A 72,089-nucleotide genomic window follows, 5' to 3' on the forward strand; every position below is an offset into this window, starting at 1 on the left:
GGGCAAACTTTTTGGCTCAGGGGCCACATTGACTTTTAAAATTTGACAGATGGGCCGGGCCAGCACCAGATGCATACATATCAAACATAAACATAAAAACGGCATCACAGTGTTAATACGTACATTCACTTTTAGTGGGAACAGTGTTGTTGATCACCTTCTTTGCCAGTGCATCGAAGTCTGGTGTTAGTTTTGTTGTGGCAATTCTCAGAACAGATCTGAGGTGTTCATCACTCAAATGGGATCTGTGAGGTGCTTTGTTGGTGTTCATCACACTAAAAGTCTGTTCACACACGTACGTAGAGCCAAACAACACCAGCATCTTCTGGGACATCTTCTGGGACATCTTCTGGGACATCTTCTGGATGTTTGGAAATTTGGCTGCTTTAATGAAGCATAAAACTCATCCAGTTTAAGAGAGTTGAACTTCTCCTTTAAGACGGTGTCACATTGGAGATCAATTGGTTCCAACTGCAGCTCCTGTGGCGCCGTTTCAGGGTCTCGTGTGAAGGGACATGAGACCAGCTGGAGGGACAGGACACCAGCTGAAAGGACACGACACCAGCTGAAGGGACATGACACCAGCTGAAGGGACATGACACCAGCTGAAGGGACAGGACACCAGCTGACGGGACAGGACACCAGCTGAAGGGACATGACACCAGCTGAAGGGACTTGTCAATTTTTCCAAAATCAGAGAACCGATGGCAGAATTCTACGTGCAGGTCGTCCAATGATTTCCTGTATGTCTTCATGTCAAGGACGTCTTTCAGCGTAGCCAGTGTGGGGAAATGAGCAAATGACTTGTTTGACATTTGCTTTGAGAATAAAGCTAGCTTGGTTTTGAAGGCTCTGACGTCTGTGTACATTTCATGCACAAACTGGTCTTTCCCTTGGAGCTTCACGTTCAGCTCATTCATGTGTGTCAGTACGTCCTCAGCAAAAGACAAATCACAAAGACAATCTGTGTCACTCAGCTCAGGAAAATCATCAGCTTTCTCAAGTAGCTCCAAAAATGCGATAATCTCCTGTTTGAGCTCCAACACTCGTTGACATACTTTCCCCAAACTTAACCAGCGGACGTTGGAGTGGTGAAGCAAGTCCTGGTGATCAGAGTCAGTTTCTTCAAGAAACTTGATAACCTGAGGATGGTGAAGTCCCCTCGCTCCAATAAAGTTCACCACTTCTACAACTGGCTTCACTACGTGGTCGAGCTGCAGTACAGATTTACACAGTGTAAGAAAATGACCTCCTGCTCAGGGTTGTCCTCTTTCACCCTCTCCTGGATTCTTTTGAGCAACCCAATGTTTTTTCCAGTCAGATTTGTCGATCCGTCTGTGGTAACGTTGGCGAGCTACTCCGAGGTAGCTGGAGCCTCTCGATGACCCCCGACACGCCGTCATACAAGTCCTCTCCCCGCGTTTTCCCCTTCAGGGATTCCACGGCCAAAAACTCCTCTGTTATCTCAAAATTGTCATTAATCCCTCTGATAAAAATTAAAAGCTGAGCGGTGTCCTTTATGTCGTTACTTTCGTCCAGTGCCAAGAAATATAATGTAAATGACTCCGCTTTTTTGTTTAGCTTGCTAGCCAAGTCTTCGTCAATCATCTCAACACGGCGAGTCACCGTCCTGCGTGATGAGCTCATGTTTTCTAATTTGTTCTTGCTCTCAGGACACAAGATACCTGCTGTCTCTACCAGCACTCTTTGAGAAACTCCCCTTCGGAGAAAGGCTTGCTGGTCTTTGCTAATTTGAATGCCAGCAAATAACTTGCCTTCGTGCTTGATTCTTGGATGGCAGTTTGTCAGATAAAGGTGTTTTGCTGAGCCTGCAAACGATCTGCCGACCTCCGAGCGGTCGCCATCCGTTCCTGCGTTGACTGGTTGTTGGCGCAATTAGCATGCTTGGTGGAAAAGTGACAGCTGATGTTGTATTCCTTTAAAACCACAACGGTTTCTTGGTAAATAAGACACACAGCCTTCGACCGGACTTCAGTGAAAAAGTATTTAGTTGTCCGTTCCTTATTAAACACTCGGGGCTCGCTGTCGACTTTTCTTTTCTTTGGCCCGTTCATTGTTGCAGATGTGTTCAGAGCAGCAGCAGAGTAACAACAGGGAGCAGCCCGGCCTCCGCAAAATCAAGTCAATGTATCACTGCGCCTAGTGCGCCACCTGCTGGACCGCCAGGTATTACAGGACAAGGTCAAATGAATGCAGTCATAATTATGATATGATTTGATTTGGACAATTCTGTACCAATCTTCGGCGGGCCGGATAAAAAAGCCCAACGGGCCGGATGTGGCCCGCAGGCCGTAGTTTGCCCACCCCTGATCTATGGCATTCATATTCTCTTCAGGATGAAATGTACCTCTAGTTTCAACTTTTGGAGCAGCTTTATGTTTAAAGCTGCCCCCCCCCCCCCCCACACACACATCCGTACCCCTCAGATCATTTAACAGCATTTCAATTTAAAATAAACTTCTCTAGTATTTCCAGATTTGATGCATTATGTAGTTCTCATTATGTGTGCTCATTATGTGTTCTTCTGGCTTATTAATGATTTTAATTAATTTCCTTTTCTTTTATTGCTTCTTTTCTTTAATAGCTTTAATCTTTTTAAATCTTAGTTTGATGTCGCGCAGCAACTCTTGTATTTAAATGTGCTACATAAATAGAATTGACTTGAATCAGAATAAGTGCTTCAGATAATTTCACTAAACTGTAAAAACATATTCAGAATAATGAGAATCAGTGAAATATGTTTTTCTAAAGTGTAACTCTGGATGCTGCTGCTCAGAGGGAACGTCGCCTGCTGCTTCCTGCTGCTCTCAGTCAGACACACACTGTAAAGCTGCTTTTTAACACACATATTATGTGTCCAGGGGACATGGGAGCAAGAGGGCTCAAAGGCAGCAAGGGAGAGGGTTACCACGGACCTCCAGGACCACCCGGACAGCCAGGTAAGTGGAGGAAAAAGCAGCCTGCTCTTCCAAATGTCTTCACACGTTAAAGCCATTTTGAGGAGTTGCGGCATTTTCAGCAAACTAACCACGATGTTCTGATAAATCACATCTGAAGACTGTTTGTAGTCTTAAAAAGATGTTTGCTCATTATTCCCGATGAGTGCTTTGAGTGGCAGGTGGAGTGAGGGAGGTGTGAGGTCAGGTTTCAGGAGCTCAGGCTCTCTGTGGAGACTGTAATCGCCCATCAACTCATCCCACAGTATGAGTGGATGTAATGTGTCATCCTTTGTGTGCTATTTTTAGTTCAGTAACAACTGGGATCTAATTGAATGGAACTTTTGACTTTGCTCCCGTAAATGAGGCAGAATAGCGACAGATGGTTGATCTCATTTACTTCTGTTTTCTCTCCTCGTCGCTGCAGGGATTCAGGGTCCTCGTGGTTTCGATGGAATCGGTCATCCGGGCAACCAGGGTATTCCTGGCAAACCGGGACCAACGGGAGATCCTGGCAAACGGGGTGGCCCGGGTCTCCCGGGGGTTTGTGATATCTCCACGTGTTACCAGACCTACAACCTCAGGGAACATTACAGCAAAGGACCCAACGTCTGACGACATGGCGGCGAGGGAGAGGCGGCTTCTGGCTCTCAGACGGGTTTCGTTCGGAGGAAGCGTTTTACTGTATCACTGTTGACTCCTTTAAGACAGAGCGTGCGCGGCGTCGGCACTGGAGGCAGACGTAACCTTATGAGTGGAGTTAAACAGAAACGGGTAGGGCATCGAATCATGGTCGGAGAATTCGTGATCAAAGACGGTCATCAGGGTCGCAGCCTGTCACTGAGACAGCAGAAACTTTGAAGTGGCAGGTTTAAATAGAGGCTTTCTGTTCTGAGTGAGTCCGATGAGCACCAACACGGCTGTTGATCTTTTTTAACGAAAGTACCAAGAGAACCAGGATTCTGAATAAGATTGAAAATAGCTACCTCCTCGTGAAGAATAAGTGAATCATACTGAAGGCTGTGCTGATATGCTAACACGAATTAATGCAATATGCATGCAAAAAAAGACAATTCTCTCCAAGATGTATTAACTATCCAGTACAGAAGTAAACATTAAGAGATTCTGATGCATCTTAATGGAGCCAAATAAGAGCTTATGCTTTCCTTAAAATGTGGGCTAATGTAGCAAATGCTAGCTGGAACAGATCTCCTACTGACAACCGAGCAAAACTCAAGCAGGCAGTTTTATTTAATGAGTTCTCATCAACAGAATTGGCCCTCGTGCTGTGATTGACAGCTGTGCTTCCTTATTCGAGGTTGTTTCTGCCTTCAGTGCAGCTCCGCCTCAGAGAAACGATTGTATCTACAAATTATGTGAAAAGTACGGCAGCTGCCACGACGATGAAGTGGAGCGCGTTACGGTGAAGGATCGGGACACACCGTTTCCACATGCGTATCTTGGGAAAGGTCAGCTAACAGTTGGGTTTGTTCGAAAGACAGGAACCTAAAAAAAAAAAGTTCCAAAATTCACAAGTAAACGAGAAAAAGTTCCTGCTTCCATCCACCAGTTCAAACCGTCAGCGCTTCATTATTTCACTCTCAGTCTGCACGGGACGGAAGAAAAACATGTTTGTGTCAGCTGTTTTGTACGAAGCACCAAAGTTATTGTGTTGATCCATAAAGGCAGCAGGTTGGGTTGTAAGAATCTTCTCTGTCTGGTTTTACCCTCCATATTTGTTTTCTTGTTTGCTAATATAATATAGACATATTTTGTGATGCCTTTCTGTGCATGTGGATTTAAATTCTGTCATAGAGGCTTTAATCCGGAGAGAACCAGGCTTTTCTTACTGAGGCAGATTATTGACAGGCCTTTATGTGTGTTTCCCCCTGTTTTGTAAGTATATCATATTTTAATTTGCTGCTTATGCTCAGTCTAAAGTTCCTCATGTTTACCTGCTGTCTCGATAAATCCTGGATATTGTATTTTTCCCACCACACTGCTGCTCCGAGTTTCTTTTCCTGGTTTAGTGCTTTTTTGATTTACTGGTCATTCCTTCCTCATCAATGTTTTGAACTTGATTGAGTCACCGTTAGTGAAACTGGACACTTCCTGCGCTGCTGATTTACATAAAAAAAAAACTCCCAGCAGCTCAAAGGGCAAAATTCATCCGATTTCTGGCTTTTCATTTGAAATGTCTGCAGGAAGTGTTGGGTTTCAGTGATAGCACCCTGAGAGAAACTCTGAGGAGAAAAGTCGTGAGTATGTCAGCCGTTGTTATCATTTCAATTTAAGCTTTTATGTCACCTGTAAAGGAGCAGTTTGTAGGATTTAGCGCCATCTATGGGTGAGGCTGCAGGTTGAAGACTCGTCCCCTCACGCTTCCCTTCTAATCATATAAAATAATATATATAATAATATACATAAAGGCCCCCTTTACATTAAAACACTACTGAAATCACTATCACTATGAATATTATTTTCCAGGTCACCCTGAATCCTACACAGCGAACCTTTAATACAGCAGTGCTCAACAGAAATGTTCAAATTTAGATGAAGGTGCAAAGACCATAAAAACTGTATTACATCAGAAAAAATATGTGGCAACATTTTTAAGCAAAATCAGTCCACTTTAATTGAATCGCAGCGATCAGTGTTTCCACGGCAGGAGAAAAGTAAACTTCTCAGATCTTCTTTATTGAGTGAAGTTTGATTTAAAAAATATTGTTGTAGTCACAGTAATTAAACCCTTTAATGGAGTTTAAAATGGAGAAAAAGATGTTAGCATTGTGTTGTAGCAGATACTGCTCACAGTGTGCACACTTAACCTCACTGACACTAAAACTCTTGAGAGAATATGTCCCTTTTCATTCATTTCCTATTCAATAAAATAATGTAGAACTCCTTCGATCAAAGACCCAGTTAGCGTGTTAGCTTTGAGCTTCTTCATTTTGAATGCATCAGTTAGCACGACCAGTCGTAGTCTGGACGGTTTTACACTTCAAATCACGCCGAACATTTGGATTTCTTAAAGTCGTCTCTGTGTTCTCAGTTATTTCTCATGCGTGGCCAATTTTTCCGTCGCTCGTTTCAGCATATTACATTATACAGTTTACACAATGTGAACAGATGGATTCATTTCACAATTATCTGTTGATGCTTTTGCAATTTAGTAAAGAAATAATTGGCACAAATTTAGCCTTTCCATGCTAACATGTTAGAATTTACTTGCCAACCTGTTTTAGCTGGTCGGGTAATTAAAACACGGTCTCCACCACATCTACAGGGAACATCAGTCAGTGACATCAGCCGGAGCAGGTCTGTGGAGTTAAACAGAGCAGCTCTATCAGATCCAGGTGAAGGGATTGAAGGAGCATAAGCTGCTTCAGGCGCCGTATCAGCTGTTAGTAACAAAGAGCAGTAAGCATTCAACCGCAGGAACAATCAGTGGCACATTGCATGTAAGGACGAGGAAAAGATGTGTTTATTTTGTCTTTCACAAATTCATAAAAGTGTGTTTCCGTCGGCGTTTGCAGAAAGCCTTGCTTGTTTCGTGGCTCCTGTCCCAGTTTCCCAAGAAGAAAGACTGAGACTTCCATGTATGCTGAGGACTGATAAGACAAACATGTTATCTCAGACTTGTATCCCTTCCAGACGCCTCGTGGAGTAACAAACAGGTTAGCAACTCTCTCTGGGCTCCGCGACTCGGGATGCCAATTTCCAAACAGATTTGTTGCTTTGAAACGGTCAATTGTGACTCGTCAGAGAGTCTGGCAGGATTCAACGCGTCGCTACTTACAGCATCAGCCACAGAAACGTTCCCGTCCTGAAAGGTGTGAAGAACTGCGTTCAGCCAACAGTCCTGCTGGAAGAGTCATGATTTAAAGGGACGACCTTGTTATTTATTATGGGTTCTTACTTTGTTTGGTTTGTTGTTGCAGAAGGTTGCCGTGTCTTTTTTTTTTTTTTTGATCTGTGATGATATGATTTTACTGTTTGAATATATTACATATATTACTGTATGTTGCCCAATTATGTCTTCAGCTTCCAATTTCTTAATCTGCAACTATCATGTTATTTTATTCTTTTGTAGCTTCATGGAAAAAAAACAAAAAACATATTGATGATTTTAATTCAAAGCTTTCAAATGGTATAAATCTGAAAACATGATGTCATTCAGATCGCGTAGGTTCATCAGCTGAAGACCATAAATGTGGTGAAAACATGTTGTTGTTATGTGTATATTAAGTTGGAGTTTATCTTGTGTCACATTATAATTTGGCTTGTGGGTGGAGGATTAAAGGGCTTTATTTCATGCCCATCTGTGACAGTTTAAAGGTTTAAGTGAAAATGATGAAAATGTCAACAGACGAGCCATTTCCATACATTATAACTCTTCAACTCATTTGCATTCGTACATAACGAGTGTTTGCAGGAAACACGAGACTCTCGGTTTAACATGATGATGAAAGGTTCACTGTGAACGGGTCTTTTTTTTGCTGTCAATTCATTTTCATGTGTTTTCAGCTCAAAGAAGAAACTGGGGAATTGTTGGTCTTTTTAAATATTAACAATGAAAAAGGAAACACCATTTGGAGCAATTTTTTTTGACATTTTAAGATCAATTGAACAATTATAATTCATCATGAACTTAAAGATTGACTCTGAGGTCAGAAACCTGTGAGATGTGAGTATTTGATACTACAATTAGGCAAATCTAGACAATTAGTTCTGGAGTAAGGTAAAGATCTCCAGCATTAAAGTATATGTAATCGACACCCCCACCCCCACCACACACACACACACACACACACACACACACACACACACACACACACACACACACACACACACACACACACACACTTCCTGCCTCCAGCTATTTGCAGCACTATATCAATGTCATGCTACATCCGCTTTTGCTGCGAGTAACTTCCTGTTTTTCTGCTGAGGACAGTTTCCCCTTTAATGTTGTCAGTTCAGTTTTAACCCGACATCACTGCTATCTGGCAGCGCGTCACTTCAGCTGCAGAAACACTGCTTTTTATTTTGTACTAACATTGTTACCAAAGAAGGATTTTTGGAAACACACTTTAACCACAACCAACATCAGGAATTGTTTTTAATTATTTTTCTTTTCTGATCTATTTCAAAATACATCGATTCATAACCTTTTCAATATTCTGTCTAATATCTGTAAATGCTGTAATTCAATGTTTACAATGATATTTTATATATATATTTTGGACAATTTGCAAATATATTTCTTTATATTGTAGTTTTTTTTGTAAAATAATTTTGTATTAAAACAAACTTTGATTATGTTCCTCTGACTTTTCTTTGATTTCTTTCTTCCAGGTTTCATGATTTACTTTTGTTTTAGTCAGTGCAGGTTTTAAAAGATCTTTATTCAAAGATAAAAAAAACTCATGAAGGTGCTCTGAAACGTAGAAGATAAAAAACCTGCTCTGATTTATTGAACCATGTCTGAACCTGTTTGGTTCGTGTTGTGTTTGCTCATTTGGTGTGTTTGTGGTCTGAAAGGAAACAAGTACAGAAAAGCATTTCACACGTGAACACAATCCACTTCTGTTCAGTCCATCTGCTGATTCTTAAATGTTCAGGAAGTAATAAAGGATCTGCAATTAGCTGCACAAGACCGTTAGCAAGCTCGTTGGAAAATCAGACCATGTTGCATAACGACAACTTAAAGTAACATTTAGTTGTGTTTAACGTGCTGCTGCAGGAGCTGATGACTCTCAGACATGTTTGATTAGTATAATGTTGAGTGCTAAACAAAAGTTAATGTTTGTTGGCAGCTTTAGGTTTGAGCCATTATCAGACCAAAGAGGTTTCTGTATTCACACCATGCACCAAGAGAAAAGGGACAATTCCTAGTCTTTTGTGTTGTTGCACCATAATATCATCCAATCACAGAGTCTGGTTGAATTTTAATGCTGCATAAGGACAGTTTACAAATGTTAATATGTTGAACTGTTTCACCAAGCAGCATTATAATGTAACTTTATTGCCTTTTATAAAGGCTACCTGGTGAGTAAAGTATAGTTGACTCCATTCCTACGTGGTCCATAGAAACATCGGGTTATTAAAATTGAATATATCAGGCTTCAGTTTCTTGCTGTGTTTGTCGTCTGGAAACCCTGTTCGCATTATAGCGTTCACTCAGCCACTCTGATGAGCTGACCAATCAGGGACCAGTGCTGGTGGTTAAGTACGATGATGTTAAAAAAGTAGACGCAGCACAGTTTTGTCTGGTTTCAGAGGATACTGGTTGATTAAAGCTGCTCCAATAGTTTCAAAATGAATCTGAGGTCTTCGATCCTTCCAGACTCATATTCACAGTGGATTTGGGTCTTCTGACTAGTATCAAGTTAAATTTAAGGATCTTTCTCTACGTTGGCTCTATTCATCCTAACAGACTATTTATTCTTGGGCATTTCAGAAGGATATGTCACTCCGTCATCAGTTGTCACTGCTTAGCTGACTGAAAAATGATACACTTCTGTGGGGCATCAGCATGTAAACATACACAGACGGAGGAACACAAAAACAAAAACTAAAACTAAAAAACAATTAAGTTTGGAAAACAACCCTCAAAAATAAGTCTATACAGTATTTTTCTACTTCAGGAGTGAATATGGATTCTTCCACCCCTGAAAATAGTCCCACATCACTGTGTTGCACTTGAGCAAAGCCCTTAACCCCGTCTGCTTCACCAGTGCTTCTCATCGCCAGCAGGTCAGACTACAGCTGAGCTGGATACTTTCTGCTGCTGTGTAAATGTGAAAAAGGCTGTCCTGAAAAAAGAAAAAAGAAAATATATTTTATAAATATAATGCACTTCATCATCCTGTAAGTAATGAGACTCATATTGAATGCGTTTAGATTCCTCCTTGTTTCTGGTGATGGGTCAGTCATCCAAACAGAGACACCAATCATGAGCACTGAAATACCCGAAATCTGTCACAAACAACCTGCCCTCCACAAAACCATAAAAGAAGGAAAAGAAACATTCCACACTCCTCTGTCATTCATCCTGAAACCCTGAACCTGTCACCTCCCTGATCACTCTTTCACAGCCGAACCACGACTTTACCTTGTGTAATATTCACTCCCTGAGCACAACCTCACCTCCCACTTGACCCTCACCCACATGTACACAATCACAGCACAAGTCTTCATTTTGTTTTGTGCCTTGGTCAACATGTGTTGCTACCTCTCTCCTTCGCCACTTTGGTAGGTAAACAGTCTTTTTTTGGTTGGTGGAGGTGGCTCATTGAATTTTTGATCCAGTAGACAAAAGATAATTTAATGTTGTGAGTAATAATGCTGCACTGTTTTTGTTTTGTTTTGTTTTTTTGGTGGTACTACTAAATACTTGTGATTTCTTTTTTCCGCCTTTCTGCCACCAACAAATTAAATCAAATATGGATAGAAAAGGGCCGAAGCCCTGAACTATCCAATCAGGCCCCTGTTATTCTAGTCTATTTTTAGTGTCTTTGTGGTCATTTTGAACCCATTTGGACTTGGACCCTCAGGGACTGGGCCCAGTAGACCGTTCAGAAAAATCCTTCAGTGTCAATATTTACTTTGTATGATTTATTCTCATCACAGCTGATCTCAGCTCCTGTGGTTTGCTGTGGTTCACTGCAGTAGCCGTCTGAACACTTGTTTGGGTAATCCCATCATGTGCCGGCTTCATCCTGGATGAGAGTGAAGGATGGAGAAGGGCTGGGGGCCCGGTCCCCCGACAGAGATCTGAGTGGGATTTAGTGAGTGAGCACTGATCTGCTTTCTCCCTTGTTTAAGATTGTTAACATGCCGTTCGAACTCCATTTAAGGTACAAATCCCTCACTAGCTCAGTTTATGCTGAAAGGAATCTTCTTAATCTTCTTTGCCAATAAACATGATTGTACATTCTCTCTCTGAGGGGATAAATCATTGTCATGCTGATGCTTTTGACAAAAAGTTCAGAAGTTTCAAATCATCTACACAAAACTCAAAAACATTCACCGGAAAAAATTTCACTCCTGGGATGCAAACGGGAAGTTGATGTTGGCCAACTTTAACTAATAATTTACTAATTGCATAAAAGACATTAACTATTTCTCTAATACAACTCTTTAACTGCATCGTGACAGGCTGGACAGAAATTTGAAATCATCTGCACAAAACTCAGAAAAACTGACCACAATATTTGAATATAATATAATATAATATAATATTATATAACATTTGAAATGGTTACAGGAAGTTGTGGCAGTCATCTGACCAGTGGTGACTTCAACGGCTTTTTTTTGTTTCTTTTGAAATATATATGGACTCCTAAGAAACATCAGACATTTAGGCTGCTTGATCTGACTGATGGCAGCAGGAATTCAGAAAGCGTTTGACGTGTTTGGTCCGACAGGAGTAAAGCTGCAACGTTCATGTGTTGTACGGTGGAAGGAAACCAGAGAACCTTCTGGAAACCTCTGTGCTAAAAGATATAAATCATCTGTGCAGCAGTGATATTTGACATTTGACCTTATAGTAATTATTAATCCACCTGGCAAATTAATTAGTTCCATGATGTCAGTTTGTTGTTTTACTCATGTTGAATTATCCTTTATGCAGATTTTTCATTAAAATTTAATTTATTTTACGGTTTATTTACTCTTTATTAGATATATATTTTATTTGTCTGTAGCAGGCATTTAAAACTGAACATTAGATTTTAGTCAATGTAAATTGTGAGATTTCAGTATTTAATGTACGGAATATTAATTTAGGTTTAACAGAAACGTAAAAAAAGTTTTCTGGGAAACCACAGTGGCTTGAAACTATTCCAAACATCTTATTACTGACTACTTATTTTGGAAAAATGTCTTCATCCAAGTTCTAAAGAAGTGACTTCCTGTAGCAGAAAAGAAAAACATTAAAACTGTGTGAAAGTTTTCATAATGAGATAAGAATTGTCTTTATAAAACAAACACACACATAGATAATAATAGAAAACCCAACACAAAATGAGGTATCAATGACAATAAGAGATTCAATAATGCTTCTTATAAGTCAGACTGACATTTGAAGTCTCCTCACTTATTGTGTAAGAAAACTTCATTTTTCCATTTGTCAGAAGAAGGATAACATGTCTCCCATGGCAGCAGCGGGGCAGAGGGCTCCTGTTGTTAATGTACTGTTGAAAGGAGGATGTCATAGATCAGTGTAGCTCACTAGAATACATGATATATTTTCACTGATTTTCAACAAGGCCAAACAGTCCTGGTGCCGGTACGTGGTCCGTTGTTTTCTGGAGTCGGTTTAACATTGGAAATTGAGGAGAAACAATCTGCTTTCTTTTGGCATTTGAAATATTTGATTTAGATCTTGAAATAGTGGCTATTGAGGCAACTTGTACAGAACCTCTAATGACCTGTCAACTCCCGCAAGACATTTAACCGCAAGATTGAAGGATATGTGGTGCATCAAAACCATTTGAAGTTGTACTATGTCAAAGGGCTGCAGCAACTCCTGTTTCAGTAGAGATCTGACATGACAAGTACATTTTTACATAACATTACATAAGAGATGATAAACAGTTCTCAGGGTCATGTGTTGGCGGATTTTAAAACCCACCCTAAAGTAAACATTGGAGACTTCCCTCTGTCGACTAATATACTTTTGTCTGGCAACAACAATACTAAAATAGCACACCGCTGTTTAAAATCCATGAACATGTGAACGGTGAACAGGATCATGTTAGAGTCCAGGGACGTTACTGTGTGAACGGCCGTTATGAATTCTCCAGTTCAGATTCTGTCCGTCACCATCTTTGCTCGTTCAGAGCGGTTTGGAGCAGGAAGTGACCATATTTGGACGAGCTGGGGGAGGAGCCAGCGGTGGATCTGACCGATCTGATTGAAAACCTGACGATACTACGTCCCGCCCACCGATAGCTGTAACCTGACTGCACCACAGGCCTGTCAATCAAACAGACACGCCCCCAAAAACAGGTCTTCTTGAATCTTCTTTTCTAATGAATGAGGGATTATTTTAACTAAGAAGAAGGAGTGACTTTAGCTAACAACACCGAGATAACTGATGGACACATTTTATTCACTTTGGATTTGATGAGAGAAGTTGAATGGGAGTCTATGGAGCCGGAGGCTTTTTGGAGCCGACCTCTAGTGGCACTCGCTGGTATTGCAGCTGAAGACACTTCTGCATCGGAACCATTTTTCACACTCAGAAGCTACGAACACTTTTATGTCCAGTCAGTGGTCTGGACACAATCGAGGAATTCTAGGAGATAAAGTGGAAAGATATTATCACCCACCTTCAGTCAAAACACTTTAGTGGACCGGAGGAAGTTTGTGTTTTCAACATTTGTTACTATTTCCTATTTTGAATCTGATGTGCACACATGCGATGCAGTTTGTGATTGTTCACTCTGTAATGTTTTGTGATGATTACAAATAAGTACAATTACAATTGTTCGCATGCCTTTTTAATTCTCGGCTGAGCTGTGATGGCCGGACGAACGGTTATGGATTTTTTTTTGCTCCTTATTTAACATTTTCTGCCGAGAGGAACAACATGAATCAGATCCCACAGTGACAGGAGGGACACACAGAGAAGGACGGCTTTGTCACAACATCCGATACTTCAACAAGTCAAACTCAGTGAAATATGCACTGATGACCATTCATACACATTTCAGCCTTTCAGATTATAAATAATATGCAAGAAAAAAATGAGTGAATGTGAAAATGTATTCTATAGCACCAGTGATTGAGTCTGTTTTTATAAAAGGACTTCTGAAATTCAGACATTCACTCTGACAATGTTATTGTTTTCATGATCAGTGAACAAAATATTAAGTGGGAGCTTCTCATTTTTAACCAACACTGATTGTTGTTTTCACTAGTAAAAAAGACAAATTATTACCTGTCACTAATGACGTTTATTCAGAGAGTCACTTGATGGCAGTGAAAAGTGAAGCCGTTGTCGGGTTTCTGTGCAGCTGCTGTCCATCCTCTGCCACAGACTGGCAGTCGGCACAGAGAGAAACTGGAACTATGAAGCGGGAGATCTGACATGCAACACAGACCCTCCGGCCAGGTGTCAAACCCATGCAGCTATTAAGACAGCCGGATGCAGCACCATCACTCAGCGCTGATCAAGTTTTCTAGTGGCCACTCAGAGAGATGCCTGTACAACTGAACAGACCTTTAAATTCACTCAAGATCAATTATTACTGTATCTATGGTATGTTTTTTTTTTTAATCTATGGAGGTTTGGAAAAACGCCTAAAAAAGTGATTTTTATTTGTAAACAAACACCAGAAACAGGACGTTTTTTGACTCGTGTGCAACACAGAGTGAGCCGGTGCCATCTTTAAGTCCACTGTCAGGTCCACCGTTGTGGTTGAACAGTGGACGTGTAGTTATGTCGTATGGACCTGAACTATTTGGCCACTGATGGCTGCTGCCGTGTCACTGAGTGCTTCTGAAGTGTCAACAACTAACTCCTACAAGTGGACGTGGTATCAGCAGACTAAACATTTCAGGACTCAGATCACGATTAGAGCCAGAAAACCTAATTGGGACAAACCTAAAATAAATGTATGTATCTTAAAACCATAATATAGAATAAAGCAGCAGGATGAAGTCACTTTAATTTACTAGTGACTGGCAAAAATATATAATCATTTCTAAAGCCAAATCACTACAACCTGCTCCCAGATGAAGGAATATTATGTTAACACCAACATTAAACAGGTTGCAAAGCTCATTCTCTTTTAACAAAACCATTTCTTTTGGTAACAAATGCACCTATTTACACTGACCTCTCCTGCAGGGGACAGAAGGTCATAAATGATAGGGTTACCGAGCTGAATGAGTTCAACCTGGATGAACGTTTTGACCCAACATCATCTGCCAACCACTAGCCAATCAGGACGTATCGTGGCCTCCTGGTTTTACCTGAATATCTAAAAGATAAAAAGACTGTCAGAGTAGCATAAACTGCTGCGCTGTGTTTGTGGCTCCTCATCACTGCTGGATCTGTTGTGATCCAGGTCCACATTGTACCGTCTCACAGATCCCCACTGGAGCCTCCTGCATTGTTTAAACGCAGCGCCATTTTTGATCTGTGTGACCGACAGCTTGGGAAACGGATGAAGATCATTACGAAAGACACGCGAGCAGAGTTTATTCTGCACTGCTGTGTTCTCAAGGTCACAACCTTCTGCTAGTGTTTATTTAACGGGCTCGATTAGTTTGTCTGTATTTTGCTACTTACTCCTCTTCTTTCATCTCAGACAGTCGGCACTGTGATTTCTCCGTCATTATAATATCATAATAATATTGTCCTGTAAACGGATGCTGCTGCCCAGTCACTGAACACTCTGAACACTCTGAGGAAGAGCTGTGTTCAGAGGGTGTGGGTTACACACACACACACACACACACACACACACACACACACACACACACACACACACACACCACACACACACACACACACACACACACCCCACACACACACACACACACACTCACACCACACACACACTCCACACACACCACACACACACACACACACACACACACACACACACACACACACACACACACACACAACACACACTACACACACACACACACACACACACACACCACACACACCACACACACACACACACACACCACACACACACACACACACACCACACACACACACCACAACACACAACACACACACACACTCACACACACACACACACACACACACACACACACACACACACACTCACACACACACACACCACACACACACACACACACACACACACACACACACACACTCACACCACACACACACACACACACACACACACACACACACACACTCATACACTCACACACACACACACACACACACACACACACACACACACACACACACACACACACACACACACACACCCTTTTGCGGTACTTCCTTAACTTGATGACTTATCATGGAGTGACTTGGCTTTGACCTTCAGAGTCAGAATCAGAAGCTTCTCTACCAGCCGGCCGGTAAGTCAGCTCAGCTTAGCATGATGCTAATTCTCTCAAATAGTTGCTTGTATTTCCCTCCATGACGTCTCTGAGTCAATTTTCTAACTCTTCTTCCACCTCAAATCATTTTACCAAAGCCTCAATCAGCAGCCTCATTTTAAGTTCATACGACCCCATTATGTGAATGTTAATATTCGATGACTACAGACAGATTTTCCGAGTGACATTTCACATGAAGATGGAAACTACAACTTTCGACTACAGCGATGAGCCGTACACGCCGGTTGCACCGTGTAGCGGGGATGGTGACAACAATCTGGGAGCTCAGCTGTCCGTCCTTTACTACTTCATGTTCGTCTTCAGCCTCCTCGGCAACGGGCTGGTCCTGGTCATCATCCTTCGGTAAGTGGACCAACAAATCTCCATGCCTAAGTAAAAACACTGAGTACAAACAGTCCATGCAGGTAAAATGAATTGGTCAGTTTTAAACTATTGAATAATGTGTTTTGTGATAATGCACAAAGTTACAATAAACTGTGAATTACATGATTATATTTTTCATCTTAAAGTTGCCAGTCCCCGGGGGGTTTTCTAAGTCGTGGTATCTTGTGGTCCTGCGGCTGCTTTGTCAGGAATACAACAGAAACTGCTGGGTTGTGTGATTACAGCAACTCCAGACTTAATCTACCTTTTCCCAACATTTCTTGAGTAACTGATCTGATTTTATGATGCACACAACACTGACAAAAACTGCCAAGAATGACCACAGTCTTGTTATTTTAGATGCACTGATGCAACAACGAACAATAAAAGCCATTCCTCATTTCATGCTTTCAATGTGAAGCAGCATCAAGTATGAAATGTTGGCTCGGCATTACCAGTAACTTACTGCAGTTGTGACGGGGTTGTGGGAGAGTGAACAGCCAACAATGAGCTGTTAGTAACATTGGATTTTAGACAGTCAATGTGTCCTGTGAGTCATGTGCATGAGTCAAATAAACTCAGCTTGGAAATTGTGGACGCTGCCATGAACAATGTATTGAATTAATGTATAAAAAATAAAAACACTCCTCTGTATAATACAAAACAATTTGTACAATTTAACTACAGTCCCAAAAATGGGCACAAAACTGAATTAACTCTCTCTAAAAGCATATCAGTGTGCGAAATGTAGGAGGCAGAATGGACAGAATATGTGTGACACAAGAGAGATGCAGCACTACGACAGGATTCAGTTCGAGACCATCTGGGCGCTGGTGGATGTGACGGGAGATGACATGAGGTTGTCAGAAAAAAAAAACACATTGTGAGACTTTAAGATGAAGTCATGTTACTTTGTGAGCGAGCAATCTGAAAATAGTCCCGGTGTTCATGGAAACACAAATGACAATGTCTGAGAGGAACTCAGCAAAGTTTCCCCAGGCATTGAACTGACAGAAATGTTTATAATGCAGCATGTTACAGAGGGTTGAAGAGATGCTATGTCAGCTGACAGGGTGCAAGGAGCTCAAAGAAAGAAAAGAAAGAAAAATGTATGGTACCATTCAAAGCTTAGACACTGAACTCCTCAAACAGGCCTCTATCATCACTTATTTACCTTGTCAATTTCACATCATTTTTTTCCACATTAGAATATTAAATATAAATCACTATTGTTTCAGGGCTGCTGATAAAGTGAAATGAATAAAACAACATCATTAATATTCCTTGATTCATTAACCTCAGAGAACAGGGGTTATGATTCTCTATAATTGGTCATGTTGGATTCTTGTTTCTGTTCGTTGGCTTCAATTTCAGATCTTAAATGTGCTGTATAAATTATGTACAAATATGTTCCTCATGGCACAGCAAGATGGAGAATAACTAATGATATTTCACAATTATAACTGCCTTCAATAACTTTGTGGACATGAGAGAAAAGTTATTACAGAAAGAACAGTTCACTGCTGCCCTGCTTCCAATCTCAAGAGATCCCGAGATTCAACACATGGAAAACCTGAGAAGACCTTTTCACTTGTCACAGTAGTTAATGCACAGGTGTATTAATCAGTCCCTCCAGAAAATAGTGATCTTGCAATCAAAATAATTAACTCAAATTCAAGCAAACTCCAGAATAACATGTGAGCTTGCAAGTATGTTGAAAGTATCAACAGCATAAAGTACGTCTTTAAAAAAACAAAAAAAACAAAAAAAACAAAAAAACACTTTATTACAAAAAAAAACCTTCATTTACGATCAGAAAGTCTCTGCTCCTGTTTTCATCACCAAATTAAACTCTGTTCACCGGAAACTGGAACATGAGAAACAGGAAATGAAGTGGTCTTCACATTAAAATGATCTAATTATATGTTTATTATCAACAGAAGTGACATTAGTTTTATACACACTTCGAAGTTGTCAGAGACGTCTCTTTGTTGGTTTCATCCAGCAGGTCTATGTGTTGAATGAACATGAATTAAACAGCATCTAAAGCTCTTATTTTGACAGCTGATGTAGTCCTTGTTTCTATATTCCAGTCACAGATGCTCTGTTCTGGAAACATACATCATATTTATGGTTTTTGTTGTATATTTTAGCCCAGTAGTTCTCCAAGTTCAATACATAAATAAAAAAGTATTAGAACTAAAATATTTCTGTAACTTGCAGGATGATTATTAAAGGAAGTGATTAAACTTTTTTTTTTAAATACTTAAAAAAAAAAAAAAATCTTTCTCGGTTTGCAATTCTTTGTAATTCATGCAATCTTATGCAAAAAAATTCACTTAAAACTCACCAAATTATGTCATCATTTTTTAGAAAATCTGCTGCAAAATCAAGCATTTTTGATCGCAACAATCACAAAACAACTTGAAATCCTGGAGGCACTGATTAATGTTGGTTCACTTCCATCATGTGTCCCAGTAAGCCATGACAGTGAAGCAGCCAGCACAAAGGCAGGATCTTCCTGAATTGGGATGCTGCCATCATAAATACATTTTTGCGTTCCCTACTGGGAGAAGTCAAAATGTCAGCTGTGAAAAAGGTCTGTTGGCTACAAGCAATATGCAGAATGAATACATATTTATTTTAATAAAAAGCATAAAAAGAAAAGATTTGGTCTTTGTTTCCCAGTAAATGCAGAAAACCTGCAAACTGCTATCTCAGTTCATCTTGGTGATGTATCAGTCAACTGTGCTTTCACCCTCACGGTCATCTGAGGGACACCTTAGGGGTTGAAATGATTTAATGTTCATGTGTTGTAAATGAGCTGGGAATGAGATACTGGAGCAGTAAAACTTAAAATAGAAAAAGCACAAGGCAGTGTAAATTATCTTCATAATAATATTTGGATATATCATTTTAATAAGTGCTAACACTCCTTGAAAATCTTGTCTTGCCTGAGGTCGAGTGGTTTAACTCCTCACCTTGTTGCTGGGATGTACAGGTAGATTCCAGGAGCCCTTAACATCAGTGTGGCTGTGATTACAGGTGCAACGCAGCAAACGTGTGACCATACCCTCCGAAAAAGGCTCGGCATTTTGAATCAGAGTCTCGAATTACATGGAAGTGTTTTCTGATTTAACACTTTTAACATCCCGTCCACTGAATTTCTCTACGCCTTCCAAAATCAGTTTTAATGATGTGATACCCTCCTTCAGTGTCTCTAAGTGTCATAAAATTCTTCACCCTGAAAGCCTCACTCTTTCTCCAACACCTTTTGATTTGACCTCCTGCCAGGTTTGAGCGGCTGAACACTGCGACCAACATCTTGCTGCTGAACCTGGTCTTGTCCTCCCTGATCTTCATGAGCAGCCTTCCCTTCGTGGGAGTCTACATGCAGCTCTCCAACTGGATCTTTGGCAAAGTCATGTGCAAGGTTGTCGGCAGCATCTACTACCTGGGCTTCTACAGTTCGGTCCTCTTCCTGACTCTGCTGGCCTTCGACCGACACCTTGCCGTTGTGTACTCCTTGGGCACGTCCCGAGTGAGGGGGCGTGGCTACGCGGTGGTCTCCTGCGCTGTGGTGTGGCTGGTCAGTGGCCTGGCCTGCATCCGGCCCATGATTCTCCACAACACTTTTATTAATAATTTTGAGAGAAAAACCTTGTGTGATGAGTATCCTGGTGACCTTCCTGGTATTAATGTGGAGCAGCTGAGAACATCTGGATTTTACCTCCAGCTATTCCTTTTCCTGATCTTCCCTCTGGCTGTTATCATCTACTGCTACATCAGGATTACGATCACTGTCATGTCATCCAAGATTGTTACCAAGTTCAAAACAGTCAGGCTGATATTCATCATTGTGTTTTTGTTTTTCATGTGCTGGACTCCCTTCAACATTGTGCTGCTGATGCACGATGAAGCCACTGACTGTCAGGAACAACAGAAACTGGGTTATGCACTTCAAATCACCCGTAACATCGCCTACATTTACTTCTGCATCAGTCCCGTCTTCTATACGTTTGTTGGTAAAAAATTCCAGAACTACTTCAGACAGCTACTGGTGAAACGCTTCCCGATCTTAAAGAGGCACATTTCTGTCAGTCAACCCAGCAGAAACTACATGTCCACCAAAAGTACACCCAATGAGCTGTAGGGATGAGAAGCAGACTGTAGACGTACAAACAAGCAAAGTAAGGGCTGTGTGAGTTTGCTGTCTTTTTAGAGTGAAGGTAAATTAGTCTGAATGTAATTTAGTTCATTCTGTAGTTGTATTATAGCAGAAATACATTTTCTGTGGTTGATCCAAATTGCCAAATGTAGTTACAGTTTCCTGAGTTGAACTTTAGTTTCACAAGAACCAATGACCAAGTTTCGCAATGGTAAAAGTTATTTATCTGCATTGTGCTTTTGGTTTAAATAACAGAGCCAAAGTCCCAGAAAGATTTAACAAATGAATCTGCTGACGCATCAGAAGAGTCTCATATTCGCTCGTCAAAATCTGCCATCTTCAAACCAAAATCCCACCCTTCCAGGATGTCATTGATTTTTTTTTTTATGATTGTTGTAAACAAAAATATTAGATTTTTCAACATCTTTGCACAAACATTGTGATGTCATTTGTGGAATTTTATGTGATTGCAGAAATTTGCAAGTCAAGGGAAAACAAAGTCTTACCTAATCGAGAAAGGGTCATCTGTCTTGACTTGACAACAGGCATGTTGAATATCACAGAAATTGCTTGAAACATTTTCTTTCTCATCTTTTTTTTCCTTCTATTTTCTGAACTTAAAGAACCCAGTTATGTCTTTTGCGGAGCTTCTATTGAGAACATTTTCTGCAGAGAAATTGCAGGAATTCTGCAAAATTGCAAGTTCACATAAATATTGTGGGGATTGGTTGAATTGTATTAATTATTGCGATCACCAAACAATTTCATGCAGGGACTGAGAAGACATGGTTCTGTACAGGAAAACATTCCACCTGTTCTCTGTATATATAGTATGTAGACTTTCAGTCATTAATGTGCTTGCAAATGCAAAAAAAAAAGAAGTTTCCCTGAACTAATTCAGAGATTTGCAAGGTGTGCTCTTGTTTGACTTGGTTTTGATCATTTCTGCACTCTAGTGGTCAATAAGAAAGCTGTATATTTGATTAAGGTAAGCTTCAATAGCCAGAAAAGCATAGATATTAGATTTATCTGTACACCCCATATTATATTCAGTGGCAACGTTTTAAGCATCCACCTTATTTTAGTTTTATGTACCAGAAGTAAAGAGACATTCCACCTAAAAGGGAAGATTGAGAGGGACTTTAATTTGAAATGGATACAGGAACTTACGACTTGAGGCCAACCAATGGTGACTTCAGTAGTCATCAACAGAGCATTCATTCGGCTGACCAGTTGTGTAACTTTGATCTCTCAATCCCTCAGTGGCATTTTAAATGGCTGGCCCAGTATTGCCAATTTAGTGACTTGGTTTCCAGATTTAGTTAAAGTACACATAAAGGTTTAACAATTCAAAAGCCTTTTTACCAAATAATCTGGCTCAGTAATCTACTAGTTGGTCAGAGACACTGCATCATTTCTGCTCAGAAGGTTCAGGGTAATTCACACATGGCAGTTTAGGCCACTTAATCATTGATTGGAAAGTAAACGAGGCACGTTCAAAGCTCCCGATGCAGTTTATTTATTAACACCACAGCGTCAGAGATGTTTGGAGCACATTGCTTTTCATCAGTGACGTTAATAAATGAATTACATCGGCAGCTCAATGTATACATAATTTACTTACACTCCCTCCTCAACATGAGTCCCGTGTTTGCCTTCTATAAAACGCAAGTTTTGACTCATGATTGAACCGCAGTGATTCTCATGATACCTGAGGAAGAGTTATTTATAACATTATTTCCCTCTTACCAAGCCAATTTAACATCATCAGCCTGTGGAGGCCAACTCATTGTACCAATGATTTGGTGATTAGAGCCTGAACCTCCCAGAGAAGTAAGTCAGTTTTATAAAGTCTGGATGGTGGTGCCTTCTTCAGCCATTAGAAACTGCACTACAACAGTTTAAAAGGGAATAAAGAGTTGGTTTGATCGACCGTGATTGATGTGAGCTGTGAAATAGCTTCTAATTTTGGATTCCTCTGACTTTACCACTGCAGTGCACTGCACCAGAGTTGCGCCTGCTCTTGTGCTGCAGCAAGGATGGAAACAAAGCCCATAGTCTTAATGGGCTGCATGTCAGTGTCCATTTTAAACTGATCCTGCTGTCCAACAACAGAAATAGACAAATATGTAAATGAGATACACTTTTATTGGCAATTGCTGAATTAAAAACAGTAAAAGTGAGCACAGATAGAAGCAACCAGATATAAATGAGTGACCACATCTGACACACGGCAGAGTGCAAATTAAATGAGATGATGTAACATGATGATTTGACATTTAGCCACTTTTTGTGCAGACTTTAGCTACTTTTGATTGAAAGTAGTGGACGACACTGACACCTCTGTTGCGTCCAGTTAAAAACTTCAATATAATAATAATAATAATAATACACTTTATTTGAATAGCACATTTCATACAATAAATGCAGCTCAACGTGTTTCAATATATGTGGAGAACTTTAAACGTTCAGTAAAAAAGTGGTTTGCTCTGTATCATGGTGTGGCCATGACTTTGAACTCACCCATTCAAATGATTTTCTGCAAATCATAATGATATTTTAGTAAGGTGTCAAGTGTCCTTTTTGATACATTGACTGTGATTGTGCAAAATTGACACGGTAATAAACAGAGAATTAACTGAGACTTTGTTAAACACTTAAGAGTAGAGCTGGATCTGTTTAATTATCCAAACCGGCTTTAACATGCTTCCTGAAAAAGAATGAATCTAACATGCACACAAGTGAGTGTCCAGCCAACCGGCAAATGGCTTCCTGTGACCATATTTGTTTGGATTTTGTCCATCTTTTGTTGTTTCTTATTGTATTATTCTCAAAAACATGTTTTCAAATGTTTGTATAATAACCAAAAATGTCCTCGTGTAAAAACACAGTAAATACAAATAATAAAGTGTAATGATTAATTTTCTTTGCAATTCGTTAAGTTGTGTTTGGAAACAGAAACAGTGAGGAAGCTGCTCCAAAACTGTATTATGTTTGAATTTGCTGATATAAATCCAAAGTATTTATTAAATCAACTGTTTTTAATCCGTAGATTATGTGTCTGTTTTTTTTCACATTCTGGATATTTTCCTAAAAGTATATGTCTTTCCCAAATATTAATTCTAAAAAGCGGATGTACATGTAGTCCCTTATTACAAACACCAACACGCAGACGATGGCTGACGTGTATTAAAATGTGAATCCACTCGGTGGAGTATCTTTCTTTTCACAGTGTAAACAGAAATCATGATGACATTAAAAGGGTTTCCCAGAAACATTAAGATAAAACTAACCATAACGTTCAGGTAGATGAATGGGAAGAAACATTTTGGAAATATAAATACGTTTGTAAAGCTGGAATTTGTGATGTGACACAGTTGCTACATAAACAACACACCACAGGAAATTATTATGGAACAGCTCCGACTTTTGAGTCTGTTGAGGTGTTCAGAGTGCTGCATATAAAAACTCAGCTTTCTCATTCATTTTAATGTGACTGGCCACAGGAAACACTACAACAGCCAATCAGAGTATTACAATCACTAAATTCCTTCGACAATTAAACTAATGTAATGGTTCAATTTTTTTATTGTTGTTAAACAATAAATAATAAAATCAATAATTTTGTCTGTATTTTGCTGCTTCCTCTACATTCCTCTTACACAGTCATCACTGTGATTTCCCCGTCGTATCAGTATATCCTGAACACAGATGCTGCGCTGCCAAGTCGGTGTGTGTGAACCGAACAGGCCAGACAGGAGCTGTGTTCAGAGGCTGCACGGCTACAGTATGTTGGGCTGTCAGCCAATCCATCGTCCTCGGTCACGCACGCACGCACGCACGCACGCACGCACTTCTATGGTACTTCCTCTAGCTGGATGACTTATCACGGACGGACTTGAACTCACTTTAAGTGCGACAGGCTTCGACCTTCAGAGTCAGACAAGACGTTTCTCTGCTGGCCGAGTGGTAAGTCAGCTCAGTCGAACATGATGCTCATTCTCTCAGACATTTGCCTTTATTTCACTTCCCTCCTCTCAGTTTATGGTTAAAGACTTTGTTTTCGAGCTTGCAGAATTCATCAGCTCTTACATGCTTCCAAATATTTTTAACAGCCTCAGTTGTTTTCTTTTACATTCATACTAATATTGTTAAGGTTATGTTTGATGGCAAACTTTTCTGTTTGTGACAGATTTCTCTTCAAACATTTCACATGAAGATGGCGCCTCAAACATTCAATAATGAAAGCAGGTACAACGCGGACGGTAGTAACAATCTGCGAGCTCAGCTGTCCGTCCTTTACTACTTCATGTTCATCTTCAGTGTCCTCATCAACGGGCTGGTCCTGGTCATCATCCTTCGGTGAGTGAACCAACTAATCTCTAGACCTGAATGAAACAACAGAGTTCAAACAGCACAAGTAATTAAAACAAAGACATCATAAATTCCAGGTTGTACAAACAAAATGTAAAAAAGTCTCTTGGTTCCCAGAAGCCTGATTAGAAAGTCTTCACATCAGGATTTACACTGGAAGGATTATTGCATGAACATATCAGAGCATTCATTTTTCAGGTTACAAGATATGAAAAACTTTATCTCCTGCTTCAGTCATAGACAACGTCAGAGCTGCTTGTATCCTGAGTAGAAGTAAATATGTCTAAACTCTGTGTTCCTCAATGATCTCATCCCACACACAACACGACACATCACCCAGAACAATCACAACTTTTTGTTAAAGGAACAACCTGTTAATTCGGTCACATACGTAATTCTGCTGGCAGACCCATTAAAGCAGATTGTCAAAGAAAAATAAGTTCTTGTTGTGTTGCTGCAGGTGATCTGATTTGCACAGTGTATTCCGGTCCTCCCTGTATTCTGTTTAAAAAGCTGTGACGAATCTAGACTCACGACTAATTCTTTTGGTTGAAGTTTTGCAATGAAATATTAAATAATAACCAGAAAAAAACAAATATTTGAATCGATTTTTCTGCAGAATTTAGCCACATTTTGATGAAAAAGTGATGAACCACTTTTTACTTTTGGAGAACAGCATTTGGAGTATTGGAGTAAAAATGCTTTCCATGCAGTTCCACATGTTGTTTATCTTTAAATGTCCACGCAGCTTTATTTCGAACGGTGAAACTAAAAGAGCCCTTAAACAAGAGATCTGTGGGGAGAAAAGTAGTGTCAGCAATATGGACGACTGCTGTGCATGTTAATGAATGCTGGTTAATGAATAACTGGCACAGAGCGGGTTAATATGGCCAGATGTGCAGGAAATGCAGATTATTGCTCCAGAGAGGAGGTTTTGTATTTTTTTTTGTATCGTGAAGCTGATAGTTTAAAAGACGTTCTGTGTGGATTCACAGAGTAAATATTGTTTGTGTTCTTATGTCCTTAATCTGAGATGGATATGCAAGATGTACTACATCTCATCAACTAATCAACCTGACATATGTTTTCTTGCCAACTGTGTGTGGTCTAAAGAGAACATTGAAGGAGGGACTGACTCGAAACATCCTTGTGCAGGCTTTTTATTTTGTTAAAAACATCAAAGTTCTAACAGACGTTATTTTTTTCAGGATTAAAGAAATATGATTGTTTAGGTCAAAACTGCTGTTTTGTTTAGGGACCTTGGGCCTGCTTAACGTTACAGAACAACGGTGGAACTATTTACAGCTCTTGAAAAGCTGAACTGACTAAAAAGACAAGTGTCATAATTACTATGGTCGCTAATGTAATGTAATGTAGAATGTAAACAGATGTTGTTTTAGGGCCTCCTGGGAGAACAGTCTCAATTTTACAGTGCAATGTTATGACTTGGTCATAAATTGAGAGTGTAAATGCTTATCACCATCACAACGAGAAAGATAAAAGAGAATTGCACAAAGCTGAAACCGGAAGTTGCATCAGACTGATGTTCAGATTTACCTCACAGACACTCACTGGTCCACAGAGTGAAATATAACTGTCAATAATGGCTTCACCCTTACACTCTTTCTCCAACACCTTTTGATTTGACCTCCTGCCAGGTTTGAGCGGCTGAACACTGCGACCAACATCTTGCTGCTGAACCTGGTCTTGTCCTCCCTGATCTTCATGAGCAGCCTTCCCTTCGTGGGAGTCTACATGCAGCTCTCCAACTGGATCTTTGGCAAAGTCATGTGCAAGGTTGTCGGCAGCATCTACTACCTGGGTTTCTACAGTTCGGTCCTCTTCCTGACTCTGCTGGCCTTTGACCGACACCTTGCCGTTGTGTACTCCTTGGGCACGTCCCGATTGAGGGGGCGTGGCTACGCGGTGGTCTCCTGCGCTGTGGTGTGGCTGGTCAGTGGCCTGGCCTGCATCCGGCCTATGATTCTCCACAACACGTTTGAAGATCTTATGGAGGACAAAACCTTGTGTGAAGAGTATCCTGGTGACCTTCCTGGTATTAATGTGAAGCAGCTGAGAACATCTGGATTTTACCTCCAGCTATTCCTTTTCCTGATCTTCCCTCTGGCTGTTATCATCTACTGCTACATCAGGATTACGATCACTGTCATGTCATCCAAGATTGTTACCAAGTTCAAAACAGTCAGGCTGATATTCATCATTGTGTTTTTGTTTTTCATGTGCTGGATTCCCTTCAACATTGTGCTGCTGATGTCCAATGAAGCCACTAGCAGGCAGGAACAAGAGAAACTGGGTTATGCACTTCAAATCACCCATACCATCACCTACATTTACTTCTGCATCAGTCCCGTCTTCTATACGTTTGTTGGTAAAAAATTCCAGAACTACTTCAGACAGCTGCTGGTGAAACGCTTCCCGATCTTAAAGAGGCACATTTCTGTCAGTCAACCCAGCAGAAACGACATATCCACCAAAAGTACACCCAATGAGCTGTAGGCCTTCTGCTATCTGTTTAATAAAACACAATTTTACAACCAACTAAATCCAAAGCTGTGTATGTAAGTTTGTCTTTATTTGGAACTGTCAAGGTGAAGATAAATGAAGTGTGTTTAGAGATAGCCTACAGTCAGATTAAAGGTAAAAAAAAAAAAAAAATAGGTGCAACCCATACCGTCAAACAAATGTGCTATATAACAATTTATTGAGATGTCACATGCTTTCCCACCAAAACCTCAATGACCTTTATTTTAGTAAGTACTAATCTCCCCGGAGGAGTGAACACAGTGTGATTTATATTTTCACAGCCACAAGAGGATGGAAGAGATTAGTCTGCTGATGCACAAGTACAACCCCGTTTCCATAAAAGTGGGGACTTTATTGTTGATTTTATTGTCTTATGAGAAATATATGCTCATTTTGAATATGATGCCAGCAACACATCTCACAAAGGTTATGACAGTTGCATACAGAGATTTCTCGAAATCTTTTAATAATATTATGAACTGTAGATGATAAAATCCACAAATATTTTGCCATTTTACGTTGAGGAACATTATTCATTTGATATGTTGTCTTTGGTCTATTTTCAATTAAATATTGTTTTATGTGATTTTGAAATCATTGCTTACTGTTTTTTATTTACATTTTAAACAGCGTCCTAACTTTTTTGAAAACGTGGTAATAAAATCTTCGACTGCTCCATTCTGATTATTTTCAGACACAAACCAAACGATGTGTGCTGGATTTTAAAAATGCCGGAGGTATGGTAATACTGGGAAGAACACCAGTGTACTCGGACAAACAGTGATGCTCAGCAGTGAAAGCCCCAACCAGGAAAGTTCTTCATCCTCCATAAAATACTACCGGTTGGAGCGGGAGCTTATAACACCTCTCCAGATCTTGATTGAGACCCGGCGGGCACACAGGGGAGTCGATTGCCTGTTTAGTTTTGTTCACCAGGTTTGTGTAATTTTTTTCTGCGAGGACGCTGTTCTGCGCTCACATTACCTGCACGTACCGGACTTTTATGTGGTTTTGATACTAATTGAACACTATAGTTTATTTTGGCTCTTGGACGCATCAACAAACTTCTTTTAATTTGTATATTAAATGTTTATATCTTTCACCTCCCGGATATTTCATGAACAATACATGTTTTTTTCAAAATATCCTCTTACAAAGCGTTCATTTTAGACAGCACTGGGGAAGAGTTCAAGTAGAAGGTTAAATACATGTTTTTCAAGGCCTTGTTGAAAGAAGACAACACCACCAGACTGCATTGCTGATCTGAACAGTTTCCCACGTGACAACTAACTGGAGCATGTTAAAAATAATAAATAGTAATAATAATAATAATAGGTGGGTAAAAAGTGGGTTCATGGTATGGAAGCTGTTACAGTTTAAATTTTCAACACGTTAAATACCTACAAAAATAATTGCTTACAATCTGATTAAGGCATAGTTGTCTGCTTAATATTCATATTACACCATAAACATGTTCCTGGTAATAATGCACAAATAAATACTCTTTTTTGGAGAAGTAGTTGGTGCTAAAAGAATGCTGTCGTAAAGATCTAACAAAAATGCTAAAAGATCTAACATACATACACATACAGTTTCCATCACGTCATGTTAGTAGCCCCAGCAGCACGTCGCCCTGCACTGTAATTACAAACATGGAACATGATAGTTTGGCCACACTCATTTAAAAGATGAAGCATGCGGTTGTCCCCGGTTACCTGGTACTTTGATGGACACATCGAGGGATGACTGACGGGAACAGAGGGTTCACTGAAAGGTTTTTACTGATAAAATGTTCTTCATGAGAATGCGGGAATTTTTTCACAGATTAAAGTCACACAACTTTTTTTTTTTTTTACAAATACTAATCTTTTTGAATTTGTACACATACACTTTTATTATGTTTGAAAACAAGTTTTTCTACTTTGGAGTTATTTAATCAAATCCCTTTCAAAATCGTATTGACCCCAATTTGGGCCGATACATATTTAAGCACTTGTGATTTGCAGTAGAAAGTATACAACAGTTCATCAAACTAAACTAAGGTTTCTATGCTTATGTGCACTTTTCTTCAGGATTACGTCCAAAATACATCCAAGGAAACTCAGCAGGGTGTCAGCTACTAATGCTACTGACTGTTGTGGAGTACAACTTTTTGTGTGGCAGGTCATGTTACAGGATAGAAAAATACAGAATAAAAGAACAGATAAACAAAATAAAAGCTGTTATTTCAGAGAAGTTTCTACAGGTGTGAGTCCCTTGAATCTGCTCTTTACTTTAACACTAAAGAGCACGTATGACCTGAACTTTAAAATAATCTGACTAATTCTAAATTTTTAATTAATCCTATCATTTATCAAATTGGTGTAAACAACATTATTCAGCACTCATTACGTTCTCTAAGTCTGGCCATGACTTGGCTCTGTGTGCAGATCACCTGCCGAGCCGCCCTCGTGCCTCAGAGCCTCATGGCACTGCTAAATTTCCCCTTGTACGCTGCTCGGTGATAAATTGTAACCAAGGCTGACATTTCTGCCATTCTTTCCACTGGAGGAGAGAGGAGAAAAAAAAAAAAAAATCAAGCTGTCAAGAATGAAAAGGGGCCTCAGCAGAAAGTAACGCTATCAGGTAAGACATTTCTCCCTCCTTTTTCCTCTGGTATCTCATGAACAAAGTCAAGGCCAGGCTCACATTATTACTGCACCGGGGATGATTTAATTAAAGCTGTTGTGTAAACGGGAGGAGAGGAAGTGGTGTCCTGTGCAACAGACTTTCAGCAGAGGCTGTGGGAGGTGAGTGATATTTTTAAATGATTAAGAGCACCGCGGAGCAAACACACCTGCTACCTGCAGTGTAATCCAATATCTTCAAGGCACAAAAATTTGAGCTAAACATTATTTATAGTTATTGAAAATAACTCAAACTACAGGTCAGCTACTGTGTATGACCTGCATGTTAACAACAGGCTACCAGCTCACCGTTACAGCAACTCCTCAGTAGCTGCAATGATTAATGATGTAAAACACACACACACACACACACACACACACACACACACACACACACACACACACACACACACACACACACACACACACACACACACACACACACAGGACCAGCGTGCTCGCTGTGGTAGCTGCGGTGCTCACACACTATGAAAAAGAGGACAGTATGTTGTAAATATTTGCAAGAAAAGGTAAAAGGAAATGCACTCATTGCAGATATTATATGCAGACACGATATACAAATCAAATGTAGAGAGATTATATATGAAGCCAATGTGGTTTTCCAAACCTGAGCTCGTATTGTGAAATCTTTTCAAAATCTTTGTCAAAATCTTTGTTTTGTCCAACCAACAGTTCAAACAACTAGATTACTCATCATTATTGCGTAAAAGTATTTCATGAACTAAATGCAGGAAATGTTTGTGCATAAAAAGGACTGAAATCATTAACTAGTTCTCAAAACAGCCACGTTTTCTGATAACTGTTGAAACGCAGATTGTTTATGCTGTTCAGTAGTTAAATTTGTTACAGTTATAATGTGTCATTTAAATACAATCTAAACAATGTAAGATGGTTTAAATCTGAAGTACAATTTGGTTTGTTTAGGCTGCTTTAAAAGCTCTTACTCTTCCTTTTCTGTTGTGAAAGTCTGTGTTTTATAGACAGGTTTACTACAATAATTTTTATTATTATTAAAGATGAGTGTCCGTTTGCATTAATGATGCACCGAATTAGATTTAAATCAAAACATATTTTTCATAAACACTTTGTGTCAACAGTAAAGATAAATAAGTTAGGTGTTTTCCCCTGTAGCAGTTCTAATGCAGGAGGATCACTTAAACTGTAAGATGAGTGGTTTGTCAGTTGGGTGATGTGCTGGAACAAGTCTGATCCACGGCAGGTCTAACTCCAACCCTCGGGACTTAAAGGATCTTCTGCTACCAGATACCACAGGACACCTTCACAGGTCTTGTAGAGTTCATCCTTCAGGCTGTTGAACATCATGTTCGGTCACACCGTGTGTACAGTAGGACTTTACATTTGTGCCTGTTTAAATCATAACAAGTCAAAGTGAAGGCAAAACACATCTGAACTAATTAAGATATTTAGTGAACGCTGCCATGCCGAACCTCCTTATGGTGTGTTTGTGGTCGGGATCAACTGGTGGACCGATGGTGCATCCGGAACCGGGGTCTGATCAAAAGGAATACATTACGACACACGACAGGTGGGTATGTTAGAAGTTGTGACACTTACAGTCAAATGACATTCGCTGCTTTCATCCCCTTTAAACACAAGCCTCAGTATGTCGCTGACAGTTTGGGAATTCTGCGGAGAGTGTTTGTTTCCGGACACACGCAGAGTTTCAAATATGACTACAGCAGCACAAATACACTGCCGGGAGCAGATGATGACTGTTTCCTAAGTTGGACTTCGGTTCCGTTTTCTTTGTGCAGTGGACATTAAAGAGATAAAACATGAAGTGGCCCAATTACTTGGTGTTTTGGACGGAGGCACCAGGGTAGAACTGGTGGTAATGGATTATTAGTAGCAGACATTAGTTTTAATTTGATTTTTAGAATTGGAAGTTTATTGTAGTTCAGCCATGAAAGAATGAACCAGATTCATTTATTCCTCTTTCCCTCTGGTGCCATCTCTCCTCTGTCCTTCTCCCTCCTATTTCCTCCCATTGATCCAATCACTGCGTGTGTTCAGGCCTTCTGTTCTCTTTCAGAAATCGTCCTTTCCCTTCCTCTGGCTGTCACCCACCGCTAACCCAACTACCACCAGAGGACCAGAGAGTGTCCCAGGGCTGGCTCAGACACTCTTGTTCAGAGCGCTCTGCCAGGATCTGCTCCAGCCTCAGTCACACCATCCATTCAGCCTGCGGGCCCTTTTCTGTACCCGGTGCAGTGCTATTCCAGGTGAAGTGGTATTTTTCTGCATCGCAGGTGGCTTTTCTCCATGCTTGTGCTGAGTTGCAATTTTTGTGGATCAAATCATTACATGGCACCTACATGGGTGAAATGACACAACAGGACGTGTGTCAGTAAAGATGCGCAATGTAGGTGTCAAAGTTGCGCCTTGCGCCTCAGCCAGCTCAAACCAGGTCAAAGTGCATCTCAGCCATTCAGTGGGTAAGAGCACATATTAACAGACCCAGATTTCCATAGACAGGTTTACTACAAATTAATTTAAATTACATTGCACACAGAGGGGTAACTATTTAAAAGCCTTTTCATCTACTCATCTGGTTTAGTAATCTAGCTGCCGTGCAAGTTCACAGTGACACTGCGTCATATACTGTTGTATCTCAAATTGTTGTCCCCAATTGTTTTCCCCGAGTCCGTTGATAGAAGCAGTCTTTAGGCATTTACCGGTCTTAGTTGATTTTTATTAAGCGTAGTTTACAAGACATCTTGGAGAGCCCAACATCAACCTGAGGTCTCTTTGTTGGATTCTAACTTCCCCCTTTCCGACACATACACTTATACTATAGGAAGAGGCGTTACCTGCAGTGAGGCGGGAACATTTGCATAGTATGTTTGTCTCAGTACTTTTCCACTGTCCTCCGTTTGAACCACATCCCCCTTTTGATCTGATAGTGAGTTGCACCCTACTGTGACCCCAACGTGATAAGTTCCTGCATAAGCAATGTGTTCTACAATGCTTACAGTCAGTATGTATTTTGAGCTTCTGTGCTAGGATATGTTTACAATAATACAACATATATATATATATATATATATATATATCACATCATATCACTTACATATAGGTTGTACCATCAACTACCAATCTTAAGGTGTAGACAAAAGGCTGTGCATGTAAATGAGAGTGATACTGCTTGGCCAAACCAAAAGGTCACAGTAGGAGGTCTGCAACCTGTGGGGTCACATACTGTTGTTCTTTGAGGCATTATCAGATGGCTGTCTGGAGGACTCCAGGGGGTGAAGGAAGACAACCCCCACCTCCACCAACCAACAAAGAATACATCAATATACATGACTTTTGGTGGAAGACAACCAACGAGCATACAACATATGAGCCCTCATATGCACTAAGCAGATCTATATTCCACAATACACGCAAACGGTTTATGGCAATTTACACAGCAGATTAGGTCATTTAATTATTGATTGGGAAAGTAAATTAGACACACTAATTTTAACTAGTTTAAAAAAAGAGCAAAACATAATGCTGCTAAAACATCATACAAGTTTAGCATGAAGAAAAAAAAAAAGAGCTGAAAGATGTAGAGATTTGAACTTGTTTAGACTTTTATAGGTAAACATATGTAAGATATTTTATCATTAATAACCCTCACTTGATGTACATTTTTGTACAGGCATGAATCAAAAGGATAAAAGGTCCCTCAGAGACAAAAGCACGGGGGCCAGATTTTCATGTAGCACCTCTGGGAACAAGTCATCACAGCCGTCAGGGAGTGTGGCCGAATCAATCAGTGAGCCGTGATCCGGAGGGATCGGAAAATCACGGCGGTCGCCAATCCCAGCTGCTCCCTGTGTTGTCATTTCTCCAGCAAACGTGTGTCCCCAGATTTTCAGTTCACATGTCAACAGGCCTGGCCTTTTTGTCTCTATTACAGAGACAGAAATGTTTTGACAAAGTGTCAGATTGTCGGTGTCGATCATGTGAAGTGAACTCTGATGTTACCATTTGTATTGCAGCAGCAAAATCAGTAATGGCAGTGCTGAGGTGCAGTTGCCTTTTTTCAAACTACAATAAATTACAGCAATAATGATCCACTCTTATATATGGAAGGTGTTTAATATCTTAAACGAAAAAGATAGAAATAGTACACATTGAAATATTCCAATCGTTACACATTACTTCCCTTTTTTCTTTTAATCAGAAGATGGTGGCACGATAAGGTTATAAAACTTCAGAGAGACGGTTAATAAAAACAGGAGGAAGGATGCGCAGCAGCAGCGATAAAAGAAGATACTGTATATACAAATGATTTTCTGAACTTGATATTTCCTTGTTGCCGATTTAGTCCCACATATTAAATTTTGTCGGTACATACTTTTCAGAAACTTTAAAAGAGTACTCAAGTTGTAATTCATAGTTTAAAGAAAAAAAATAATTAAAATTGATGCTGCAGAACCAGAGATATTGATAAGTGTTTATTTTTGCGTATACCCAAGTCTGCAGAAAAGATTTGAACTTCACTTAACTGGTTTTCGTTTGCTAATTTTTAGATTACTTATTCCATTTGCTTGCTGACACACAAGGTAAACTAAATTAAACATCGCCAGCGCCACAATTAAGAGCTTGATCCTGCAGCGACCGAGAGCCAGTAAAACTAACTCCAATCATTGGTCTCAAACTTATTTGTGTCATCACATTTGTGAGTCAGAGACGGTGCATATGCTGAAAAAATGTTTCATTCTCGGTCATTTCAGGTGAACAGGATAATCTCTGAGCTTCGTACATTCACGTTCGAGCAGCATGACATTCATGATATACAGCAACACGAGTTTGTGGTCAAACAGATGTTTTTTTCTGATTAGGTTGTGTTGAAACTGGTATCTTATTTCAGAGGAAAGTGATATATCAGTGGTTCCTCTTTCATGATCATTTATGTTGTGTAATGTCTACACTCCCTAACTGGCTCAACGACAGTGATGATGCAATTTATGTTTTCTTGCTTCATTTTCTCGACATCTGAGCGGAAAGGCTCCCTCAACACTTATGTTGTCATCTGTTCTGTAGTATTTGGTACTTTACCCAATAACAAGGGCATATGCAAACAATTATTTCCTGTTGTTCGTGTTATTCTCCCAGTGCTGTGCAAAACGTATTGTGTTCTGAATAAAATCTCTTCCCATATGAGAAGAGGAAGAAAGAAAATGTAACTATTTGCCAAAAGTGTTGTAAAACTTTGCTCTCTGTGGAGATCGGCTGAAGAAAGAGATCTCTCTTGCTTCACCTTCATGCTGTGTTTCATTTTTACTTTTTAATAGAAGTGTCAAGAGGCTCTCAGGGGTCCTCCACTTGTGGGGAATGAGAATTAATTGGAGGATTAGAGCTACATGCACCCTGCACCCTGTCTTGACTTATAACATGGCTTTGGGAGCTGCAGTGCTGCTTCTTCTGACTGCTGACTTTGTGTGTTTGAGTGAGACAGAAAAGAAGGAGCATTAACACTCCTTTGATCTGGTTCCACTTTTACTGTACGTGTATGATTCATGTTGCTGTAACGTTTCTGTTTCTGCGTTGTATTTTTGGGTATATTCTCTGGGTCCATATCTATGAAGCATCTCATTCTTCATACTGGCCAAAAAAAAATCTTAATATGAAACATTTTCAGCTCAATTTAGCAGATGGAAACATGCTGTCCGTTTACAGGGAAAAATACAGCTTTACAACTATGACAATTCTGTCAGAGGCAACATATTTAGCAGTCATTGATTAACACATGTCTAAATGTCAGTATGCCCCACTAAACCCCACCCGGTGTTTTGGGCGTGTGAGGTCAGGTGATTCTCATCAGTTGAGGTGTTTGGCCTCATTATCCTGCTGCAGTATCAATCCTTCTGCCCAAAGATGCAAACCAGAGGGTGAAGCATGTCTCTGCAGATTGGAGTGCTGCTTCTCTTTGGTTGATTGAGTCACTTTGGTTCAGAAAACCCTTGAATATTCCCACTACAGTGTTTCATATTCTCCCTCCTGTTTGACTCCTTCCATCCACCCTGTTACTGACACAGAAGTCCAACTTGGATGCATCAGTTCATAAAACTTTTTTTCCATCAGCCACTGATGCCACTAAAATGTTGGTTTGTCTTTGCCCACCTCAAGTGTTTTTCCTCTTGAGAAGTGCTTTAGAGACACAGCTCGTCCTCGGCGAGAACGACTTGACATCCTTCTTTTGACAAGACTTTTGTTGATTCCAGTCTTGTGTGCTTTATTTATCAAATTCTGTATCTGTGATGAAGTTGCTTTTCCATCTCCCAGTCAACAAAGCTTGATGTATTGATCTTCTGATGCAGTGCTCACTTTTGCTCTGCTTTATGGTGCGATCACACAACTGATCCGACTTTTGCAATGACATGTTTGAGCTTCAAGCTCTCCAAACAGTGAAGTGGATTAAAAAGTTCCTTCTGGGGACATGATAACATATTTAAATAGCAAAACAATATAACATGAAATATATATATAAACAAAACGGTGATATCTCAACTTTATTAGGTCACATCTATTTTTTTCTTTTATTCTTATTTTACATTTCTTTATTTATTAATTTAAAAGATATATAGTCCTGATAGAACAGAGATGTTTCCAGGTAGAATATGTGTAATATGGATTTTTAGTTTTACAGTGTAATCTAGAACACATTGAGAAAAATTATTTCCCACCGACAGGAGACATACTGTAATATCACTAATTGTTAATTATCTAGAAACTCTATTTAAGAGAGAGAAATTAAAATACAATATTTTCAGTGTTTTAACCAACTTAATTTTACTTAATTAGATGTGAACAAATTTAGAAATGAATGGTTCCACACACTCAAAGGAAGTCGGGACGTAAGCATTTTCACCGCGTTATCTACTTTCCTCTCAACTACACCTTTTAAAAGTTTTAAAAGTTTCATATGTTTTTTTATGGGTGAATATATGCTACTCATGCTGATCTATACTCTTTCCCAAGCTGAACTCATAATATTGTTGTCACTACACTTACCCAATGATCTTTCTGCCCGTGTTTTTCAAGCAAATCAGTTTCTCTCCCTGTTCTTTAAATATCATCTTAACTCTTTTTCCTTCTTGCTGTTGGATGTTTTATTCCTGTTAAAAGAAAGTTTTTAATTGTTGCAGCTCCTCATGTGGGAAATGTTGAATTGTTGGATTCATGTATTAAGTGCCCTGAGATGTCTTATGTTGCAAGTTGGCACAATATAAATTCCATTTTAAATGTGCTTACTCTATGAAGTGACCTCTTAATGTCGGAGTATAATTGCAAAAACTTTGTAACTCAAATTATTACTACCTCCATAAATATTGTTATTCACTCCTGATGACCTCCCCTTATTGAAATGATGACTCCATTCTCCTTTGTAGAGGTCCTGCTTTTATAAATGCTGGTTAAGTCTCATGACTTGTGAAACTGAGCCATCATTATTTCTGCTTCCCGGGGCCAGAGTCAGATGTCTTCCCGGGGCCAGAGTCAGATGTCTTCCCGGGGCCAGAGTCAGATGTCTTCCCGGGGCCAGAGACAGATGTCTTCCCGGGGCCAGAGACAGATGTCTTCCCGGGGCCAGAGACAGATGTCTTCCCGAGGCCATGCTGTTGCATGCAGGGATAAACGTAAGTTCCCAAAAAGCACAGCATGTTTAATTTAGAATGTGTTTGTCACACACAGACTTATTAATACACTGAGGAGCAGCTTAGAGTTTCCAGCTCATGTCAACTTCATGTCTTCTGTTAGAATAGAGCTGATAGAAGGCCTTTTACATTGTGTTGTTTGGGACTGTCTGATACAGGACAGTAGTTGAAAGTTGTGAGAGAAACGCATTCAAATCTCTGTATTACCCTGTCAGACATGTTTTCCAATGGTCGATTTGATGGCCTGCTGCAATATTGAGACAGTGGCAGAGATCAAATTCAGATTCCAACATGAAGAGATGCCAAAAAAATACAACGGCTTGTGTAACATTAATAAAGAAACACACACAAAAGAAAGCATTAGAAGCAAACATGCAAACTACAAACATGCTTTGTGTCTTTTTGAGCAGCTGTGCTTTCTCTCTCTGAACTCATATTTGAGGTCATTTTGTAAGGTAAGATAAGATAAGACTTTATTAATCCTGGTGTGGAAATTGAATAATATAAATTGTGTATCTGTGGTTATTTCTTTGTATGTCCAGTCATTTTATATGTGCTTGGTTTTGTGTCTTTGTTGAATCATTACTAAACGTACAGTAAAGCAGTTTCATAACAGGAAATCCAGTCAGTAATGACACTGTCACCTTGTGTCCAGCCCAAGCTGTGTAATGACAGCAGCTTTGGAATCAGTCTGTCTGTGTCTGTGTGCTTGTGTCTGTCTTATCCTTACAGAAACATTAGTCATCTTTTGAAATGAGTTCCAGTTGACATAATCCTGTACTTCTACTATATTACTCTCGCCGCATCAACTCCAGGCATTTCAGACGATTGTGCTCTTTGAAACTGAAATGGAAAACACTTTGTGTACGCTCCGAATTTATGTCAGGCCTTTCCAGTTATATTCTGTTGACTCGGTGAAGTGAATAGTCCCATTTTCTCGCTTCTCTATTTTATGGAAGTTGCCTTGAAATTCTGTTCTTTCTAATGAGTGATTTCATAGAATATGGAGGGTTTAACACTTGACTGGAACTTACAACTGACCTGTAAAGACAGGGCACTTCGCTTTATGTAAGACTATAAAAACCAAGACACCTAAACCATTTGATTGTTTTTTGCTAAAAGTTGCTTGAACTGTTTGTTCCAGAGGAATAGTGGATATGGGGAAACACACATTTCAACCCTGAAATGGCATGAGTCACAGACTGCCATGCAGGATGATGACGTTCAAATCCAGGAGGTGATAACATTTTGGTTGAGTTGTTTTTTGTTTCCTAACTCCATCCATGTTATTTTACCTAACCCCAACTATGTGCTTATTTAGTCACTCCAACCACGTGTTTTAGCCAGTTTCATTTTCCTGTAAATTACAGCATGCAGTAGGTTTAATTTTCGTCCACTACTGGAAAACGTGTGATTTTCACACCTAGACAGCGCAAAGCGTGGCTATTTTACGTTTTGCTGTGATACCCGGTTGCAGTGTTTAATTATCAGTGTGGCTTTTAAATAAACCGGTGATACATGTAAACAGCGGCCACTGTGGCAGCTACTGGATAATGGTAAATGCTAACGTTAGCCACTATAAGCTACTAGCAGACTGGAAACATTGGTTCGCTTAAACCACAGTGTAACCACGTCAACACAAAATGCACAGTTCAAACGCCGTCTTACTCCTCCTCCATGAGGTCAGTCAAATGCATGTTTGCTTGTATTTTTCTGATACACTTTAATTGAATTAATGTCCATTTGAGTGACTGGCTCATTAAAATAAAGCCAATAATATATATCATTATACTGCTGCAGCAGATGATTGGATTGTCTTCTGAGCTCATTGGAGCATTACTGTTTACCATAAAAGAGCTAAAAAAAAATAGCCTGGCTGTGTATAATCACATTATAGTCCAACAAGCTACATTGAACTAAAGCAGAGGCCTCTGAAAGGGCTTTACATTATTAGGACTGATACATGTTAATCTGTATATTTTTGTCCAATTCAAAAACCTGTCCACTAATTAAAATATTCATTATCTTAAACAATCATAGTTAACAATTACACACGGATTCTCAAATTTACATTTGCTCACAATTCCATAATTACTTGTGTACACATGGCCAATTAGCTCCACAGTTGTGGGATTTTAATTTGACCGTGACGTGGATAAAATACCAGAACTCATCCATTAGTTAAACACACAGGCTCGTCTGTCTGGTCCTGTGACATCCAGGGATGATACATTAACGTAATGCTGAGCAGTATGGGCTTGGACATGGGGGAAACATGCACACACAGACACAAGCCTCAGTTACACCTTGTTGTCGTGTTAACCACTTTCAAAATCTGAGTTTTCTTTTCCTGAAAAGTCCTGTTCACATTACACAAGTTCCTGCATATCATCATCACTGCAGCTTTGACATTTCACTCTTTACTGTACAGTCAACGCTGCCTCCTTAGAAATTACACTCATAGATTACTAAATTGGTTTCCTAATGACATTGTGGTGGAAACATAATTGCTGGCATGATGATGTTCACAGGCAACACTTTATTTTTAATGAATGCTTTATGAACATTTAATATTTCTGAACTGCACTGGAGCTGGCAGTTGTACATAGAACCATTGAAATGTTAAATATTGCTAGTGATCACTACAAACGGATATTGTGCTGAAAGATTGGATGTTTTGCCAGAATTAATGATGCATCTTGTGACACTGAGCACACAGCATCAATATGCAGGATTTTTTGTTTTGACAAATACTTCAGTTCATGAAATGTATGTGGAATTCACATGACATTAATAGAAAATGTATTTTGGTTACAATTACATTTCCCTTAAAGAATACAGTATCTGCTGTTTATATACCAATTCTAAATAAATGTAAAAGAAAAATTCCTTCGCCGAGGAGGTTATGTTTATTTGGAGCAGCTTGTTTGTTACAGAAAACGTTTACGTCTGATTTTCATGGAACTTGTTGGAAGGGTGCAGCATGGGCCGTGAGGGAACCTAGAAAATGTAAGATTTGATCCAAGTCACAGGGCAGATCCACAACTTACTTTTCACTTTCATTAACATCTTAAGGCTGTTTGGCCTGTTGAATGGCAAACATCTTAAAATCCAGGAGATGGTATTTAAAGTTTAGTTGCGTTAAAACACAGCCCATTCTACAGAACAGCCTGCGGATCCACTGGGATTCACATGTATGTGCTTAATCTTAATACAACAAGCGATCGTTATGGAGCACAGAGGTGCTTTGGGGCTGCTCGGCCCGTTAGATTCATTCATGGACCAGTTAGTCGACTCAGAGGCCTGAAGCCCTTTTCCTGTTGCCTGGAGTTTGGCTGAACTTTTGGTGCACGCTGATATTAAACATTGTTTTGCATTCGGTCTCCTGGTATTCTATTAATAATATTTTATTTATATCATGTTTCAACATGCATGTCAGTTAGAAGAGTTTTGTTTATTAGATGTTAAACTATAGATGTTAAAAGTACATTTTCCTGTAGTTCCCATCTACAGGCTGTAAAAATAGCATTCAGACATAATAAAACTGTCCCTTGTAAGTTTATTTTTTCAGCTGCACAGCACCAACATCCTGCTTGTCATAATTAATGGCTGAACGAACTGATGAAAACATTAAATTTACCATCAGACTGAGTGCAAATTAAAAAAAGATAAATGACCATTATAATTTCCTTCACTGAATAATTACTTGGTTACGACATATTATTTCACAGATTGTAAATATTAACATGGTAATGATTAATTATTCACTAATGACTGCACACTTTAGCTGGAAAAGATTCGTCCTATTTGCTATGACCGTGTTTCTTGTATGTCACTGTCTCTTCTGCTCATAACACAAGTGGTGCAATAATACCACTGAAGAATCTCCTTTCATTTAGTTGCGAAACAAACACCAGATAACTCTTTTGGAATCAGTGTTGAAATGCTCGGAACAAAAATGCTAATTTCATTAAAACAGGTGAGAATAACAATAAGATTAGTTCTGTGCTTTGGCACTGAACGCAGCCTTTAGAGTAACTTGAGATTTAGGGCCACTGTGAGCCATTATATCGGTTACTGACCTGTGAAACTTAATAGGCTCACGGTTTTATCATTCATTTGATCTTGACTCAGGAAACCTTCCACATCATGCAATATTTTTTCACTCTGTATTTATTCAGAAATAATTACGTTGTATAATCTAACAAGAATGTTCCAGTGCCTTTACTGTAGAATATGACAGGAAATGATCCATGATGGCACAACTACACACGTCTGTGACGCACTGCACATAAAACCTGTCTATGTTTTTTCCTCCTTCTAAGTAGTACACTGACATCTACAAAGTCATTCAACCTGATATCCAGATACAAAATCAAAAAATGCAGAGAAAAGAAAACTGAGGTCAAATGACCTGTCAGTGTTGAGAGACGCATTGACAAATCTATCTAGATTACCCATCAGTCCATTTATGCGTATGATGTTTATTAGTAAGAGGCTTATTTACAAAATTAAGCTGCAGTGTACTGAAGGTAATTGTTGTTTTGGAAATGTGCCTGGCTGCAGTTTGTCAACCCAGTGAATTAGTATGTAGGAGAATGAAGCAGAGACTATGTTTCTGCAACAAAATAGACGCATTGAATGAATTAATTAAATTCACAAAAGGGAAATATATATATAAACATATATAAATACACTAGAAACAGTAGTTTTAACAGCTTTATTATTATGAATCTGTTTGGGGTCAAAGAAAACCAGGAACCAACAAGGATGAGGAGAAATAACTTTGTGGTGGGAGGAGAACAAGCGTCCTGCCGAGAGTCCCACCAGTAAACTACCCAATGTTTTTTTTTCCATAACCCCGCTGACAAACAACAAACAGACCTACAAACAAACTGCAAGGAAACATAATATTCATAGTGGAGGACTAATAACCGCTCAGACTCACAGTCACCTATTACTGCTCTCTTTTGTGACGTAATATGATGCATTGTGCAGAAAAGGTGGTTCCCAGATCTCTGCTTAACATGCAGACCTTTTCACCTGAATCTCTGCTTTTACGTCTCATAAAACATCATTTCAGAGAAATATTAAGAATGACTTTCATGATAAATTCAACCTGCAAGTTGCTCTTTAATTTAACGTGAGCTATTCAAAAATCCAAACCAAACCAAAACAAAAAGAGATAATAATTCTAAGATGCTGCTTTTAAATCATTTTCAGAAATGAAAGTCAGAGAACACAGTCAGAGATTAACTTGAAAAAGACAAAAAAGACAGAAACTCAGATTAACAGAAGACATAATTGGAAGTGGTGTGAGCCGTTAATGAGTTTGGGGTCTCTGCGTGTCCCTCCATGTCCTGAATGCAGTGAGACAGCAGGTGTTTGTGCAGCTAACAGATATTCACCAAGTCCTCCAGCTTGAATACTTTCACTTCCTGTTTGACCTGCAGGCTAAACATTTCTGGCTGATGATGCGCTGACAATGTTTGATGGAGGCTACTTCTCTCATTTATTGAACCAAACATGATTTAAAGGCTGCATGCAGCATTACCAGATATACCAAATATACAGTGTAGTAACAAAATAAGGTTTTAGATCCGGCCGAGTGGAGGTCACCCGAGGCTCCGGTCCCGTTGCTGTTGGGTCTGTTCAGGTTGGCCTCTGTGTCTATGGGCAAGTCTATCCTGACTACAGGTAAATAAGTCATGAGTCTGTTGGCCCTGGAAGCTCAACACACTGCAGCTAAGAGAAACAAAGCAAAAGGACAACCAACAACTGGAATCACAAACAATTACAGAAATGCTGCGAGTTGCATCGAACAGTGTTCAGTGTCTGACTGCATGACTCAGTTATTATTGCAGATATTTGCTAACCCTGCTAATTGGACTATAGCTTACATGTTTAAATAACGGTAAATAATTATTTAATTGATTGCATCACTCATATAAAAAACATTTTCCGTGGGAATTGTTTTTTTGTTTGTTTTTTAATTTGGTTGCACTTTCTGCAGCATGTTTCTGCATTTGATTTATGTTTTGGTTTTATTTATCTATATTTGTAATGAGTTTTCATATTTTTTTTGTAAGTTTTTTCTAATTCTGCACATTTGCTATGATAAGGAGGTTTTCTTCATTTGCTTTTCATATCTGTATTTCCATGTTTCTTCTGAGGTTGCAGTGTGTTGATCTCACAAGGACTCGACTCTAGTCGTGATTATTCGTTTTTCCTCTATTTGGCTGTATTTTTTGTTTTTGCTGCATATTTGTGTACTTGGTACATTCAGTTTATTTATTTGGGGATTCTTAATAATCTTGAGTCTTTGTAATAAACCCTGATAAGATTTGTTCTTCTTAAATTCAAACAGTGCGGTGGAACGGAGTGACGCCTTGTGTTTGTGACTGATGGTATCAACATTTAAACTCATGATTTCCCATACTCTTATCGTTTTCTTAATGTGAGGTAAAGATTCTATCTGTGGCAGTCCATGTACAGCAGTGGATGTGTGATTAGATCCACCAACAGCAGGTCCTCTACTGCTGCTCTGCAGATGAGTCGATAGTGTTCTCAGTAATGCAGCGTCAGACCGGCATACTAACACTAAAAATAAGTCACAGCACATTTGGTTCCATATGTAGCAGGTTACTGTGACTCCTGAAATCCCCCACCGAACAGTGACATCCGGTGCCTTCACTAAAAGGACATTGGGGTTTGCCCCAGCATGAGGTGCTATCAATAGGTTGCACAGTCCAATTACAGCCCTGCATTAGTATGCAGGAGACCACCGGCAGCCGTACGGGAGAGGCTGTTCCACTGTACCTCAAGCTGCTGTGGAACAACTCTCCAGGTGAGTGAATCTGTTTACACACATCAGAGCACGCAGATAATATCCACTTCCTGCATCAAAAATAGGCGTCTGTGGTCCACTGACTCTCCGATTCTCAGTTTACGTTGCCCTCTGGCTGTAATTTGAATCGGTACAAGCAGTTATCTCAGCAACACATGAGCCATTCAACCCATTAAACTGTTCTACTTCCATGTTTTTTTGTTCCTTTGCTCTTGTGTATTCTGATGTAAGCTCATCACCGAATGCAGTGATGATGTATTTATTGTTTGCTGTGGGATGTAAGTGTGAACATTGCTCATTATGTGTATTTTCTTTGATTTTATACCCTGAGAAGAGTAGTGGCTGCCATGACAACTAAATAGTGAATAAATGATAGTAAAAAAAAAAAGAAAAGAAATGTGGCATATTAACCTTTGGTGGATATTAAATACTGAAATAGAAATTCAGCTCAGCTTGTGGCCATAAAGATGAAAGTGTGAACCCACTTAACGGAGCCTCTGTATCCAGTCGTATCTGCTCCAGAAGATCTTCTTCAGTGGTGCAGGCTTTTCATTTCTTATCTTCACGACCACGTTTAGTGTATTTTTCTTCCCTTTTTTTATGAATAATTTTATCTGCACATACTCTGGATGATCAACATGTGCAGTATGAAAGGATTAAGTGTTAAATTGGAGCAACAACAGTGGATATTTCTCTGTTTTATCCACCAACCCACATATTTCTGTGTAGTCTGTCCACTGCTGTTGGTGCCACTGAGTACACAGTGGAAGAAAGTGGATTTATGGCAGCAGCAGTGTAACGAGAGGGTCCATTGACTGGAGCTCAGCGGGAGATCATGTCTCAGGGTTAAAGAAGCTTCACCCACTAAGACAGGGGAACCGGGCTGAACACTGTTGGGTGGGCAGGACATTAGAAAGCTGTATTACTGTACAGCAGCAGTACAGCCAATAAAAAGCTCCTGCTCTGGGAGGCTGATGTTGGGAGGCAGACAGACTATGAAGCGCTCTCAGGCTTTGGGGTTCTTTTTGGCTTAATGTTGATTGAGTCGGTCTCTGAGCCGGTTCAGAACCTCCGCTCCATCTAACAAAGCCCCGCAGCTGTCACGTACTCAGGTGAAGGCGGCACATCCAGGACAATGTGGATATTAAAGATGCTGCGCACAGACAGAAGTTCTGCTGCCCTTTGGCAAGAACTCCGACAGACGCAGGAGCACTTAGAAGACATTAAAGAAGACAAACAGAGCTGCCACACAGCACATAGCTGGGAGACAGCTGGATAATTTCCCCCACAAATTTATTTTAAGATGAATGTTGTTACCCATACTGATATGAGTTTCAATAAGAAAACACTCGAGCTGTAGCTGTATGTTTTGACAGAGGACACGCTGCACCACAGGCAGCAGACTGCTCCCAGCATGACGAGGCTTCACGGCTCACTCTGACACTTCCTACATTTGTGACCAGTTGAATGTCACACCAGATATAATTAAAATCAAAAAGAAATAACAGACAATCCGTGTCATTTCCTCCTGAAACTCCATTCTTCTTTTTCTTCATTGCTAAATCACAACACTGCCCTTTAGCTAAATCTTTTCTCACCTCTTTGGAAACAACAATAAAAAACGGTTGTCATAGGAATCATTACTTTCTTCACAGGACTCATGACAAGGTGGGAGGCTGTCTGGGAGAATAATGAGTGTTTACAACTATCAATACAACATTTTTTATTTGTACATTATTATAAAACATCCTTATAATGTAAATATGATACTTTGTATTTTCCACATTGTTCACATATATTCCTTTGTGCTACTGGTATGTATATTTCCAGCTATCTGTAATTTGTGTTACAAAAAGGATGATATCATTTTTGTGTGTGCCGATGACCAGAGAAACTATCAAACTAATTTTCCACAGAAAATTAACATTTCATTAAAGGGGAAATCTTGTGTGGACTATTTATTCAAGTCCTGATGCAGAACCCTCAAAGGATTTTTCAACAGAGCCAATTTTGGACAAACAGTACATCATCAGTAGCTTCCTTTTTTAGTAGATTCTCATGACAGTGTTTGACATTTATTTAACACTGAATAAATACAATAATTAAAACAAAATTGATTATCTTGAAAAATGCAATTTGGTTGAAGTTGTTTTTGCAGCCCTCAGTAGCGTCTGCAGGTTCTCCATTCAGGCTCGTGGCCCACATGACGTCCCTCAATTGACTTCATGCACGTTTCAGCAACAAAGAAGTATGCCAGCAACTGAACAGAAGATTAGTTATTTTACACAGTATCCAGATCAACTAACTCACTCACGTTAGTTACTATAGAATAATAATATAATACTGTACACAACGTAAGTCATCAAAGCCTCATTTGGTCAGTGATACACTCAGTCAACTTGTTATATGACATGGACTTATTATTGTGTTACAGGATGATTATTCCAAATTATATAATTGATAGAAATATGTAATACATTAACAGAAATGTCCTACTGCCACAGCAGAAAATAAAAGTTTGTTGTTATGAGAAGATATTTTACGTTTTAACAAGATATTTTTCACGTTATTACGACAAACAAAACTATCACGTTATAATATGAAAGGTTTCACATTAAAACTTCATAACTGATAACTTATACTGTACTGTACTGTACTCTATATACACACACACACACACACACACACACACACACACACACACACACACACACACACATACCGTTATAGCGGCTTATTTACACGATTTGGTTAAGTTCTGCTAATTGCTTGGGTAGAGACATCATCTGTTGGTTTGTGAACGTTATGAATCCTCCAGTTCAGATTCTGTCCGTCACCATCTTTGCTCGTTCAGAGCGGTTTGGAGCAGGAAGTGACCATATTTGGACGAGCTGGGGGAGGAGCCAGCGGTGGATCTGACCGATCTGATCGGAAACCTGACGATACTACGTCCCGCCCACCGATAGCTGTAACCTGACTGCACCACAGGCCTGTCAATCAAACAGACACGCCCCCAAAAACAGGTCTTCTTGAATCTTCTTTTCTAATGAATGAGGGATTATTTTCAGATGGACCTCCAGAAAACTAATAAGAAGGAGTGACTTTAGCTAACAACACCGAGATAACTGATGGACACATTTTATTCACTTTGGATTTGATGAGAGAAGTTGAATGGGAGTCTATGGAGCCGGAGGCTTTTTGGAGCCGACCTCTAGTGGCACTTGGTGGTATTGCAGCTTAAGACACTTCAGGATGGGAACCATTTTTCAGACCTTTGCACTTTTATATACTGTCTGCGGTTGAGACATGCCAAGATTCTGTTGGATGATATTGTGATGATACACTAAAATGGATTTTAATCTGCACAGAAGGAAGAATGAATTTGACCCACTGGAGCTAGTGTCAATTTCCAATTGATCAGCTGAAGGGACAGAAAAGGCTCCATGGATACAAGATACAGCATCTCACCTGCATCCAAGCTGTACTGACCCAAAGTAAAGTTAGGTATTGGTTAAACTTTTAAGCCCCGTGTGGTGTTGAACAAAGATGGATGAATTGCCTGATGCAAAGCGTGTAAATTAAATTTAGGCTTATGTGCCTTATGTAGTACAGTTTATGTCAATGATTGTTATATTTCTGGGTCCAGTAATCACAGTCACCGGATTGGTGGACATTTTTGAACGTTTCAAGCCAAACTGAAGAAATCGTCTCCAGGAACTGAAAGACTGTTTCTTCTTGGATGAGCAGCTTCTATTGTTTACTTGTCTGAACTTGATCCCGTGAGTTTTATTCCCTGGAGCTTATTGAGGTGCTGCATCCAAAACGTGTGCAAACACATTAAAGGACCTAATCTCTCAGTGACACTTACAGCCATATGCCAGCACAAATTAAAAGATAAAAGCAGTAAACAATAGTGTCATAGTGTAAGGCAGAAGTTATTCAGCACAAAAACAAAGTAAACAATGTTACAAAAAAAGGGGGGCTATTATTATTCTAACAAATCAAATTCGACATGTATTCACATAAACCAAAACACGCTTAACTGTAATACTCCCATCACATGCTGGTGAAGGAACTATTATAGTTTTCCCCCGGGATGCCAAAAGATATTAACATTTGTTATCAATAATGTAGGCAGTCGTTCTTTTGCTTTCTTTTCACACCACAATGTTGGTACGATGTCATCCAGGACATCATTATTAATCTTTTAGACTAAGAATGTTGCTAAGGGCTGCCTATCTTCATATAAATGACTCTGCATCCAACACGTTACTGGAAGCAGAAATATTTTTATCCCTGATTTAAGCATTTTGCCTGTGGAACAAAAAAAAACAATCTTCCTCACCCCCCCTCTAATCCTCTTTGTCCATCAGATAGCATATGCATACTGCTCGTATCATATCGACTCAAAATAAGAGTATTCATTCAAGTATGTTCTATTTGATTATTTTATGCCAAATACAATCAATATAAAATCACCAATGTTGTGCAATTATCCACCTCAACCTTGTTAACACAGATAAGATCTGACCCTGTTACAAACATCATCCCTCTTAGTCATGCATCATCTAGTACTTTGATGTTGCAGATATTGTTCTCTGCTTGACTTGGAGGAGATGCATCCTCAACAATGCTTCTCTCGGGGAGTGGCTCTTTTCTGCTGCATATCTTAGTTTTTGTGGCACCTGCTTGTGCGCGACTTTTAAATGAATGCCTTTCAAATTCTCTTTTGTTGGAAGTGTTGTTACATACGAGCAAAGCAGTTTGTCCTATTCTGTTCTTCATTTAAGGCAGTCATTTTCAGATTCTCATCTGACTGACTTATTTACAGAGAAAACTTTCAAACAGAACATAATTTCAATCAGGAGAGACTGGATTTGAGTGAACAGATACAACATTTTATTGAAATCCTCAAGAACAACGAGAAGCATAAGGGATGTGAGAGTCTTTGGCAATTGGATATTTGTGATGTCATGATATTTAAAGGGGGAGAGGGAGTGCGTAGAACAGAAGACTGGAGGTGAAAGGGATGGAGGAGGGTCGCATCTAGTTGCCCTGACAACTGATGCGGGAGAAAGGAGAACGATTGGTTGATTGACATTGTGGTGAAGTTTGATTGGTTTACCTGAAACGCTCATGGTCATGTGACTAGAGAAGTGGCAGAGAGTGAACTGGGGAATAATGAGATATGAAGATAGTCGTCCTGATTGAACACTATGGCAAGATTACTGGGAAAGTATCCATGGTGTTAAAATCTCTTCATTAGAATTTGGCCGATGGATTTTCACTCTTCTTCCTGCCATTAAACTCTGTCCAAGATACAGCACACATCTCTTGAAATTTATGGTGAGACGTACATCCTGTGAAGCTGCAGAACTGCTTGCTCCGCCACCTATAGATGCTGTGTTTTGAGTAATGAGTGCTGTGCTTGTTGGGGGAAGCGTGATGGATGTGATGAACCTTCTTCAAACTGCAGGGTGGGTTCATGTATCAAGGTGTCATCCAGCTCAATAGCCATGAGTTCTGCAAGGAAGGGGCCAAACCTCAACTCAGATGTGTCTGATCATACATCTGCATCAACCTCTGATGACAGGATAACAACGGTTTGAGTAACTTGTTAATCTTCTTCACGTGTCTTCATTTAAATCTGACTTTTCTCCATCATATCCTTCATCATCCTCATCTGTCAGACTCTTAGCGCACTGTAAAAATGTCCATTTTAAGCACACTCTACTGTGATATCTAGCTGTGATATCTTTGTCACTGTCGGCATTGAAGTGATAGGAAATGTTATGTTTTTTTTTTTAATATATTCTTTTGAATATCTTCTGATAAGCCCATTATGTCACAACTGAATGTCTCCAATCCTTCAAATAATTTGTTCTGTTTGGAAAGAAAAAGTCAGCTGTCCTTGGTCTTCTTTGTTCTTCAAGTAGCTCTTCAAAGCTCTCGTTATTCTGCTACTGTTAGTCCCTGTTTATGAAGACCACACCAGAGGGTGGAGCATGCATCTTGAGAATGCAGTGATACTTCTCATTGGGGAGGGTGGAGTTGATTTGGTGCAGTTTTCTAACTCCAGAGCAGGAAAACAGCCCCAGACCTGAACACGTGTTCCACTGTGGGCTGTATAGACTGCAGTGACAGTATCGTCCACACCAAGTGTCAAACAACAGTGATTTCAATCATTGGATTGTGATCTGCTGTTTTGAAGCCTTGAGTTGGCGTTTTGTGCTGTCGCATTCTTGCTTTTAGGGCCAGAAGTGACCATATTTGGAGGAGAGGGTGGAGCTAGGAAAACCTGAGGACACGTTGGCCAACCCCCAGCAGCCCTCAGTGGTATTGCACTTGAATGCACTCCGCATTGGCTTCACTTTTCTGAATCTAAGAATACGTCCATTTGTATATACTGTCTATGGTTTGGCCTTGATTACTCTCCTGAGCATTGCTTTGGATACATACAACTGATCCAGTTTCCACAAATTGTTTTAGATTTTGGTGCCCTGCCCCATTGGAAACCTGCAGTCGAGCCTTGATTTGATGCTCAGAAAGCCCCTCTGTTTGGAATGACAAAGGACCTATTGACACTTTCACTGACTTTGGGTGTTTCCTCCTTTCACAATGCCACTCAGCCATCATTGTTTTGTTTGAAACTTGAGGCACAGGCATATTTCAAAAAGGTGAACAATGGCTGCTGGTTGATTCAATTAAACACACGTGATGATTAAACCTATCTAAGTGTCGAACGCTCCTGTTATATCATACCTTTTTTTAAAAGTAAAGAAGTTTGTTCCAATTATATTGTTGATATACAAAAACTGCAGCATCTTTTTTTCATCTTAGATGTTATAACTCAATGTGTACATGTCTTTAAATTATGGTTACTTCCAGGTTTACATGAAAATGTGATTTTTGATGTAGACCCTTTTGGAATCCACTGAATACCATCCTTAAAAATGTGAATGAATACTCCCAGTTTTGGGAAATGGCAAAGACTTTAGACAGCCGGCAATAAGGACCAGAAGTTCAAACCAAAAACCAGAAGTGGAACAAAAAGGGCGGACCACAGATGGACAATGAAGATATGGAAGTCGATGTAGCCTGAATGCCAAAACCTCACTGCTGCTGGTTAAACTTGTCGCTTTGAGGGAATGGTTGCTGAAGTGAATTTCACCCACATAAATGGATCATCATATTAATCAATTCCTTTCTTCTCTCATGTACATTATGGAGGCTGGAGATTAACAGGACAATGTTTGGACACGTTTTAGTGTGAAAATCAACTCAAACCTTTACAAATGGGGAGCGAAATGATCGGATTTTCAAAAACAAACCAAGCTAAATGTATTTGTGTGTGTGGTATAAAGCCGGGGGGAGGGCAACCTCTAAGCATGGGTGGGGCTGTAAAGAGAGGTATAGCAGTGCCTTGGTTGGTAGGTGCTAAATATATAGTGAGCTGATAACCAATGACACATCGGCAGAACTAACCGAAATATACAGTGCAGTGCTCACAGGGCACTTCTTCTGAATAAACTGATATTTTGCTGACATTTTCAGTGCACAACTTTTATTTGCAATGAAGTACATAATACTGCAGTGTTGCCACTATCTGAATGACACAGAAATGCTTGCTCGTAATAAACACGTTTGTAACCCCTGCAATAGATCATCATCATCCTCGCACACCAGCAAAGTTACGGAGTTTTAACTTTGAAATATTTCTGCAGGCATGAAATGATTAAGAAATACAAATGTATTTATCTATTCATATGCTTATGTGGTTGCCTATTTCAGCAGTGAGAAGACACATGCTATTTTCATGAACCTTAAATATTTTTACTTTGTCTTTTATTTTGTAAAACCAGCTGCAGCTAGCTTGATCCTGCAAAAGCTGCAGATCCTCTTCGGCATCATGTGTGGTCAATCAAACACAATCACGTGCATTAAGTATAACATGCATCTGTGTGATTTTACTGCACTCGGTACAGAGAGTTGAAGTTTTGTGTCATTTTCTCCTGCAGACATGTTTTTCCCTCAGAGGGAGGATTAAAGTTTGGAGGGGACTAAGCTCTTCAAATATTATCCATCCATGATCCAGTGCTGTCCTCCTGAGGTGTCACTTCTGGTTTCCCATTTCCACCTTTGCAGTCACTTCTTTACAAACTCGAAGGTTTTTATTTTCTTGTGCCTCCCATTATTGATATCACTTTGACTGTACATTCTGTGCTTTCTGATGGTTTCAATTCTTTTTCTTCACATTTGAATCAACAATTTCATATGAACCAGTCATTGACTTAATTTTCAGTTACATGTTTAACTCTTGGTACATTAATGATAAATGTACGATATTTTGGCTCTCCATCTTTGCTAGGTCTTCTCCTAAAACTCTGCTTTACTATATGATATTTTGGGTTCACATATGACTATCAAATGCAAGTAATTTATAAAATTTCCCTGAGATAATCAATGACCAATGGAAAGAAACAGTAGTCAGTATTTTATTCAAATGGAAACCAAAATGGGAATTACTGCATGTTTACATCCAATATCGTTCAGCAAATATTAGGCATTGGTCAAGATGAACAGCTGGTGGTGCTAATTTTCCAGTAAAGGGCAATGAGATGATGTATGATGACATGAATTTGAAAATCACCAGTCAATTCCATGGACTCTCTAACTATTTACTGGGCCTGCAAAGTGAATATACAATATTCCTTAAATTGTAATACCACTGAGGACCACTAGGGGCTGGCTCCAAAGAACGAATGGGTTCAAGAGACACATAAAAAAGCATCAATTTTACAAATTCAGTACATTTTTTTCCACATTGTCATTATGGTACGATTAGCTAAATTCGCTCTTTGTGATCCATAGACTGTCTGTTAAAGTGGACGTAGCATCCAGGTCTGAAAAATGAGGCCGTTGCAAAAGTGCCTTGAACTGCAATACCATCTGGCTCTGGCCCCGTAGACTCCCATTCAACTTTTCTCATGAAATACAAAGTCACAAATGTTTTCCCACAAATCATATTGGTGTCATTGTGCTAAAGTCACTCCTTCTTATCAGTTTTCTGCCAATCATTTTGAAAATAATCTCATCATGCTTTAGATATTAGGCCTCAAAAAGTTGTATGTTTGGAGGCGTGTCTGTTTGATTGACATGCTTTGGTCGATCGTTGTATCCTCTGGTTACTCATTATTTTGACTCTGGGTCCAAAATTGCAAGATGGCGAATGCTGAACTCAAGGATTCAAAATGTAGGTTCACAAACCAATTGGTGACATCATGGTTGGTTGCCGCTTGTTCTGATCATTGCTCTGGTGGTCCTTCGGAAAATTATCCCTTTATTAGTTAGATATTAGGCCTCAAATGGAGGTCTGTTTGGAGGCGTGCCAGGTTTGATTGACATGCATGGGGTACAGTGAGATTAACAGTACAGGAGAGCCGGTATAGTGTCCTCAGGTTTGCAGTCAGCTCCTCCCCAGCTCATCCAAATATGGTCACTTCTGGTTCCAATATATAAGATGGCGACAACAAAAATGCCAAACTCGAGGCTTTAAAACCACTCCACAAACTAATTAATCTCCCACTGTGGAATTTGTTTTTAAAAACATGATTGAAATATGATATTTACTTTGTCCTTAACACAGATCTAATGCTACTGTGGGAGCATCAATGGATGTTGAAACCACATGCGTCATGCACGTCATCATTTATTCACCAACAAGTATGTTTCCATTGCACTTGTCGCATTTTGATTTGATCAAAAGACCAAATTTTCCACGTTAGACCAAATTTTCAGCAAAAATTTCAAAATGTTTACATAAACAGGCAAATAGATGCATCTTAAGTTGCCAAATTAGCATGGAGAGATAACAATCAATACTGGCTGAAGCTTTGCTGTTAAATTGCAATCATTTATATGCCTCTATTGCGTCAAATTAAAAGCATCCCTTTTCACTTTTTGTTTTTGCTTGCTGTCTCTATGCAGTTCTCCTTGCTTGTGGAGCTTTGTGCTTTTTTTTTTTTGCAGGCATCCCTGGCCCTGGAGCAGCAGGTTTCTGCTCTGTGATTACTGGCTGCACCATAAGTTTATTGTCTCCCCTATCTGTTTTTTTTACTGTCCATCTCCCCTCACTTTCACTGGTCAAGGCAGATGTCCGCCCACCTCTGAGGTTCTGTTGGAGGTTTTCTTTCTGGGAAAAAGCAGTTTTTCCTTCCAGCTATAGCGGATGGGCTAGTTGTTGGGTTCTTTCCTCTCCATAATGTTGTGAGGTTTCTTGTGAGGGCTTTACTATGTGAAGTGCCTTGACATAACTTGTATTGTGATTGGCTCAGTTGGGAAGTTGAGGCTTTTGCAGAAATCAGTTCCTGAGCTGAGGAGCATCAAGTCACTTGGTCATTTAAGAGGTAAATAAAAAATGAATATTAACACTACACTTGTAGTTGAATATATCATTGTTCAATTACATTGCAGTATGTACCAAAGTTAATGAATGCACCATTAAACCTGATTCTGTCTTCAGGTCAGTTGTACTTTAACTACTTTGATGGTTAAAACCTGTCCATTCAGTGAACATATACAAGCACTGTACATAAGGTTAAAAGCTCAGCAGTTTCTAAGGCTTTTGCAGTCCATGTTTTTAACAAGAAAAGGAAAAAAACTGATTTAATCAGTACAATAGCGATTCCATACAATCAGTTTATACATTCAATGGGCCTCGAGCAAGAACATTTTGTTTACTTTTCAAATGTTTTTCTCTCTAGCCTGGCTCCACTAGACTATTCCTCATAGCTTCAGTTTTAGTGTGATTACAGTCTGGACACACTGATCGTATTGATGTTTGCTCAGTCAGTCTAAAGGGCAAACCAACAAGCGACCAGTGTTGGTGGTTAATTGCAATGTTTTTTTCGAAAGGTAGTGCAGCGGCGGCAGAGTGTCCGCTGGTTTCGGCGCATATTGATTGGCTAAAGCTGCAAAAGTAGTTTCAGAATTAACCCGAGGTCTACGTGCAGTCGGATGGAAGAACTGCGAACGATTCCCTGTGGAGTGTCCCCAGACCCAGATATTCACGGTAACACCAGGCTGTCATGTCTCAGGATTGACCAAACATTTCTCATTTCTTATTTCAACCTCCCGCTCATGAGGAGTGTTTGTGAGATTTGACGGTCGGCATAATCAACAGCCATAAAATTGCTATTTCAGGGGTGCCTGTTCCGCTCATTGTGTGGGGAAGTTTCATTCACAAAAATGTCACCAGATAGTAAAAAGAAGGAGCTGTCATCACAGAGCCTCACATCCCTGTCAGATATCAGTGGACAAGATTTAAGAGTAGAAAACAGCTGCTGACAATTTGAGTGAGGAGTGAACGGTCTGACGTAAAGTTATAAATGCAGTAAAGAAAAGCAGTTCATGAGTAATATGGGAGCATCATGTGACAGTCAAGGAGGAATGCAGTGGGTGATGTGACAGTCGGTTGCAGCAGAGGGTGTCCCCTCTATCCCAACCCTGAAAAAATATACAGTACATATATAAAATATTAAACAAACTGTTAGTAAATTGACAAGCCATAAGGATTATGGTGGTGATGATGTCATGAGCATTTGCATAAATGTAGCTTGGTTGTATATTTTATTTGAGTTAATTTTGGTATTTTTTAAAAACTTTGTGACAATTTATTAAGTTTATGATAGAAAATGTTCATGTCATATTGCCAAAGGAAGTGTGATGAAAAACAATAGCAGTTTGATTGGTACAGTATGTGAACATCTTCTCATTGTGATGTTCATCGTGGGAGATATCACAGGCATCTCCAATAGGTTAAAACACTGTTGGGAGGCAGTATTTCATTTACTGTATTTTTTCTAACCATGTAACTGACCATACCAGTGAAAGAATCAGTAGCTGAAAATGTTATCAGTAAGGTGAAAAGTGAACCTACAGGGATGAAAACACCAAACACACATGTCATACATAGTCATACATGTGGGAGCAAAGGCATTTGTGATGTAGCCATGTCTGAAATTGTTGTACATTTTCCCCAAGGCCACAGTGTTATAATGGTGATGTAATAGTCCGCTCTCGTGTAGACAATTTAAAATTCAATGTTTTCTATTGAAGAGAAAACTAAACATGAGTTCACATGTTGGATGTCCAAAAGTTTGACATCCCTGTGGGATGGATGCTTTCTGTCTTTCAGATGGATGACTAAAAACAGCCGAAACAAGGCGTTTCGCTGACAGCAGCTTTTATGTTGTGCACAGTCAGATCTACTGTTGTGGATGACAATAGTTGATAAAGTGAGTGGGAAGAAATTAACAGCGTGCAGGCAGGGATTTTTCCAAAATATAAATTACATTTATATAGAAGAGCCAAAAAACAAGAAAAACAGGATTCACTCCTACGTTTACCTACAACAACAACAAAAAAAAAAAAGAGCTTTTATACCGTGTCACTTCCTGTCTGCAGCCAATCATGGAGGTTCTCAGGAATTAGTGCCACTGAGACGCAGGTGGAATTCATCTGTCATCATCCAGTGCTGCTCGGTACTCAGCTGCACTTTTACATAAATATTAGTTAAATTTAGAGGCACAATCAGACATACATATTCTGAGGAAAAATGTCAAGTAAACATTCTCCTCTCTGGAAATGACTGATAATAACAATACTATATCAGCAAACAATATTTCTATAATGTCTATCCACACACTGCACCGTGCACGGAGGCCATGCGTTAGTTTGTACAACTTGACCTTTTAGCATTCTGTAATGCTTGAAGTCTGTTAGGATTAAAGTTTATTTTTGTGTGATGAACTTAATTAGAATTCCATTTCAGTTTGCAGTCGACTCAATTTGTGGTAATTTGTCATGTTGTGAAACTGCTTGAGGCGAGTCTGAAGGGAGTGACAAGGAAAAATTGAGCCCTGCAGTGAAGAAATAATGACTTAAATGAGTGACATCGACTGATATGAAAAAAAACAACCAAAAAAACAGAACAGCTCAATGGTTTCGCCCAGACACACTTCGAACACTGTGAATTTGAAATTAGCAACATTAGCCAAAGGCTTCTGGGAGTGTTTCAACAAGTAGCGTTGATCCTCCCCAATACTGTGTTAAACAGGTAGAATTCTGATTGAAGACAGCAGTGTGCTGCAGAGATAACATATAATTCATGTTTCAGTAATGTCTATGTTACGCCCCTGGAAACGGGGAGAAATAATCACGAGAGTGATGTGATGTTTCCTCAGTGAACGCACTTACTGGAATTAATTACATACATTTACAATATACAATTTAACAGAACAGTCAACACTTTTACATACATGCATTACATCTACAGGTGAATTCATAAAATGGCTGCATCACTCGGTAAAGCTACGTGTTGAACCGAGCTAACGAGCGCGGCATCACACGTGCGAACAGATCCACACCGCTCAACTAAACTCTGCATTAACTTACTCAAAACACGACATGCACATTCTGTCGGCACCTCGGACTCCCCAGGGAATCATTACAAACACTTCGCCACTGTAAAACAACATCAACGTACCTGAAAACGGGGAGAAAAAATCACGCCAGTAATGTGGTGATGTTTCCTCAGTGAACCATTTACTGGAACGAGGAAAACACCGTGAATTCCCCGGGGTATGCAGGTGAAGACAAAAGCAATCAAACTCAGGATAGCTGATCAGGCTACTTAGCAGATGATTGATAAAACAATGATGAATAAACTTTGAACAAAAATGAATGAAATAAACAATTAATAAATCACCTATTTTAGCACACTACGTGTTCTCGCCGTTTTAAAACCCTTTTTGAACACTTTTTATACATTCTTCATTGTGACATCTGATCTTTTTAACCATTTTACAGGATTTTAACCTAATTTTTGAGTATGAATTGACTCTTTTTTAAAATGATAACAGATCATTAATATTTACACTTGTCACATCTACTTACTTTTTAAGAGGGAAAGGAATGGCAGAATTGATATCATCCACCATTATTTAGATGAGGCTACATTTCCAGGAAAGTCAAAGTTCATTTTCACCACTTTCCCAAAAGTAATAAAAGCTCCAAAAGTCACAACAATCCACTCCCCAGACTCAAACCACAGAAAAAACGCCTGAGAATAAGAGAGATGAGCTGTGTCCTTCCTCTCTCACCTGTACTCTCACCTTCATGTTTCCACACACCTCCATCCTCCTTGTTAGCAGTGGTTTCTTCACTAACTTCCTCCTTCTATCAGTCCCACATATCTCCCTGTACCGCAGGCCTGCAGGAAGTTGAAGCTGTGTGGAGCGCCACTGGGGGCTGCAGACACATCACCTCCTCAGGCACTGTAATTATTTGGCTCTTTTATTGTTGAATGCGCTGCTGATGGTCGGCCTGAGGGGAGTCAAATATCTTTTTTGCCACGGAGTTTCTTGGAGGAGACTCAACGGCTGCTCTAGCTGCTCAGAACAACGGTTTTCAAAATTACCTGAGGTGCTGAAAAGAAGGACACCGGCACTCAGAGACTGTCAAACTCAAAGTTAGCTTAAAGTTTAAATTGGTTTTGATACATTCCTGCAAAATGCAATAAAGAGAGAGCCTGAAATCACCACATACAGGTGGTTGTTGTGCACGGGTGCAATTAATCAGGAGACGTTTCATTTAAGGTGGCATTTTGTGACAAAACTCCAAAGAATAACTTCCAGCTACTTTGCAAGCAACTCAAATGAGTAACTGTGTCTAAAATAAAACCAGTCTTCCTACTCATGCCTACTGCAAATACTCTAAAGCTGAATTTTCCTCAGTTTGTTGAACACCTTTGAAAAGCAGGCATGATGGTAGTTTAAAATGTTTAGTGCCTGAGCTATTAATTACAGTGTGAAAGAGTGTGTCATGCTACCCACACAGAGAACTGTCTCCAGTCACAAACAGAACATTAAGTCCTGCAGCAGATGCTCGGGGCCAAAAGAGCCTGATCTCAACATCATGGAGTCAGTGTTGAATTACATGAAGAGACAGAAGACATAGATGCAAGTTGTCCAAGGAGCTTAGAGCAAGCAACCTGCCAAGTACCTTGAAAAACAGCTGCTGGTTTAAATGTGTTTTAAAGACTGTCCTCTTCTTATTTTCATCCAGATTCTGGATCTGTGACATTGTTGCCAATGAAGGTTGGTTGGTGTCGGGGCTTTCTGATCTGCAACAACCAATCAGCAACCAGCAGTGATGTCATCATTGGTTTGTGAACGTTATGAATCCTCCAGTTCAGATTCTGTCCGTCACCATCTTTGCTAGTTCGGAGCGGTTTGGAGCAGGAAGTGACCATATTTGGACGAGCTGGGGGAGGAGCCAGCGGTGGATCTGACCGATCTGATCGGAAACCTGACGATACTACGTCCCGCCCACCGATAGCTGTAACCTGACTGCACCACAGGCCTGTCAATCAAACAGACACGCCCCCAAAAACAGGTCTTCTTGAATCTTCTTTTCTAATGAATGAGGGATTATTTTCAGATGGACCTCCAGAAAACTAATAAGAGCTAACAACACCAAAATAACTCATGGTAAAAATGTATTGACTTCAAATGTTATGAGCCTACTTGAATGGGAGTCTATGGAGCCGGAGGCTTTTTGGAGCCGACCTCTAGTGGCACTCGGTGGTATTGCAGCTTAAGACACTTCTGCATCGGAACCATTTTTCAGACCTGGAAGCTACGAACACTTTTATATCCAGTCTGTGGCAACAACACAGTCTCTGTCTATTTGATTTTTTTTTTTTTTTTGGATGCACTCTCCTTCTTCCTTTATGAGCAGACACGGCATTTGGTCGGGCAAACATAAAAGGATTGTGACTCCACAGGTCTCACGCAGAAAAAGGAAAAGAAGAAGCTCCATCACAGACACCGCTGATGGTTTTAGACAAACAGAGATCATTCATACTATTTGCCTCTGATCTCAACTCCTATGAAGAATTGACACATTTTTCTTTCCACATCTGATGGGCATACGGCCGTGTCCTCATGCACCCCTGACTTGTTTTGTGATGTAAGAGCTGCTACCTCCATCTTTGACACCTCTGTCTGCACTTCTGTTTTCTGAGGCGTTCAGTATCTGCAGTCAGAGGAACTTTCTCCTCCTGGAACTTCAGGCATTTCACATGTTGAGTGAACGGTGTCTTTGTGGTGTGTTCCACTTGACCTCCTTGTTTCTGCAGATGCACCTGCAGAAATGATCATTATCCTTCCATCAGTGTGAACAGTGATTCGGACGTTCCGCTGCCGTTCTCTGACACACATGACTGCGTTTCTGTCAGCAGTACGACAAATCTTATTCAAGCTGTGGACAAGCCTGAAATGTAGTGTGACAATGCTGTAGGTGTGATGTTGTGAATTGAATCTGGCCACCACTTGTACATCTGAAACAATGTACAGAAGTTTGAGGGATTGAAAAAAATCATGGAGCTTCTTCAGAGACTCTCAGAGCCTTGTGTTCTCTGTGTTGTGCAATCATGCTTATTTACATCAGGTCCATGACAAACGGGTGATGAGCAAACTACATGACGTACTCATTGCTCTGGGAAGCATGTGACACATCATCACACTGTATGTCACAAAGTACAACATGTAGTCCAACCATCACTTATATCCAGACTGGCAGGAGTTACAAGTGATCAATGCAGTTTTTCACCTTCTCTGAGCAGATCTTGACGTCTTTTCACAAAGTTTTCTGTGTCTCTCTCTCTCAGAGAGACCCTGACAATAGAGACAGACAAAAAGAGTTCCTTCCCGAACTCTTTACCCTGTGTGGCATCCTCTGGTCTGTGTCAGACAGCCAGCTGTTCTTGTCCTTTTTCTTGGTTTCTTAGTTTGCTCAACAGGTTTCATTTTTGTCTTGAATTTTTGAAATGCAAACAACTTTTCAACTTCAGGTTTATCTTTATGGACTGTTTCCAAATGCTGTGTGATTTGAGCAAAACAGACAATATTTCCTTTTCTTGAATTAGTAGGTTGACAATCCTTGAAATTGGACCTTACCATCTGATTAACAGTTTGATAGCAATACTTGAGCTACAGACACTGTGTTATATGTCACCTGCATTAAAGGTTATGCATGTAGCCATGACCTAAATAATACTTTTAAGTTGACTGCGCTCTAAGTACTTCCAAAAAATTGGCGACCTATGCTGAACCTGTACCTGTGTGAATACTCAGATGGAGGATTCACTACTGCTGCTCTGCTGAAAGTGCTGCACACTCTGTGTAAAAAAGTGTTTGAAAACTTTCAGTAAGGGACAAAATAATGCTGTGAACACTTATGAAGAGAGACCAACACTATCAGGAACATAATCTGTATCACTGTAGTCTCTTCAATCTGACCCATCAGATGACGTTCTGGTTTACATACTACATACTTGTAATTTGTTTTGATGGTTGTGCTTTAAAATTAAATCACTCCAATCTGAATTAAAATTATATTACATACTTTTTAATTCAAGTTTGACAGTAATCAGTGTTAAGTACTGTTGGGAAACTTACTGCCTAGTTTAAATTTAGTACGAGGACTTAATTGCGCAGTTTAAAAAAATTGTGAGAAAAGTCATGAAGTATATTACTTTTTCATTTTACATTAGAACTAGTAATCTGTAGACTATAACATTTGAAAATGAACCATCCCAACACTCATCTCTGCGGTCTCAATACATTGTTAAATCCCCTGTGACTCTGTGGCAGAGAGTATTCTTAGCATGCATCAGGCCCTGGGTTTATGTTTCCAGATAGTTTAAAGCATTTAGAAATATCTACATGTTGAGTGTTGGTCCCACCTCCTGAAACTAAGCATGTATTTCATCAACAACCAGGTAACTCAATTGGTCCAAAACCATCAGGTGGAGTGCTACAACCAGGCCGAGGTCAGTCCTCGAAACGTGATTGATCTCACATTCAGTGTGTTGAAAAGGAGTTTCTATGTTCTGGACTGCCAAGGATGGAGATGCAGGCCTTTGGCCAAACCCTCAACACATGCAGGCTGGGGATGAACGGCAGAGTAGTTCTTAATAAGAACCTATTTTTCATTAAAACCTCAGTTAAACTGTGGGTAATTTTTGTGTTGTTGGTAAATGGACTCCACCCGTTTACCTTAGCACTCTATAAGGAACTTCACCTGCCAGGACATATGGAAGTGGAACCCCCAGAGGATCACGTGTTTGATTCAGGAGGTCTAGGATGTCCTCCCCAGCCTATCCAACCTGTTCACATGGGGTGAAGTCCCCCCATGTCCCCTGTGCTCCAAGACAGGTACCCTCAGACACATCCTGAGCAGCTGGTCCAAGGCACTGGGCGAGGGGCACTATCGCTGCAGGCATGACCAGGTGCTCAAGACCATCTCTGAGGCAGTCAGCAAGAGGATCAGCAGCAGCAGACACATCCACGCCAGAGTGATTGAGTTTGTCAAGAAGGGAGAGTTACCGAAGAAAAGATCCAAGAACTGCTCTGTCGGTTTGCTCTCCACAGCACGAGACTGGGCGATGACTTTCGATCTGGAGAGGCAGCTAAAAATTCCATCACATATCAGCCGGTCCTCGTTGAGAGGCCACGAGACAACTCATCTTATTGGAGCTAACTGTGCCCTGGGAGGAGAGGATGGAGGAGGTACAAGAGAGGAAGACAGAGAAGGACCAGGAGCTGGTGGAGAACTGCCACAGGAATGGATGGAGGATCAGGTGCATGCCAGTGGAGGTGGGCTGCCAGGGGTTTGCAAGCCGTTACCTCAGCAAGACTTACGGGCATCACAGGAACAAACAGGAGAAGAGCTCTTAACTACGGGGAGGCAGCAGAGAGAGCATCAAGATGGCTCTGGCTGAAGAGGGGTGACCAAGTAGGGGAAGTAGATCCAACACTGATGGTATGTCCAAGTATGTGCATCAGAAGATGTATGAAAATCTGCCTCTTATTCACCCACTCACACAAACACTCACAGATCCATGATGGACGAGCTGCCATGGTACGCTCTGACCTGCCATTAGGAGCAACGTGGAGTTTAATGTCTTGCCCAAGGACACTTTGGCATTTGGACACATGGAAACAGGGATTGAACTGCCAACCTCATGTTTGGTGGGCGACCTACCCATCTGAGCAACAGCCGTTTTGGTAATGTTTGTGTTCACAAGTTGGAAACTATTTGAATCTTACCTACTTTATGTCGTAAACTTGTACTTTCATATAATGTAAATATCACAAAGATTCATGTCATGCTTCCAGTTCAGGATAATAGACAGCACACAATGTTTCCCCGCAGGCTGCCAGTCAGGTTTGAGCAGAAACACAAGTGCTCTGAATTATGGAAGGATTCATTCTCTTGTAGCAGCCTACAAGTGTGACTTCTCATTTAGAACAATAAAACCTGAGAACTATATTTAGTCTAAATTAGTCTATTAAAATGGTCAAAACATGTCAGAGGCCTGATAACAGGCAGTGCCATAATTGTGCAAATTATAATTGTGTCACAAGAAGGGATTGAATCATTGAAAACTACACACATGATTAAATGTGTTGAACACAACCTTCAAAGAAAGAGAATCATAATATATTTATTGACGTCTTAGATCATTTTAAATTGTGAAGAGTTACTCATGAAAGTCCAACATAACAGATAAAACGGAATCTCATTGTGAGTCTATATGTGAAACAACATTGACTGAGAGCTGAGATATAATTTGAAAAATCATAATCAAAAGGGTTTATTTCTTATGTTTACTTTTCTCTTCCCTTGGCCTTCGACGGGCGCTGCAGTTCTGGTCATCCAGGGTGAGTTCGTCCTCCGGAGCTCGTGGTCTCTGTTGTCCGTCCTGTTGTCCCTGGATCAGAGCACATGGCTGGATCCAACACCTGTCCAACCAGCTGCCCTCATGTCCAGCGTGGATGCAGACAGAACCCCAAGTTCAATTCCTATGTTCAGGAATGCCTCTTTTAATACAGAAGTCTACATATTCTGTTCCTTGAATAACTGCAAGTCAATGTCAACAGGGGGAACTTGTTGGATTTAGGATGTAGATTTGAGGTCAGAGGCAGAGCTGTGCAGAGTAATTGAAGTCTCTGCTGTGGGCAGCGGTCCCCGTTTTCCCTGTTAAAACTTTTTAAAGGTAACCTACATTTCCATTTACTCATATAGTCTAATAATTTAACTTGTGAAAAACTCTCCTCCAACATGTTCCAGTGAATTGATTTCATCAACCCCTGTTATTTGCTCCCCTCTTCACGGTTTCCTCCAAAGGAATTAGGATGGGATCCTGTTGAGGAAATGCTTCTGTCTCCTTTGCCAATGCTTCAATAAATGCAACATTCTCCTTTCAGCATCTCCTTTAGTTGTGCAATCATTGTTTTAATTTCCTCTGTGGAATATGACTTTTCACTACTTACTCCTGTATTTACCTTGTCCACAGAGGAGTAGTATGTAGTATGTCAATGAACTTATGATGTTAGTATTCCATCACTGACATCATAAACGTTACGCTTATATTATGTGTCTCAGATTATAATAATAAACTGCAATTGTTTTATTCAATTTGATGTTATCTTGTATTTGAACAACCAATGATGACAATTTAATCAGTTAGCCATAACGTGGTGAAAAGGACTTGTTATGTTCAGGCTTAAAATTGGGAGAATGGAAAATCAGACTTTCCTGCATCCTGCCACCTGCCACATCCCAGCATCATCCTGGATTTAAACAGCTGCAGTGTCTTCACGGCCGACCACAAAAATCAGTCCAGCCCTCTCCTCAGTGCTTTGGGGTTCGGTTGCTAAAACCGGTTGGACCCTTTTGTCTTCAGAACTGCCTTAATTCTTAATTCTTGGTGTCGTAGATTCAACAAGCTGCTGGAAACATTCCTGAGGTTTCGCTCCATATTGTCATGACAGCATCACCCAGTTGCTGCAGATTTGTCGGCTGCACATCCGTGATGCGACTCTCCCGTTGCACCACATCCCAAAGCTTCTATTGGATGGAGATGTGGTGACCGTGGAGGCCGTTGGAGTCCAGTGAACTCATCGTCATGTTCCAGAAACCAGTTTGAGATGATTTGATCTTTGTGACGTGGTGCGTTATCCTGCTGGAAGCAGCCATCAGAAGACGGTCCACTGAGGACATTAAGGGACGGACACGGTCAGCAGCAATACTCAGGTAGGCTGTGGTGTTTAAATGATGCTCAGTTGGTACTAAGGACCCAAAATGGGCCAAGAAACCCCCCCACACACACACCAAACCACCACCAGCCTGAACCGCAGATACGAGGCAGGATGGATCCACGCTTTCATGTTGTTTTCCGATCTTCTCCTGTCCAATGAGCCGGTGTGAATCCAGCCTCAGTTTGCTGTTATTAGCTGACAGGAGGACCCGGTGGTCTTCTGCTGCTGGAGTCCGTCTGCTTCAAGCTTCCAGGTGTTGTTCAGATCTTCTGCATACCTCAGTTGGAACGAGTGCTTATTGGAGTTACTGTTTCCTTTCTATCATCTCCAACCAGGCTGGCTGTTCTCCTTTGACCTCTGACCTCTGACCTCTGGCATCAACGAGACATCTTCGCCCAGAGAACTGCGGCTCACTGGATATTTTCTCTTTGTCGGGCCGTTCTCTGTAAAGCTAGAGATGGTTATGGGTGAAAATCCCAGTAGATCATCAGTTAGTGAAATACTCAGACCAGCCCGTCTGGCTCCAACAACCTGCCACCTTCAAATCACTGAAATCACCTTTCTTCCTGTTCTGATGCTCCGTTTGAACTTCAGCAGCTCGTCTTGACCATGTCTTCATGCCTCAATGCATTGAGTTGCTGCCATGTGATTGGCTGATTAGATATTTGTGTTAACGAGCAGTTGAACAGGTGTACCTAATAAAGTGGCCGGTGAATATATATAATATATATATAATATATATATACACACACACATGTGTATCTATCTATCTATCTATCTATCTATCTATCTATCTATCTATCTATCTATCTATCTATCTATCTATCTATCTATCTATCTATCTATATATATATATATATACATATATATATATGTATATATATCAGTTTCAAGATTTTATATTTTGTCTTAAGTAATTTTCAGTGAAATATGGGTTTACCTGATTTACAAATCATCACATTCTGTTTTGGAAACAGGGTTGTAATTTGAGGTTTGAGTTGTCTTCTATCTTTTAAAATTGAAAGGGTTTTATGGTTCTTATAACTACAGATTACATTTAGCACAGGCACACATTGCACTGCTGGTTTGAAATATGTATCATTGTATTTGTAACAACAATGAGTCACCTCTTCAACACCTGTGTTACCAGTTTCCCCCGTCTCTAAAAGGTTTCTACACACATGGGTCAGAGTTTCCAAACAGCTGCCCACATGTTCCCATCAACTCTGTTTTTATAGATCCTGACTCTGTGAGGCGTGGCGCCTCAGGTCTGCTCATTTCAACCCAGCGTTAATTTGCATTACTGTTAGGTAGAATGCATTGGTCATCTTTGAAATGAGTTGGATGTTCATTCATTTTCACGCTGTATAGCAATTTATCTATATATTTTTTTCAATATTCTTTCTTTATGGCCTCATGCTAATTTGCCTTTCCTGGTAAATCGGGCTCTTGCAGCCTCATTAATCTCCCTGCTGCAGCTGAAATCAGACTGTGGGCTGTAAAATCAAAACCTTGAGCTGAACGAACCTAAAGAAGCTCCATAAAACCTGGTAAAACTACCTGTTGAACCTGATCATCTTTCTGTGTGGGTTTGTCACTACGAGCAACAAATTCCTCATAAAGCCATTTGACCCATTGTTAACATAATTGATTAGAGCAGTTTTAAACTATGCACTGATTCCAGTCTTTTTACACCAACTAAAAATGATAAAATGTAAAACCACTACCAGGTATTATTTGCATTATGTAAGTAGATAGAAAGCTATTTGTTACGTCTGTGCAATGCAATAGGTTTGTTGTCAGTGCCACTGCTTTTCAGAACCACGGACAGCGCTGCTCGTTGTGTGCAGGTCGCAGCCGCAGTTTCTACTCGTCTCCCCCCTACTGACTTTAAAAGCGAATGGTTCTTAAATTCCAAAAATATTTAGGACTCGTCTAGTGCTACATTCTCACAAGTCTTCTGATTTAAAAATACATTTTGATTTTAAAACGGTAGCCTTATGTTGTTGTTATTTAAACTTTCTAAAGCTGTTGCTTGTTTAAATTGATACATTTTATTATATGAAAAAAAATTCCGCCATTAATCCAAAAATGCCATTTGAAGCTACACTGAAAAATAACAGGATTCATAATTTGCTTTGTAAATACGATGAAGCAAAAGGGAGCTTAAAAAATAAAAAGTAAATTATAAAATTTCAACTCAAAGTACGGGTCACCTTTCAGTCCTGCACAGAATCTGTGGTTGATTATCGTTACACTCAAGAAACCATTACAACCTCAGCCAGAACTACACTGCATGGATGCAACAGACTAAATGATCCAATTTAAGATTCTGAGGTCTGCCCTTGTTAGCTCTGTTAGCTTTGTTAACACTGTCACTACATTCAGAATCACCTGAGAGTTTGACATGTTCAGACTCATTGTTTTTTTTTCCATGTACTGGCATCTTGTTGAATGTTGAATGTTAAAAACATTTGTAAACGTACAACTTTTTGTAGCATCAGCCTTTATTGTTTTTCTTTTTCTCTCACATTTTCTGCTCCATCTTTTCTCTTTTGGGACCTTTAGCCATTTGTTTTGGATTTGTTATCTTACTTTACATGGATCAACTAATTAAATTGAAGGGGAAAGAGGTAGTGATGGCAGCACTTCCTGTATCTGTCTCGCCATGACCATGCAACCCCCAATCAGATGCTGTTTTAAGATAAGAATGGGCCAGCAGGTGATTTTTTTTTTTGGTGAGCCAGATTTCCAATCTGGGCTTGCTGTTCAGATAAAAAGATCCAAAGGTCATCTTTTGATTCTGTTAAAGTACAATTTCTGAATGACACAGAAGTGCTATTGTTTCTAACATTTTGGCTCATTTTCTTTTAAGGCCAAATAGTTACCAGCTGAAGTCTGATCTCTGACTTTAACAGGACTGTTACAGTTCATCTCTTCTTTTAAATGGGCCAAAGAACCGAATGTGAAAAGGGCGCCAGAACTTATTGTATCCCGTATTATATTTATTTCAAGTCAAATAAAGGGCTATTAGTACGTATGGTGATTCAATCAAGGAATTTCAGTGAGGAAGGTCATCTCCCTTTATCTTCTTTTGCTTTTAAAGACATTTCCCAGATTTTCATTTTACTTTTGCAGACAAGTGTCAAGAGTTAGTATGGAGTAGGAATAAAAGTGATTTTAAAAAGTGTTTCCTTTTGGCAGGCTGATAGATAGATGGATCATTATTCTTCCCTGCGGGGCTCTGACCTGCATCAGATTACTTCCTACATTTGAAAATGATGCATAATAAAGGGCCCATAAATATACCAAGAAAGCCTCGAGCATACTGACCCCTTTATTTTATAATACTTTTAAAGAAAGGCATCAGCAACTCAATGATGAATAAGATTGTTACTCATTACAGAAAAACCTTTTCAACTGATTACAAACACATGATAAACAAATTGTTGCGAGGTGGTGTTGGAATGGACCCAAATGCAAAACACACAGTGGATGCATTGGTAAATACGAACTTTATTGTCCAGACAGAACAGGTGAATAATTCAGGAAATCGTGTGTAAGCACCGAGCCAAGTCCAGAATGGCTGAAAGCCAACAACAGTCACTACCGACCCGGAACGCTCCTGGGGTCGGGGCAGGAACTTGGGCAGAGTCCGGAGGTGGAAAAGGTCAGTGAGACCTGTACAGGCTGGTGAGAGTTCCCTGTAATTCTCACCGGAGCTGAGGCAGGCGGGTCCCAACGGGCTGGTGGGCAGCTGGTCTCCAAGGAACAACACAGGGTGGCTTCTTCATGCAGGTGATCTCCGTGGATCCACACTGGACGACAGGGAAGTACCACAGGGTATCAGGGTATCAGGCTGATTACAGCTGCCGCTGGTAGCAACAGCAACTGCAGCAGACAGGAGACAGGCAGGGAGTCAGACCCCAGAATGCAGAAATGAGTTGTCGGCCTGCATAAGAACTGCAGCGTGGTACCAGGTGATCTGACGGGACGGACTGACGCAGGTGGAGTGCGGGACTGTTGTAGATATACTGCCAGGTGGTGATTACTGAAATGAGAACCAGCTGTGCCAGCTGATGGAGGTGTGGTAGTGGGAGGTGTCTGGAGGCGGGAAGTGGATGAATCCACACCCTCCAGACAGAGACCAGAACACAGAGCACATGAGACAAACACAAACAGGGAGAGAGACAGGACACATGAGGAAAAGGGTGATTGAGGAGAACAGAGGGAACGACACACAGGGACAGACGGAGATCCTGACACAAATCATTTAGATTTAGTTAAAAATCATTAAAGTGGAGCCGGTGCACAATAGGTCAGTTATCTTTTCAAGTAGCATTTAATACAACACCAGCCCGACGTCAAATTTTAGACTTTTTCTCCACAAGTAAGACCCGACACACACACGCAGATTATCTGCAGGAGCTTTCACATACACTGATTACTCTGAATGTGTGTGTCAAGTAAAATAAAACATTACCAAAAATTACAGTTACCTATTGTAACCAACTGCTGTTCCTGGTGGTATTTTTTTATGTCTGCTTTTCCGTCTACCTTCCCCTGGCATTTCGTTCACTAGTGCACGTCAGTTCATTCAGTGAAAAGTTATCAAAGAAGGAGAGCTCTGTTAAGAATTAGTTTGCAAACCCATAAACTCATCATCTCAGCTGGATCGCTAACAGCACAATAAACTTGTTGCTCCTTACAGCTTTGTAAAATAAATATTTCTATGGTCTTTTGCAACAAGTAAAAAAAAAAAAAAAAAAGACCATCAATAAACAAGCATAATTCAAAATGTTCCAAAACTGGTTGAGCTTGATTTTTGTGAAAAATATTTTTTTTTTCAAGAACAAACTAAAAAGTGTTTCTTCTCAAAGGCTTCTGGTTTCTTCCGTATTCAGGAAATTAACTCTTTAGCCTTTGAAACACAAAATTAATCATGTGCCATAATCAGAGTACAGTAAGACTGAAACGGTGATTGAACTACAGGGTAGATATGGAGAGTTGGCAGCTTTTAGTAACAATATTTCAGACCCGTGTGAAAAGAACTTGGTGATCCAAAGACTTGAAAGAATCTCCTTTTCAAATTAGTAAAACATAGAGGCTACAAAAGCTTAGAATACCTAATTTATAATTAAGAGTCACCTCTTTAACAATAATCTCTCTGAAGCAGATTATCTGCAGGAGCTTTCACATACACTGATTACTCTGAATGTGTGTGTCAAGATTATTAGGATTAAATAATGTTCATTAAGTGATGTCTGCTCAGTTGTTTACTTTGTAGAACTTCGGAGTGTGCATTTTACTGTTCGGGCGTGACCTGAGGAGCAAGCCTCTGACTATTCTTCCTCTGTTACATTCTCCTTCAGATCTGTTGTCTGAGCCTGTCAGATATTGTTTGGCGACTCTTTGCACTTTTTTCAAATAGATTATGTAGCAAAGATACGTCTCATGGCTTCATGAAGCTTAAATGTAATGTCTTCTATGGAGGAAAGAGGAGAAGCTGAACTGTCATGATGCCTGGTTGTTATAAAAAGTTCTTAAAATGACATGAAATATTTTTATTGTAAAGATCAGACGTCTGACAGGAGCTATGACTTTTGATTTGGTTGATTTGATTTGATTTAGCAAGGAAAACCTGTCTTTGATGGTTGTTGTTAAAAATTTCCAAAAGGCTTTCTTTACAAATTGAAAAAAAGAAGCTGGCGGTACAACAATTTCCATCAAATTAATATTTTTTGAAAATGTATGCATCCCATCAAGGATATGGAACATTTTGCCAACTATTTATAAGCTGAAGGTGGAGATACTTGCAACTACCTTATATACATTTGTGTAGCTTGTGCATTTTGATGTGAACATCTTATCTCACCATAAAATGGTACTATATATTTTTTATTTTATTTTGTATTATAGACTGCATCTGAACACTGACTAGAAACTATGAATGTTAATACAGCACTTATTGTATCACCAGAGTTGCAATTCAATGTAAATAGTGCTGTTTTCTTCTTTGTATTAGGAATATAGTTGAACATCCACTTGTGTTTCCGCAAGCAGCCCTGCAGAATCTAATGCATATCCTAATAAATACCAGAATGAAGAAGGAAAGGAGATTTTTCTCAACTGAATTACATTTAGTTTATTGCAATTGAGTTTTATAACTGACTGCGTT

The 72,089-nt window shown here is 39.9% G+C and overlaps 3 protein-coding genes and 1 pseudogene across 3 annotated transcripts in view; 3 read left to right on the plus strand and 1 right to left on the minus strand.

Annotated features, from left to right (window-relative positions):
* Window positions 1-1,903, minus strand: part of LOC138199568 (general transcription factor II-I repeat domain-containing protein 2B-like) — a 2,332-nt pseudogene extending 429 nt beyond the window's left edge.
* Window positions 1-4,048, plus strand: part of LOC138199582 (collagen alpha-1(XXI) chain) — an 84,129-nt gene extending 80,081 nt beyond the window's left edge. The window contains exons 30-31 of the mRNA XM_069151761.1: window positions 2,883-2,960; window positions 3,385-4,048. Coding sequence (XP_069007862.1) covers window positions 2,883-2,960; window positions 3,385-3,572 — 266 coding nt within the window. The 3' untranslated portion in view covers window positions 3,573-4,048. The remainder of the gene's footprint in view (window positions 1-2,882; window positions 2,961-3,384) is intronic.
* Window positions 4,049-16,266: 12,218 nt separating this feature from the next.
* On the plus strand, window positions 16,267-20,604 carry LOC138199214 (C-C chemokine receptor type 1-like). The gene is made up of 2 exons (XM_069151151.1): window positions 16,267-16,430; window positions 19,746-20,604. Exons 1-2 carry the CDS (start codon window positions 16,267-16,269, stop codon window positions 20,602-20,604), a joined length of 1,023 nt encoding a protein of 340 aa, XP_069007252.1.
* Window positions 20,605-24,522: 3,918 nt separating this feature from the next.
* LOC138199215 (C-C chemokine receptor type 3-like) lies at window positions 24,523-27,557 on the plus strand. Its single transcript, XM_069151152.1, has 3 exons — window positions 24,523-24,588; window positions 24,812-24,981; window positions 26,652-27,557. The coding sequence occupies exons 2-3, from the start codon at window positions 24,833-24,835 to the stop codon at window positions 27,508-27,510; spliced, it is 1,008 nt and encodes a 335-aa protein (XP_069007253.1). The 5' UTR covers window positions 24,523-24,588; window positions 24,812-24,832; the 3' UTR covers window positions 27,511-27,557.
* The last annotated feature ends 44,532 nt before the right edge of the window (window positions 27,558-72,089 follow it).

Source organism: Embiotoca jacksoni, unplaced genomic scaffold (genome assembly GCF_022577435.1).
Source record: "Embiotoca jacksoni isolate LCO1_2020_lvr unplaced genomic scaffold, fEmbJac1.0.p SCAF_17, whole genome shotgun sequence".
NCBI classification, from domain to species: Eukaryota; Metazoa; Chordata; class Actinopteri; family Embiotocidae; genus Embiotoca; species Embiotoca jacksoni.

Coding starts and splice junctions, on each gene's coding strand:
- LOC138199214 (XM_069151151.1), top strand. CDS start 16,267: ATGGAAACTACAACTTTCGACTACAGCGATGAGCCGTACACGCCGGTT. Junction 16,431..19,745: donor GTCCTGGTCATCATCCTTCG/GTAAGTGGACCA, acceptor ACCTCCTGCCAG/GTTTGAGCGGCTGAACACTG.
- LOC138199215 (XM_069151152.1), top strand. CDS start 24,833: ATGAAGATGGCGCCTCAAACATTCAATAATGAAAGCAGGTACAACGCG. Junction 24,982..26,651: donor GTCCTGGTCATCATCCTTCG/GTGAGTGAACCA, acceptor ACCTCCTGCCAG/GTTTGAGCGGCTGAACACTG.